The sequence below is a fragment of the Perognathus longimembris genome, chromosome 18, assembly GCF_023159225.1.
Source record: "Perognathus longimembris pacificus isolate PPM17 chromosome 18, ASM2315922v1, whole genome shotgun sequence".
Classification (NCBI taxonomy): Eukaryota; Metazoa; Chordata; class Mammalia; order Rodentia; family Heteromyidae; genus Perognathus; species Perognathus longimembris.
The window spans coordinates 44,507,181-44,579,269 of record NC_063178.1 but is presented as its reverse complement, the minus strand read 5'-3'; the positions used below and the strand labels follow the sequence as shown (position 1 = coordinate 44,579,269).

The window sequence follows — 72,089 nt, the reverse complement described above, 5'->3', positions numbered from 1 at the left end:
CCTGCCTGACACCTTCAATGAAGCCAAGTTCCTGACCTTCAGCATGCTGGTGTTCTGCAGTGTGTGGCTCAGCTTCCTGCTTATCTACCACAGTGCCAAGGGCAAAGTCATGGTGGTTGTGGAGGTCTTCTCCATGTTGGACTCCAGTACAGGGCTCCTGGGCTGCATTTTTGCCCCCAAGTGCTACATCATCTTGTTAAGGACAGACAGAATTTTTCTGCCTGGCTTCAGGGATAAAAGACATTGAAGTCGAAATAAATCATTGTTAAGACTAAACTCATATATTTGATTACTACATACAATTTCTGAACTAAATCTAGAGTAATTTTCCAGTCTTATGTTTGTTTATATTATGGAAATGTTACTTCAATGAATAAGGGTGAATTGCTTACATTTTTCCTTATATATATTTCATTCTTTCTATTTAATATGTACTTAATCTTTATTCCAATTTTTGGTGTCTTTTGAGCTAGGCAAAGGGCTAGGCGAAGGGCTAAGTGTATACATAATGACACATAAAACTGGTAAATTCTCTTCTTCTGCTACATCTATCCAAGAAGAATGTTCAGGCACCCAGAAGGGGAGCAGCAGGATATTAACAAGATAGCCTCAAGAAATCACAGAATGGGAGGAGGAAGCCCTTCATCTTAGAGGATAAAATCCTGGGTGATGAGTCTTTTCCTTTTTTTTTTTTTTTTGGCCAGTCTTGCTTGGGCCTTGGACTCAGGGCCTGAGCACCCTCCCTGGCTTCTTCCCGCTCAAGGCTAGCACTCTGCCACCTGAGCCACAGAGCCCCTTCTGGCCTTTTTCCATATAAGGTGCTGGGGAATGATACCGGGAGCTTCATGTGTAGGAGGCAAGCACTCTTGCCACTAGGCCATATTCCCAGCCCTGGGTGATGATTCCTGAGAGTAGTTTTACTGTGACTAAAATGAGGGGAAAAAGGCAAAAAAGAACAGCAGAGAGAAAAGGAGATGGGGGAGGGGAATGAAAAAGTGGAGAGAGTGGAGTAGGAGAGAGGGACAGACAGAGATGTCAGAGCAGAGGGAAATGGGATTCAATGTATTGTTACTCTGGGTGTGCACAGAAGGCAGATTGCTGACAATAAATGTTTAGGAATTTTGTTCTTACTAGCCACATTTTATTTCTTTCATTTTCTTTTTTTTTGTATTGTTTTATTATTGTTGTAAAGGTGATATACAGAGGAATTACAATTACAAATTTCATAGAAATATTACATTTCCTTTTGGACAATGTCACCCCATGCATCTCTCTGTCCCAGTTTTTCCTTCCCACCCCCACCCACAATTTTTATCCTTCCTTTCAACACAGTGTCTAGCAAGTACCACCGCACCGCTTCATTTGTTTAAACTCCATTTGGTCCCTCCATTTCTGTGCCCCCACTCACACACCTAAAGACAATAAATGAACGAACAAGACCAAAGGGAATGAAAACAAAAATAACAACCATGAAAAACAAACCGTTGTTTCCCTTTACTTGAATTCGTTACAGTAAATAGCATTTTTTACGATAGGATGCACATAGCTGTTGTGCCTTTGTGTTCCTCTCCTAAGAATATCTTCCATTGGTCTCACTCTGTTGGAATGCCTAGAGACAAAGTGTATAGGGCTCATCCTTTAATGTTTTAGTGTCAATCTTGCAGCTTGAACTCAGCGCCTGTTTACTGTCCCTGAGCTTTTTTTAAAATTTGCTCATGGCTAATACTCTACTACTTGAGCCACACATCCACTTCAGGCTTCTTGGTGATTGACTGGAGATAAGATTCCCACAAAGTATTATGACCATTCTGGCTTTGAACCAAAATCCTCAGATCTCAGTCTCCTGAGAGAAGATAGGATTAGAGGCATGAGTTACTGTGTACCTGGCTATTTCTTCCTGTTTTTATCCACACCCCAGAAGATTTTGTGCTTCCTCAAAGTGCTGCTAAACACTTTTAATTTAGTTCCAGTAGAATATCACACTCTTTTTGCTAGGTGACAGAGAGCTGTCCAAAGTCTGCATTTTCAATAGCACAGCTTTTATTTTGTTAAATTTTAAGTCTCAGTGAGATGCCAGTATTGTATGAGTTTGAGCAAAGCTTTTCAAACTTTGTATAAATACAATATTTCTTTAATCAGTGAATAGAATATTCTTGTTTTATTTTTATTTCCTAAGAAATTAATGACTCAGAGAGGGGGGAGTTTTATATATATTTTAATTATTTCAACTTAAATTGCATTTATGTTGGTTAATTGGAATAAATTAAGGAAATGCAGAGAATGTGATGAAATTGTTTTGTGAATAGTGCTGTAGTGGAGACTTTGCACAGTATCCCAAATCTCATGTACACATATTACCATGTCCCTGTGTAAAATGAAAAATGTTATTTATTCAATGTAAAAGCACAAAATATAATTCCATGCTGTACTTGACAGTCTTGATGTCTCATGATTATTTTGGTACTAGGTCACCTCAAACTTCTCATTTTATGGGTCTCTTGAATCAAAACATCTGATTTACCCTTGCTTCTTATAAAGGACCTCTTTTGATTTATTTATATTTTTTTTCTCTTTTGATTTGTGATTTACCGGCCCACATCACATGGTAACATTTAAACAGATGCTTTAAAGAATTATTTTGAGGATAAATCAAAAAGCATCATGGTGACCTATATATAGGGGGGAAAGCCAGACTATCCCTTTCAGCACTGTATTTGGAAGTAGCTGATTCTCCCATTAGAATAGAGGAGACAATGTGGAGCCTCGCACCCAGGGAAGAACACAATCTGAAAGAGATCTAAAAGGAAAATGTCGAGTTCAAACATTTTAAAGATGACCCAGTGAGGATGGAAAACAGTGACTCTTCTTTAGCTTAGAAAAGGAAGTAAATGTATCTGGCTCCTGAATATGAGTACAATTTCAAAGTAAGATAATTTGCTGTTTTCCTCCTCATTCTCCCTGTCTCTAGAAAAAAAAATCAAGGAAATAATTGTAATAAAATCACTCCAAATAACTTTTAAAATCGCTAGGCCAAAAGCTGAACTGAGTTAGAAATGTAGAGAGGTCCAAGGCATACTGGCCTCATAGAAAATTATCAGAGGACAGGATTATTTCTATTTGGTTCTGTGAGTGTGTGTGTGTGTGTGTGTGTGTGTGTCCTTCTCTATCAGTCTATCTACCTATATAGCTATAGTAAATATAGTATGTAGATATACATATGTATTTAGTATATATATATGTATATATACATGTGTATATGTGTGCATATATATGCACGCATACACACATGCACACATACATATATATGCACATATTTTAGGTCCATCCAGGAATATTGGCCCTTTTGTTTGTTTTCTCTCTATCTATATCCAGACATAGACTCCATCCACTTTATTTCCTCTGCATTCAAGATTGCGCATGATCTTCCACCAGTACCTGTAGCCAAGGTAACAGGTCACACCCACCTGCATGACAGTGGAGGTCCTCTAGGCTCTGAGATCACTTCCACCTCCTCTGAGGTCTCTCCCTCATTCACTTCAGTCATGCCTCCTTCTTTCCTTCCCTTATGGAATCTCTCTCCATGAGTAGTCAGGCAGCTATGTGCTAGGCCATACTCTAGAGCTCAGAAGTTTGGCCTTCCCAAATAAACTATTTTCTACCTGAACCACATGGCTTTCTACTTTCACCAGCCATAGATAAATATGCATACACCTATGCATGTGTGTATATATATATACATACATATATTCTCTCCTTCTCTTTCTCTCTCTATGTATATATGTGTGTGTGTTGTGTGTTTGCTTTGTCATAATTAATCTCTTTATATAGACATACATATGGAGAGAGAGCCCTAGCCTAGTTTGTGTGTGTGCATGAGTGTGTGCATGTGTCTATGCTCAGTGCCTGGAGAAATGCCATTACATGATTCTTTGATGTAATGTGTAAGGAAAACCAGCTCCTTCCTAGATAATCCTCTGTGGTTAATCTCTCCTTCTTTCAGAATCCTTGCTCTGTCTATATCTAGGTTAAGGCTGTTCCTTCCAGAAGGAATCTGGTACTCTCTTCATAAATAAGTCTTCTTTATCTCACGTACATAGCAATTGATCCTTTGTGGTCCTCTTATCTAGAATCCTGTATTTTTTATCATGTTGAAGTGTATTTTTTTGACTTTTACCATCCAGTGTGTTTAATTGTAAATTTATAGGCATATTGTAGTTACAACAAATGAGGAAAGTCATGCAACCTGGGATTTACTTGGGTCTGGCTTACTTTGTTTAATATATATTTTTTTTCAAGTCCTCCCATTTCCTCCCAAATGGTACAATATCTTCCTTTGTGATGGAAGTGTAGAATTCCATTGTGTACATAGGCCACATTTTCTTTGTCTATTCATCCACTGAAGGGCTTTTCTCAGAGTCCCAGAAGCAAAGGCTGGCTGCAGAGGCTCTTCTGGTTTATGAGTGAGCTATGTTCCCTCTGGCTGCAAAGGTCACATGAGGACACAGGAAGTCAAGGAATGTGCTCAGTGAATGGCTCCACTCACAGAGTTTCTTTCTCTGTGATCATATTTGCACCCATCTTCTCCTAAATACTATGTCCAGGAAGGCTTAAGCTGCCAATGACCTTGGTTTTTATTTTTACCTTGTTTTTCAAGCCCCAAAATATTAAAGAGCTAAAGCTTAAGATAAAGCACTACAGCACAAAGAGCAACAACAATGAAAAATTTTATACAGGCAGGAAATAAAAGCAAGAATTGGCAAAGGGGATTATATTAAACTAAAACTTTTGGCACATGAAGTAAAAAGCCAACAGACAATATATGGTGTACAGATTTTGCATATTAAAAACATGGTAAGGGATTAATAACCATAATATGCTGGAAGCACAGAAACCTAAACTCCTAAGGAATAAATTGGACAACTGACTAATTGGAAAATAAACTTAAAGACATTTCTCAAAACCAGAAGTATACAGGCCTCACAAAAGTATACAAAAATATACTAAACCTCTTTGTGATAAGGAAAATGCAAAGCCAAATGACAGTGAATTTTATCTTACTCTACTGACAATGTCTACCTTAGTATCTAGTAACAAATGCTGCCAAGAATAAAGAGAAAGAGCATACTTACATGCGAATCATCATCCATTATGAAAATCTGTATGTATTTTCACTAAGAAACTATAAAAATATTTATGGTATTAATCACTGCCATTACCTTGTGAGGCTGAAGCCCATTGCATGCATACATGTATATATTTCAATAAGACTTCTGTACATATGCTAACAAGAATTTTTAAATTCAGTGATAAAATCCTGTATAATGCAATGAATATGCAGGTATAATAGACCAGTATCAATCTCATTCGAAAGGTTTTTTTTTTTTTTTTCGCATCCTTCATTTTAAAATTTTTTGTACTGTTAAGTCCTTCATGCTTTTGTGATAGCCACAGCATGGTTATGGGCGAGTGTAACATAATGTACATCCAACACTGCAGGTATGCACAGAGTGTGTTCAATGTCCTGATGTATCTTCTCCAGGGTGAGCAAAGTCTCTCCATGGAATTTGGGTTTAATATATTTTGACAAGAGGAAAACATAGAATTAAGAAGAATTTCATCAATTACTCTATGTTCTTAGAGAAGTGTATCAGGAAAGTAACCTTTTCTAAGTTAGAAAGTTTAGTAAAAATAACCTGTTGGAAGGTAAAAGTTCAGGATGGAAATGGACAACTCAATTTTGGCATTGGCCCTGACTTTTTGAAGAGAAATGGCAGCCTTGCTGCTTCCTTGGGCAATAGTAACATGGTGCATTTGTGGAGGGCTATGCACAGAGAATTCTTATTGAAACCTGCTTGAATCAACTATTAATACCTGATGGCTTTAATGGACATTGAGTTTGTGAACTGACCCTGTGGATACAATGTACTAATAACTTTGGTTGATATCTCATTGGCGCAGATTATATTCTGGCCATTTCCATGCACCATCTGATGCAATCCAGTAGCCTCATCCCAAATAGCTTTCATGCAAAAAGTTTCTGGGCACAGATGTAGAATCAAATATATCAAAAAATAACTTCATCCCAAGCCTCACTATCTGTGATCTTAGAGGAAATCATAGTACCTGCAATGAAGAAGGAGAATGGCAAGCATATTTTCCAAAAGAATATTTTTTTCTTGTATGCAAGGCCTCAGATGCAGAGCCCCAGGGAATCACTTTACACATTGTTCCTGGGGATTCACAAGACGCTACAATGAAAGATGGACAACAGTGTATATCTCTGTCAATGAAATGTAACATGTACACCTATACACAGATATACGAATATACATACCAGACTCTGGCCCTCACTCCAAGAGAGAATTTCAGGTTGGCAGATGCTTCCGGGATGTGCCCTTTCATTTTCACCTTCCTTCTTCTCCATCTTCCCTTCCTCGTCAGGTCCTTGGCAGGCACTAGCTGCTTTTCCAAGATGAAGAAGTGAACACTCATGGATTGTGATATGGTGAGTGCTGGGTTTTTCCATTTCTACACCTTGGGAACAGACCACAGTAACAGCGATGCTTCCAACTACAAACTGAACATGCTGTAAGTAACACATTGTTGTATTTCCATTTCCTGTTTCGTTCTCAGGATGTGCTACAGCTGAGGGAACTCTAGATGCATACACGAATGCTGTCTGTCTTCTTTAACCTAACCTCCCATCCCTAGTGCACCGGAAAGAGCTCAGTTTAATTATTTTATCCTGTAACTGTTGTTGAGTAATTTCCTGCGTGCTAGTCAGATAGGACTTTGGTTTCCTTTCACATAGCTTTTCCTTTCCATGTCTGTTAAGCTCTTCACTTTATGTCCACGTCCCTGAATCTCCACCATCCCAGCGGTCACCATGGATGATGAAGTGATGTTATGACAAACAACCTGAATCAGTAGCAAGTTCAGAACTAAAAGGCTTCAAACACATTTCCTACCCCACAGCCCACTGGTCTGAGAAGATTTCTTTGGTTACTCTTATAGTTTGAAGACAATGATAAAATTCTTCTTCCACTCTAGTGGTTTACGGCTGTAAATCTAACTACTCAGGAAGCTGATAGCTAAAGATTGAGTTGTGAAGCCAACCATGGCATGAAAATACATAGAATTTTATTACCAATTAATCTCTCAAAATTTGGAACAGTAGCTGTGTCTCATGAGACTGAGTGCTCACCTTCAGCAAAACCGTTGAAGACAATGAAATCAGACTCTTGATTTCAAACCATAACACAGGTGCACATGCACACACACATTCCATCTCTCTTTCTCTGTCGGGCTCTCTGTCTCTCCTCTCTCTCTTTGTGTAGGCATGTAGTTACTGTTTCAAACTAGACACTGTATCATTATTTTGTGCCATGTGTACTCCACAATCCAGATGTGGGCACGAAGTAGCAATGATCCCTATGGAACAATTTCATCTGCACAAAACAAGATCTACTTTTCTTATACACATAGGTGTCCTTGGCTTTTGATCTGCACTAGAGAGCATCACTAATAAATGAATGTACAACATAAGAGAGAGAAAAAAAGCATGGAAAAGAAAAATGGCTATGAGGAATTTCAAGAAATTCTAGCAGTCTATTTGATTCCTGTTGCCCGAGAAAATGTCATTGCCTCTATCATTTGCACTATTTTTCAAGTGCTGGTGTGATAATTGTAGCCTGAGGTTGCTGTCCACCATCAAGAGCCAAGATGGATGGGATAGGAATTAATCTTTTCCCTGCTATAGGAGATATATGTCACATCTATGTTTGCTTATCTTTCTTTCTATCGTTCTTCTCCTGGGAACCCAGGACTTGGGAACTGTCCCTGAGCTTTTGTTTTGGTAGAATCTCCTCTTTATTTTATTGATTATTGCTGCTGGATTTTTATTTATTTTTTGCCAGTTCTGGGTCTTGAACTCAGAGCCTAGACACTGTCCCTGAGCTTCTTTTACTCAATACTAGCACTCTACCACTTGAGCCACAGAGCCACTTCTGGCTTTTTCTGTGTGCATGGTACTGAGGAATCAAACCCAGGGCTTCATGTAGGCTAAGTAAGCACTCTACTGCTAAGCCACATTCCCAACCCATGCTGCTGTGTTTTGATTCGGTTTCTTTTTCTTCAACGTGATTATTTCATTCTTTCTACTAACTTGGTGTTTGGTTTGCTCTTTCTTTCAGATATAGTGTAAGTTATCTAGTTCAGTATCTTTCCTATTGAGTTCAGAAAAGGTTGTTACAGTATCCTTTTAAGCCTTCCTTTACTATATCCATGGATTCTGATAATATTTTCATTTTCATTTCTTCCTAGGTTCAGTTCATATCTTGAAATTTGGCATGCAAAACAATTTACTTCGGGCTGGGGATATAGCCTAGTGGCAAGAGTGCCTGCCTTGGATACACAAGGCCCTAGGTTCGATTCCCCAGCACCACATATACAGAAAACGGCCAGAAGCGGCACTGTGGCTCAAGTGGCAGAGTGCTATCCTTGAGCGGGAAGAAGCCAGGGACGGTGCTCGGGCCCTGAGTCCAAGGCCCAGGACTGGCCAAAAAAAAAAAAAAACAAAACAATTCACTTCATCATGCACTAATTATTTAACTAAATTGAATTCTTTTACTGTAATTATAATTTAACTACTGAATTACGGTAGAGAAATTAATCATACTCATGCTATATACATAATTTCTGCCTCAATTTCTATCCTTACTACATGTGATCTCATGTGTGCTCAATCTACTTTCGAAAGATAAAAATTGTGGCTGTTTTCTTTCCTATCCCATTCCATTATCCCTACTGTAAAAATTCTGTATGTTAACGAGAGAAGTTTTACTTATAAGTTGGTTGACATGTTAGTGTGTGTGAAAATCACTTGGTCAGCATGGAAATGCTGAATTTGTCTGAATGATTTCTCCATAAATACTTCAGCTAGTATTCTACTGAGGACTATCTCAAAGTCTTCTAATAAAGTTCAGTGTTTGGACAGCGTGTAAAATATATATTCTGAGTTACTATTTCCTCTTGTAGATTTGATACCTACTTTCATTGCATAACAAATTTTCCATTTTTCATTGCTTTGATTGAAGTCTACCTGTGTGACATACTGCAGAATTCCCTGTTTCCTTTTGGCTTTTATTGGCCTTAACTACCTATGCCACTCCTTTCTTGGGATCACTGAGGACCTCTGGTGTTGAAGTGAGTATCTTGGAATCAACCTATCATTTGGTTTGAGTTTTTGTTCATTCAGCCATTCTAGTTCTTACAGGTAGCATTTTCTGCATTTCCACTCCCAGTCATTGTTGAAAGATCATGTCTCATTACTGCCATTATGTAACTTTTTCTCCAGATTTATTTATTCCACTCTTTCTCTACTTTTTGAGACCTCCGTGTTTATTAAATGAGTCCAATATTAATGTAATTTTATTTCTGAATTATGAGTTTTCATTTCTCTATTACAGATGTTCTCATAATTAAGGAGCTTCAAACAGATTTCAGAAAGCTACTTTGGGATAATTACAATAACCTGGAATAATAATACGGATGATAGAAAAAAATGTACAGATAAGTATAATGAAATGTTTTAATATTGTTAATGAAATATTAAAACCAAATACAAATTGCAATGGAAGTGTATTCCTCTCACCATTTTTTGTATTGTAGATCTAATTTTACATTGTTCTACAGTAATTATGACACAAATTTATATTAATAATTTTCCTTCTGCATAAGAACTGTGTATCGGTTTGCTAACACGTTTGCATGCTTAGAACATTCTCAGCCCCCTTATGTACAATGGGTAAGTTTTATACATTCATGTATTTTTTTCCAGTTCATTAGTGGTTCTGCCTTTTGGACAGAATATGTTAGTATTTCTTGTAGAACAGGTCTGGTGAAATATATCCTATTTATTGTGCTTGTCTGGGAATAACTTGTTTTAGATATGTGTATATATATATTTATGATATATATATATATATACATATATTGCCTGTAGCTATCTCATTTGCATTCCTGTCTACATTAGGAACTTTAAATTCTGTCATTACATATAAGAAAAACATTTCTACCTTTTGGCTTCCATAAACATCTACTGAATCTCTCAAATGCAAATATTTGCTTTTTGAAACACTTGTCAACTTTGGCAAAACGTTTTCAATATATCTTTATTGTTACTTTCAGGTTACTGCTTAGTTTGTGTATGTTCACTTAGATTTTCTTCAAGATCACTTTTTTCTTCTCCTTAGAAGACATAACTAACATGATAGGCTTCCCTTGTGAAATTTCATGCATACAAATACTTTTCTTGAACCACTTTGTCCCTCATTTGGATTTCCATTTTGCCTCCATGCTTTTTGGAATAATGAGTTGTTGATTTCATATGAATTTCTTCAGAATGTGTGTGTACACACACATATGCACATGCGTGCCAGCACACACACACACACACACACACACACACACACACACACACACACACCCTCACTCTCACAGACATGGGAGGAAGAAACAAAGGTACTTTCATCCTCTATCGTCCCCTACGTTCCCTTCTTTCCAGTTTCTCAATCTAAATATGATCAAAAGATAGTAGTAATCACTACATTTTATGATGTTACCCTTGGAACTGGAATTTCAATGTAAAGCTAACATACAATTCTCCTCATCACCCATGTTGGAGGCGCCTCTCTCCATAAAGGTACTCAAGGCTCGATGCATCCCTTTTGTTTTGTTATATAAATAAAAATAAAATTCCAATTTTTGTCAGTTCTGGCACTTGAACTCAGGGCCTGCACACTGTCCCTGTGCTTCTTTTGCTCAAGAATGACACTTCTGGCTTTTCCTGTGTATGTGGTATTGAGGAATCAAACCCAGGGCTTCATGCATGCCAGGCAAGCCCTCTACCACTAAGCCAGATTCCCAGGAATAAGATAATATGTTGGAGATGAACTACACAACTTGGGGAGGAAGGCTAAGGGGGAGGGAAAGTGGGAGAAAAAGGAGAGAAGGGGTAACAAACTTGACAAGTAATTTACTCATGACCTTACATATTTAACTATAGCTCCTTTGTATATCACCTTTAAAATAAAATTAAATTTCAAAAGTAACTAAAATTCCCTCACCTGATATTTGAGCTCTTATTCTGGTTGATGTTGCAGGAAGAGCTTTTCAATACGTTGGGTCTGTGAGCAGAGCTTCCTATAGAATCTTGCTTTCATTACACTATGCTTCTGAAATATGCTCTTCAATTGAAGATTTTTTAGTTAGCCTGGCCTGCCACATAACCACATGACATAAACTCTGACTTAAAACACAAAGTTTTTCACACAGGTGGAGCTCGTTACTGTAAGATAAAGACAACAGAATGTTTGGTTTCTGTGGTAATTATATAGGACTCTAGACATTACACACTGAGGCCAAAGGCGCATTTGCATAAGAATGGTTAACAATGGAATAATAGCTATGTGTAGATGATCATATAAAATAATACTCTATGCAATGAACTCCAAGAAAAGGAGACAAGAGACATTTTTAGTTGTCATTGTTGCTGTTTTCATTTTCTTTTCCTTTATTCTTGTTTGGTTGTATGGGGGGGATTGAGTTTACAAAAAAAGTCAAAGAAGGTTGATAAATTACAACAATGCTACTCACTAGACACTATGTGGAAAATTAAATGTTAAATCTTGTGGGTAGGGACAGGAGGGAAAAATAATGAGAGAATGACAGAAGAGAAGACATGGTTAAAAAGAATTGTACTCATTATTCATTACCTGAAGCAGGTGACTGTAATCCCTCTCTGTATCAACACCACAATAAAATTTAAAAATCATGAAATAAATGAAAAATGAATTAGCTGCAGTGCAAATATATATATTTGTTGTCTCATAAAAGCCTATTCCATCTGTAAAGGACAAGAGGATTTTGCTGTGGTGCCTGAGGTAGCAGGGAATGAACAAACTCTGGTTATTGGCACAAGTAAGCTTCTGAATCTCATTCATATCAAATTACCTGCAAATCCTTATATAATCTTATATGCAAGCTTAAGGCACTACATACACCTTCCATCCCAATTGGGTGTAGTTTTTTTTTTTAACATATTCCTTGGCAGAGAAGCAAGGATTCAGTCCAGCAAAATAATAAGTTTTGAAATACTTTGAAATTTCTGGGCTCATTACACAAGTTTACCTTCAAGATCTACCAGTGTGTTTTGGCCTTGACTTTTGCTATTGAAAAGATCAACAAAACTCCTGATTTTTTACATAACTTGACTCTGGGATTTAATACAATGTTGAATTTAGGTTCTCAACAACATTTTAAAAAACCCTTCATTACAATTTTTGGGAACTACAGTTCCTAACTACTCTTGTAGGAGCAGCAGCAAGTCTATAGCAGGCCTTACAGGACCATCGGGATTTCATCTGCCCTGATAGACTCATTGCTGGACCCCTACAGATTTCCACAGGTGAGTGTGGGAGGAGTGGGGGGGGGATATTTTAAAATGTCTAATTTGGTGCTATTTCAAGTGTTGGAGGTGAATGAGAATAAGAGGCTGCATTTGGGGTCCTATCAAGTTTTGTGATATCAAAGTGTGAGTATACAAGAAAATGGGCTTCCCATCATTTGGAAAAGGTTCAGAAATTTAGGGCAGAAAAGGAGATTATTTGGAGTTTTCAAAATTATCAATAATTTTTTGTAATAAAATCAGGAGATGGATAATGACTTTAAAGTGTAAAAGTATGCTGATCTAGGTGTTGGTGTTTCACACCTGTAGTCCTGTGGTTCAACGTTTGAGGAAAAAAGCCAAGGAAGTGCATGGGGCTCTGAGAGTTAATACCCGTATGATATCACACACACACACACACACACACACACACACACACACACAAACACACAGGCACACTCATGCAGACACACAGACATACCTGCTGGCAAGTGCAAGATATGTTGAATGAAGTAAGTCACTCTCTGAAAGAAAAAGGAGGCCTTCATTCTCTCGTCTATAAATATTACATCTAAATAGGATATAAATGTAGAGCACAACACACATACATATGCACATATGTGTATGTGATACATGTGCACATATGTGTATGTGATATATTTACCTCCTATGTAATAAACTAACAATCAGTTCATAAAAATGAACACCACACAAATATAGCATATATTGTCTGATTGAGGGGTAGGTGTTAAGGGAGTGTGCAAAGGAGCAGATGCATAGGAAATATTTGGGTGGGAAATTACAACATAATATTCAAGGTACATATGTGAAAATGGAGCTAAGAATATATGGGTGGGATTGTTATAGGAGGAAGGATTTGATGGAAATAGTGACAAAGATCGAGACAATTTAATGACAATTGATATGTCATATGCATATTAATTTTTTATTTTTTCAAAAACTGAAAGATAATCCTGTCACCTCATTCAGTGAGTTATTTAATATGCTTTATGGCTGAGATTGTAATGAATAGAAATCTTCTCATTCATGGAGCATACAATTTTCATTCCCTTAAGCTTACCTTTGGGCCTTTTGATCATGTCCTGAGTAACCACAAGTTTCCTGCTCTTTATCAGATGTCCTCAAAGGACACATCAATAGCCACTACTATGGTCTCCTTACTGCTTCACTTCAGCTGGAACTGAGTGCAATGGTTAACACGAAAAGACATGAATGGCTGTGGATTCTTCATGAATTTTTTCACACCATCAGCCAGATTTTTCCGGATTCACAGATTTTGTCAAGGCAGTGAACACTTCCACATACCCAGAAGACTTTTTTCCTTGCATGGCTGTGGTTTTTCTCTCTTAATTGCTCAGATTCTGAGTCTGACTGCATAATGTGGGAGAACTATCCTGATGAGGCCTCCTTGATGTTACTATACCTGAAAACAGTTAAAATATATATAATTCTGGGTATTCTGTGGCCCAGGCTCTCCATGAGATGCTTCTTCATCAAACAGAAGTATAAGCAATGGGAAACACAAAAGGGATAGTGCCTTCTCCTGCACAGGTAAGGCCTTCTGTTTTATTGATTTATTTAATTATTTATTAAATTTTGTTGACAAGTTGTGCAAAAGGGGTACAGTTACATAATAGGGCAGTGTGAACATTTCTTGTGATATCTTACACCCTCGTTTTTCTTTCCCTTCCCTAGATCAAGTAGGCATATATACAATACCCAGTGTACCAAAATCATATACTGTAGCCTCATGGCATACGCCAAAGGAAATTTACCTAGAAATTTAAATATAATGTCAACAATAGAGTTTGCTTATCCTTGTCTTATATGATCATACATTTGTAGCTTTTGAGCTATTGTGATCCACTGAGATGTCTATTTTAGACCTTTTTATGTTTAGTAGTTGTTTGGTTTTAGATTCATAATGTAAGTTCGCTGACCCACACCTGTGGTAAATACCATTTGACAAGAAGTTTTTTTTTTTTTTCCCCGCAGACCTGGTCTCTAGTGTCCCTCTACCCCCACCTTAACAGTCATATATCAAGGAGACCATGCCCCTTTGTTCTCTGTGTTCAAGGCTTGTCTGACTCAACATTACTTCTTCAAGTTCTGACCATTTCCCTGTCAATACCAATAATTTATTGTTTCTAAGACCTATGTAGTATTCCATTGTGTATAGGTACATTTTGTGATCCATTCATCTGTAGAGGGGCATTTGGGTTGTGTTCATATTTTGGCTATTGTGAATTGTGCAGCGATAAACATGGCTGTGCAGATGTCTTTTTGATATCCTGAGACCTGTTGTTCAGGATAGATGCCTAGGAGTGGTATGGCTGGGTCATAGGGTAGGTCTATGTTGAGCTTTTCGAGGAACCTCCATACTGTTCTCCAAAGTGGCTGTACTAATTTGCACTCCCACCAACAGTGGAGAAGGGTTTCTTTTTCCCTGCATCCCTCCATCATTTGTTGTTGCCTGAGTTCAGAGTATAGGGCATTCTAACTGGAGTGAGGAGGTATCTCAGAGTTGTTTTAATTTGCATTTCCTTTACTGCCAGGGATGTTGAACATTTCCTCATAGGTTTCTTTGCCATTTTTATCTCTTCTTCTGTGAAGTATCTCTTTAGTTCCTTTGCCCATTTGGAGGGGGTTAGTTTTTTGAGTTCTCTGTAGATGACGGATATTCGGCCTTTGTCTGTTGCTCTGCTCGTGAAGAATCTTTCCCATATGGTTGGCTCTCTTTCTAGTTTGGTGGCTATGTCTTTAGTTGTGCAAACCTTTTTATTTTGTAGTAGTCCCATTTGTCGAGACTCTCCCCTACCTGTTGTGCCCCTGAAACTCTATTCAGGAAGTTCCTTCCTATGCCTGTAAGTTCTAACATCTTTCCTACTCTGTCCTTCACTAGTTTCAAAGATTCAGGTCTGATGTTGAGGTCCTTGATCCATTTTGAGTTAATCTTGGTGCATGCTGATAGGCTAGGGGCTACTTTGAGTTTTCTGCATGTGGCTGCCCAGTTTTTACAGCACCAGTAGTTGAAGAGGCTATGTTTTTCCATTGTCTTTAGCTCCTTTGTCAAATATCAGCAGACTTTTAGAGTGCGGCTTTATTTCTGGGTCTTCTCTTCTATTCCATTGGTCTTCAGTCTGTTTTTATACCAATACCAGGCTGTTTTTTTTTATGGTTGCTCTATAATAGAGCTTGAAATCTGGTATTGTGATACGTCCTGCACTCCTTCTTTGGCCTAGAATTGCTCTGGCTGTTTTAGGTCTTTTGCTGTTCCATATGAACTTATGGGTTGCTTTCTTTATTTCAGTGAATAATGTAGCTGGGACCTTGATGGGGATTGCATTGAATTTGTATAACATTTTGGGCAATATGGTCGTTTTCACTACATTGATTCTGCCTACCCATGAGCATGGGAGGTCTTTCCATCTCCTGTGTCCTCTTTGATTTCCCTTTTTAGATTTTTTATAGTTCTCATCAAGTAGGTCATTCAGGTCTTTAGTTAGGCTAATCCCTAGGGAATTTGTTCTTTTTTAGCTATTGTAAATGGTATTATTTCCATAATTTTCTTTTCTGCTTGTACGTTGCTGGAGTGCAGAAAAGCTGCTGATATTTGTGGGTTGATTTTGTATCCTGCTACTTTGTCAAGATGGCTTATTAGGTCTAGGACTTTGGGGACTGAGATTTTTTTGGGCCTTCAGATATAAGATCATGTCATCTGTGAATAGGGAAAATTTTATTTCTTCTTTGCCAATGTGGATCCCTTTGATGCACTCCTCTTGCCTTATTGCTATGGCTAGGGATTCCAGCCCTATGTTGAATAGAAGTGGGGAGATTCAGCATCCTTGTTACTGAGCTCAGGGGAAATGGTTTTTGTTTCTCTTCATTTAATATGTTATTAGAAGTTGGTCTGTTGTATATGGCTTTTATTGCTTTAAAGAATGTTCCCTCTATTCCTGTTCTCTCCAGGGCTTTTAATATATATGTGTGTTGTATTTTTGTTAAGGGCTTTTTGGTCATTGGCTGAGATGATGATGTGGTTCTTGGTCTTAGCTCTGTTGTTGTGGTGAATTACATTTATTGATTTGCAGATGTTGAACCATCCTTGCGTCTGTGGGATGAAGCCTACTTTATTGTGATGTATGATTTTCTTGATCAGTTCTTGGATCCTGTTAGCTAATTCTTTGTTGAGGTTGTTTTGAGTTTTTATTTTATCTGTCTCTCCCATTATTTAGGAAAATGGAATTGCACATTTGAAGGGGAGCGAGAAGCCTGAATGTCATGGAATTTGAATCCTTCTTCATGTCATGCTGCAAAGGAGGAGGCAGAAGAGTTGAGGAGCTAAGACTGTGTAGCTCCTACACATTCGCAAGTGCCCAGTGTAGGGTTGGATCTTATCAGGATGCTTGTAATTTTGTTTCCCCCTTGTGGTTAAAAAGTAATCAGAGCTTTTGAAAGTTCCTCTAATAAATTATACAGTGGCCTTTTTATATCTGGCAGTGAGGCTTTATTAGAATGTCTGCTCAGGAGCAGAGAGCCCTGATTTGGAATGTCTAATCTTAGCGTTAAAATAAATCTGGGTTCTAAGAAATTAAGGTGTGTGTGTGTGTGTGTGTGTGTGTGTGTGTATGTTAAAGTAATAGAGAACTCTGAATGTCAAAAATATAAGGTTAATATATCCTGGAATTGGAAATGCTGATGTTTTCTTTTCTTTTTCAATTTTTTAAATAAAGGATGAGTCTAAACAGACGAATTATCAGTCCTTATGTTTAGCTTTTGAAGAGTGTCTTTCAGAGAAATTCCAAAATAAAAAATTAGGATGAAATCAGTTGGTTGTTTTTGCTTCCTGTTTGCATTTCCTTTTAGTTATTATTGGTTGACCCTGCTTTTTCATTCCAAACTCTGGAGTAGGTTGGAATACTAGGGTCTAAGAAGCCTGAATTCTGCCTCTGACACAGAGAAAGAAGCACAGCTCCACAATGCCACTGAAGAGTGACTTGCAGTCTGTGCTTCCTGCTCCTTCAGTTTTCAGGTTGCTGTAGGGCCAGCATCTGAAGATTTCATCATTTGTTTACTTATTTATTTATGATATTGTTTCTTGTGGACCCATGGGCTCCTTGGCACAGGACGGAACTTCCTTAACAAAGACCCAGAAATGCTACAAATCAAGGAAAGGATGGACAAATGGGACTGCATCAAACTGGAGAGCTTCTGTAGGGCAAAGGATATAGCTCGCAGAATAAACAGAAAGCTCACAGACTGGGAGAAGATCTTTACCGCCCATTCAATGGACAAAGGCCTCATATTTAAAATATATGCAGAACTAAAAAAAATTACCTTCATCCAAAACAAAACCGCAAAGAACCAATAGCCCGCTCATCAAGTGGGCTAAAGACCTACAAAGAGACTTCTCCGATGAGGAAATGAGAATGGCCAAGAGACATATGAAAAAGTGCTCTACATCACTGGCCATAAAAGAAATGCAAATCAAAACAACATTGAGATTCCATCTCACCCCAGTAAGAATGTCCTATATCAAGAAAAGTAACCATAACAACTGTTGGAGGGGATCTGGCCAAAAGTGAACCCTACTTCATTGTTGGTGGGAATGTGAACTGGTTCAGCCACTCTGGCAAGTGGTATGGAGATTCCTCAGATGGTTAAACATAGAACTCCCCTATGACCCAGCAGCCCCACTTTTGGGTATCTATCCAAAAGAACACAAACATAATCACAGTAAAGCCAGCAGCACAACAATGTTCATCACAACACGATTTGTCATAGCTAGAATCTGGAACCAACCCAGAAGCCCCTCAGTAGACAAATGGATCAGGAAAATGTGGTACATATACACAATGGAATTTTAGAAAGAATGACATTGCCCCATTTGTATTAAAATGGAAGGACTTGGAAAAACTTATACTAAGTGAAGTGAGCCAGACCCAAAGAAACATGGACTTTATGGTCTCCGTTATAGGGAATAATTAGTACAGGTTTAGTCAAGTCACAGCAGAGGATCACAGGAGCCCAATAGCTACAGCCTTATGAACACATAAGATAATGCTATGTGAAATGAACTCCAAGTTATGGAAACGATTGTTATATCACAGTTGTAACTACTTTCAACGTGCCATATATAACTGTAGCCTCTATTATTGATGATGTTCTTGTATCACCTTCCTGTGGTTGTACCTACACTATCTCTGTATCTTATCTGAGTATATTGGAAACCGGGTATACTGGTATTAGAACTAGGGAATTGGAAGGGAAAACCAAAATCGAGAGACAGAGGGTAAAAGAAGACAAACAACTACAAAAGCAATACTTACAAACTGGTGAAAATGAACTGAACTACTGAACAACTAATGGGGGGGGAAGGAAAGGGGGAGGGGGGAGGGGGAATGAAGGACAAGGTAACAAACAGTACAAGAAATGTATCCAATGCCTAATGTATGAAACTACAACCACTCTGTAATTCAGTTTGATAATAAAAAATATATATATAAGAGGAAACAAAAAGAAAGGAGAAATATTATGCATTAATAATAATGTAATAATATAAATTATGTAATTATAAATTATAGGTGAATTATAAATAGTTGTAATAATCATGAATTATATATCTATCATTTATAGTTCATACATATACAATGTGTGATAATATATGTTATAGGTATAAAATAACGAATTTATTACATATGATTATATATACGTAATAGATATGAAATAATGTACAAATAAGAGATATTACATATAAATATATATGAAAGTAAGATGTACATAAATATGTGCAACGTAGGACAGAATAAATCTATATAAGGAATAATAGATGATATACATCATATGATAATAAATAATACTGAACAATGATGCATCATCAAACACTGGGCATAATAATTATACTAATATATTAAGGAAAAAATTATAATGACAACGTATATACATCATACATAATTATAACAATTATAAATTATAAATAGTTCTATTTATAATAAGTTTATAAACAAATTGTAAATAATTATAATAATTATAAATTATTAGTATTGATAATAATAGATAATTATAAAGTATGAATAATTATAATAATTGTAAAGAATTATATTTCTAAATTACATGAAATTATAAATTGTAATCATAAATTATATAAATTATAATTATTTAAATATAAATGACATCAATATAAATGATATTTATATTTAAATAATTATAATTACAAATCACAGTAAAGTATACATAATTATAATTATACATTACTAATAAATTATACTTAGAATAACAATAAATAATTAGAAATTATATATAAGTTACAAATAATTATATATAATTGTACATTCTTAATAATTATAATTATAAATCATACAAGGATATATTATACACTGTAAAGCATTATAATAAAAATTATACATTAATTATAAATAATTATGATTATAAATTATGTATAATTTGTACTTTATTAATAATTATAAATAATCATGAATCTAAATGACATTAAAATTATACATAAATGTAATTGTACAATATGTACACATCATAATGATAAATAATCACAAGTTATATACACACCATAAATGATGATCAACATAAATTATGTATCAATGATGAATAATTATGATTATACCCATTAAAAATTATATGCAAATTATAACTGATCATAATGAATAATCAGTATAAAGACAAATAATTACAATTATGTTATAGATAAATTATAAATAATTATAATCCTACATTATATATTGATAGTAATTACAATTATAAATTATACATAAATTATAAATAATTATAGTAATAATAAATTATATATAAATTATAACTATACATTAATAATTATAATGGCTCTGAATAATTATGATATACTATATAATTATAAACATACATTACATATGAATTAAATGATTATAAATAAATAATGATTATTAATCCTAATTACGAATAATTACCCTTATGAATTACATAGAAAGGATGAACCACAGGATGGAGGACGATGACGTCACCACCCAGAATGGTGGGGTAATCCATCCCCCCCTATTTTGCATGTCGTATTGCGCATGTGCACTAGTGCCTCTCAGCTCTGTGGTCCAGCCAACTGTGCACAAGCACGTTTGCTTCCTTGGCCCCGCCCGGCGATCCAGCCTGATGCAAATGTGCAGCAGTGCCGGATTGCTCCCCGCACTGCCATGCTGTGCAACCCTAGCGGCACCCGAGTCCCTCATCTACCGGTGCAACCTATTGCATATTTCCACTGGCGCCTAGAGGGTTCCCGCTAGGCAGGCCAGCCTGCTGTGCATGCGCTGAAGCATCTGGTCGCCCTCTGTCTGGCAGCTCAACCTGCTGTGCACTTCCAATGGTACCTGGTCCCTCTCTGCTTGGCAGGTCAGCCGGCTGTGCATGCGTAGTTTGCCTGGTCGCTCCCTGCTGGGCGGTCCAGCTTGCTGCCCATGCGCAGTGGCATCCGGAGGCTCCCTGCTTGGCAGTGCATCCTTCCATGGCCCACTAACACCTGGTTGCTCCCTGCTATGCGGTGTAGGCTGATGCGCATGTGCACTGGCTCGCAGAAGCTCCCCACGCTGTGGTCCAGCCTGCTGTGCATGTGCGGTGACACTTGGTCCGCTCCTGCTGGGCACGCGCAGTGAGGCCTCCTTGCCTGTGTGGCGTGCCCTGCCCCGCTGGCCCATGCGCAGCAAGCTGGCAGGGAGCAGGGTGGTCACCGGCTGAGGACGCCACAAGCGGGGCAATGTTCGCTGTGATGACACAGCTCGGAAGTGAAGCAGCCGAAGCTGTGGCTGTGGTGGTGGCTGGAGGCTTAGGGTTCCACAGAGGAAGTGGAAGGTGCCGCAGCCATGACAATGCCCCCTTCTTGTTCCCGGATACCCGGAGGTGGGCACCCGGGCTGGTGCGAGGCACCTTTAAGCGGTGGGGCCTAGAAGCCAGGAAGCTCAGCAGAGTTGGAGTGCATGGGGAACCTGGGGCCTGGAGGATGTGAAACCTCTGGTAGGTGGGGCCTAGGGGGAGGCGAGGCACTTGGGGGCGTGGTCTAATGGCGGGGCATCGGTATGGGGGCGAGGCCAGGTGGACCTGGTTGTAGTGTTGTGGGCGGGGCCTGGCTAGCATTGAGACTCAGGGACGGGCAGGCAGGGCCCGGTAGGTTTTAGCGACTCGGGGGCAGGGCCTAGGGGAAATGATGCTGGTGGCAGGGCCGGGGGACATCACTGTGACCTGGTGGGCCAGGCTTAACGGGAATGGAGGTGCTGGGGGACTGGTCTGCCTTACTTGGTGTCGCGGTGGGCGTGGCCATGGAGCTGGACTGCCATTGGGGGAATGGGTGGCCTGGCCTGCCTGAGGCCTAGGGGTCATGGCCTGGTAGGAAGTGGGGTGTAGGGTGCTTGGCCTGGTAGGTGGTGAGGCCTTGGGGGTATGGACTACCAAGGGGTGGCTCTTGGGGCCACGACCCATCTGGAGTAAGGAGGCTGTGTTGCTGGGGGCGTGGTCTGGCTGGGTGAGGACTTGGGAGCAAGGCCTAGTTGGAGGTGAAGCCTAGGGGGAGTGGCGTGGAGGGAAGTCTTGGGGGCGTGGCCTGGCAGGGGTGAGGCCTTGGGGGTGTGGCCTGGATGGTGGATGGTAGAAGTGGTGTCACTGGGGCATGGTCTGTCAGATGTGATGAGTGTGTCAGTGGGGTCATGGCCTGGTGTCCCTGTGCTTGTCGGGAGCATGGCCTGGCTCCATGGGCATGGTCTTACGTCCAGGCGTGACGTACCAGGAGTGTCCTGGTATCCTGTGCTTTTGGTGGGCAAGGCTTGGCCTCCCCGTGCTCATTGAGGGTGTGGTCTTTCTTTCTGGGGCGTGGCCCGATGTTCTCTTGCTCCTCATCAGCATGGAGTCCATTGGCTCCTCAGGGGCGTGGCTTGGCATCCGTATTCAATTTGTGGGAGTGGCCTGGCGTCAGGGGCCATGGCCTGGCATCAGGGGGCGTGGCCTGGCGTCCGTACACTCCAAGGGGGACTGGCCTGTTGTTTTGTTTATTGACTTCTATCCCATGTACATTCGTATTTATTCATTTATCACTTATTTATTATAGCATTTTTCAGTTACTTATGATTTATATTATTTATCATTTACAATGCTTACCGTTTATACTACTTATCATTTATAATATTTGTTATTTATTATGTCATTTATGTATCATTTACTTGTAATTTATAGTAGTTATCATTTAAAGTGTTTATCATGTATAATATTTATCATTTATTGCTTATTAGAGTTTACTGATTCATATTTCATTTATATTCATATTTATTTATTTATAGCTTAATACTTATTTATCATTTACTTATGATTTATAGTATTTATCATTTACAGTGTTTACTGTTAGTAATATTAATTTTTATTTACATATTCGTATTTATTTATAACTTATTTATTATAACACTTATTTATGATTTATAGTGTTCATCATCTATAGTGTTTATCATTTATAATATTTTTATTTATTGATAATTGATTTTAGTATTGTGACATTATTTTTCATTTATTTTTTAGGAGTTGTAAAGTTCTGGAAGTCTTTGGAAAACATGAAGAATAAACAACCAGAACTCAGCTGAATGTGGTATGCATTTCCTTTGTTTCCCCCCCTTTGTTTCTATTTATACCTCCAGGCTCTGAGATCATCGTGTCACGAAATGTCTGGCGACCACGTTTAATTTAATTTATTTTTATCTCTCTAGCTTCCTTCTCTTTAATCCTTAGTTTCCTTTATTCGGAATATATTTTAATTTTAATTTTACTTGTTTTAATCTTGCTTTATTCCCCCTGCTCATAATTTTTAATATTTTTTTCAAATTTTTATTATCAAACTGATGTACAGAGAGGTTACAGTTTCATATGTTAGGCATTGGATACATTTCTTGTACTGTTTGTTACCTTGTCCCTCATAGCCACCTCCCTCCTCCTCCTTTCCCTTTCCCCCCCTGAGGTGTTCAGTTCACTTACACCAAACAGTTTTGCAAGTATTGCTTTTGTAGTTGTTTCTCTTTTTTTACCCTGTGTCTCTCAATTTTGGTATTCCCTTTCAATTTCCTACTTCTAATACCAGTATACATGGTTTCTAATATACTCAGATAAGATTACAGAGATAGTGTAGGTACAACCACAGGAGGTGATACAAGAACATCATCAATAATAGAAGCTACAGATACAGATGGGATGTTGAAAGTAGTTACAACTGTGATATAACAATCGTTTCCATAACATGGAGTTCATTTCACTTAGCATCATCTTATGTGTTCATAAGGGTATAGCTATTGGGCTCTTGTGAAACTCTGCTATGACTTCCCTAAACCTGTACTAATTATTCCCAATAAGAGTGAGCCAGACCCAAAGAAACATGGACTCTAATTTTTTAATTTTAATTTTATTTTCCTCTTATTTTCTATCGCTTTCTTATTTTAATTTTCTGTGTTTTTTTTTTTTTTTTTTTTTTTTTTTTTTTTTTTTTTTTTTTTTTGCCAGTCCTGGGCCTTGGACTCAGGGCCTGAGCACTACTTCTTTTTGCTCAAGGCTAGCACTCTGCCACTTGAACCACAGTGCCACTTCTGGCCTTTTCTATATATGTGGTGCTGAGGAATTGAACCCAGGGCTTCAAGTATATGAGGCAAGCACTCTTGCCACTAGGCCATATCCCCAGCCTCTTATTTTACTTTTCTCTATTTCATTTTTCTTAATCTTTTTCTGTCTCATTTCTTGCCCTACCTGGCTTTCCACTTTATTTTTTTAATTGTATTTTACTTTATTTTTGTCTTATTTTCGTTTATTTTGGTATATTAAATTGTAATTTAATTATTACTTTATTCTCATGTTTAATTGTATTTTATGACTTTTTGTTTCATTTTTTATTTTGATTTGCTTCTCGTCCTATTTTTCTTTACTTTTCCTCATTTTGGTTTTTTAATCTTACTTTGCTCATTTTATTTTTTTTAATTTATTCTATTTTACTTCATTTCCCCTTATTTTCTTTTATTTCATCTTGATATGTTTAATTTTATTTTAACTCATACTTTTTTAAGTTTATCTTAATATGCTTTTGTTTTATTTTACTTTATTTTAATTTATTCTATTTTACTTCATTTCCCCTTATTTCATTTTCCTTTATTTCATCCTGAGTTATTATTTTATTTTATTTTTATTTTGTTTTATCTGTGCTCCTTCCCAGCCCTGGAAGCTTCCAGAACAGATGCCAAGTCCTAAGCACCAAACAGCAGGCGTCCTGGAATCTTCCAGAACTGTGCCTGGCCCAGAGCATTTCTCTTCTGGAACATTCTCCATCATTCTTACCATCACCATCATCATCACCATCATCATCAATGCGGAGTCACCACATTATATGGGATCCCAGGGCTGATGTGACAGACGGATGGACAGACTATAAGGCCAACACAGAGACAGACTGACACAGAGACAGACCGACAAGGTGAAAGACAGACACACATACAGACAAGGAGACAGACAGACTCACAGGTAGACAGACAGACAGACACACAGAGAGACAGACTTACAGGTAGACAGACAGACATATACACAGACAGACACAGAGACAGACAGACAAGGAGACAGAAAGACAAACTCACAGCTAGACAAAGACAGGGAGAGAGACTCACAGACAGACAGAAAAGACAGACATGCATACATTAGAAGACAGACAGACAGAGACAGACATGGAGACATAGGCGGACAGACTCACAGACAAACACAGAGACAGACATATAGACAGACACAGACACATAGGCATAGACAGACTGACTCACAGGTAGACAGACACATAGAAAAGGAGACAGAAAAACAGACTCGCAGCTAGACAGACAGACAGACACACAGTGGAAGACAGACAGATGGACAGGTGGACAGACAGACACACTGGCAGAGAGACTCATAGACAGGCAGGTGCAGAGAGGAGGCCCAGAGGCACAAAGACAGATACAGGGACAGATAGATAGACAAGGAGACAGACAGGTAGACAGACACACAGACAGACACACACAATGGAAGACAGACACAGAGACACACACACATACACTGGGAGACAGACAGACACACAGAGACAGACAGACATAGTGAAAGAAACAGACACAGAAAGACAGACAGGCAGACACATACATTGGAAGACAGAGACGGACAAGGAGACAGAGAGACAGACACATAGACACACACAGAGACAGACAGGGAGACAGACTCACAGGCAGACAGAAAAGATAGACACATACATTGGAAGACAGACACAGAGACAGATAGACACAGGCATAGACCTGAAGACAGACAAACAAGGAGACAGAAAGACAGACTCCCAGGTAGACACAGACAGAGACAGTCATAGGTGGACAGACATACATAGAGACTGAGACTCACAGACAGGCAGATGCAGAGAGGAGACCCAGAGACACACAGACAGACAGGCTGAGGGACAGACAGACAGGCAGGCCAACACACAGACAGACACACAAACACATAGATAGGCGAGGAGAAAGAGAGGCAGACACATACACTGGACCACAGACACAGACACAGACAGACACAGACACAGACAGGCACAGGCATAGACAGGAAGACAGACAAGGAGACAGACTCACGGGTAGACAGATACACACATACATTGGAAGACAGACACACAGATAGGTAGGCATAGAGAGAAGGTACAGAGACACACAAACACACAACAACAGACAGACAGACACACACAGACAGATGAACACAGAGACAGACAGATGAGGAGACAGACAGGCAGACACATACATTGGAATACAGACAGACACAGAGGCACAGGCATAGACAGGAAGAAAGAAAAGGAGACAGACTCACAGGTAGACAAAGACAGAGCTTCTTTTGCTCGAGGCCAGCACTCTACCACTTTGAACCATAGCACCACTTCTGGCTTTTTCTGAGTAGTTTATTGGAGACAACAGTCTCATGGACTTTCTTGCCCTGCTGGCTTTGAACAGCGATCCTCAAATCTCAGGTTCCTGAGGATCTCGGATGACAGTCGTGAGCCACCAGTGCCTAGCTAACAGCTTTAATTTTTTAGATGGCCTCTCCCTGCTTCTTCCCCAAAATGAATTTTGGATAGGCGGAAGTGGGGAGAGAGGGTTAAGAGTGATTGATTCATGGCGGTGGTGATTACCAGGACCCAGGTATCATGGCTTCTCTGATGCAAAGACCACCACAACTTACTCAAGTGGCTGAGAACAAGGATTGCAGTTCAAAGTCATCCCAGGTAGGACAGTCCAATTCACTAACAATAAGTCAAAATGGATCTTTGGCTCAAGTGGTACAGTGTTGGCCTTCAGCAAAAATGCTACTGACAGCTTCCCAGACCTGAGTTGAAGTCCTAGAACTGTCACATACCCACAAAAATAGACAAAACAACAGCAACAACAAGATAGCAATTTCATAAACCCTGAAGGGTTATCAAAGCCAGCTTCAGAATGTCTACTCAAGGGACATTTGAGATAACAATGTAGATGGCTTTTGAGAACAAGAAAATTATTGGTAAATTGTAAGATTTTGTTGAAGGGCAAAACTTGGTGCAGTTGAAATTATGGAAAGGTAATGTTCTCAGGCCTTAGCTATGCCTTTAGAGTAGGCCTCTGCACTTATCTAACTAGTTACACTAGCAAGGGCTCAAGGCTTAGCTATGCTATTAGAGTAGCCCTCAAGCCTTACCTATGCTATTAGAGTAGGCCAGAAATCTTATCTACTTAGCTAGCTACTAGAGTCAGCCTCAAGCCTTAGCAATTCCATTAGAGTAGCCCTCAAGCCTCATCTAATTAGCTAGTTATTAGAATAAGCCCAAAGCCTTATCTACCCCAAGGTAGGCACCAAGCCTTATCTTATCTACACCATTAGACTAGGCCACAGGCCTTATTATCTACAGCATTAGAGTAGGCCTCAAGCCTTAGCTATGTTATTAGAGCAGGCCTTATGCCTTATCTATGCCATTAGAACAGTCCTTCTGACTAGGAAGACAGGATGTGAAAAAGAAGAGTACTTCACACAGGAAAAGCATATTGTATTTGTTATGCCTAGATTTCCGGTCCCTAAAGGCATAAGTGCCTTTTTATAAGTGCCTATGTATTGTAGAATACCTTTCTTGGAAAGCTCATGTAAGTCCCCTGGAAGAATGTGCAAAACTCTTCCCAGGGGCTCTGGATCTGAGGTCTTGTGTCCAGGAGGAAAACACAAATTGAAAATATGTTTGCAGGTTCTCCTTCTTCATTGCAGGTGCTATGCTTTCTTTCAAGACGACTAATAGTGAGTCCCTTGGGATGAAGTTAACTTTGATAGATTTTTGTCAGACATCTGAGTCTTGATAGTATTTGTATGAAAACCTTTTGGGTTGATGCAACTGGATTGCATCAGCAGAGCCATGTCACATGCATGTTGAAATGGCCAGAAAACAATATATGCCAGTGGGATATCAACAGAAGTTCACTTCACAAACTCACTATGCAGAACACTGACAGAACATTGCTGGTTGATCCAGGCCAGTTGCCCTAAATTTTCATGTGCACAGGCCTCCACAAACCACCCCTACCTCTTCAAGGACATAAGCAGAGAGAGAGAGAGAGATAGAGGAAAAGAGGGAGGGCCTATTAATAGACAACATTTTCCATTTGCCTGAATGCTCCCAGAAATTATGTCAGTTCCATAAAATATTGGGGGTCCAGTGTCCCATGAAGGGGCCACGTGGAGTTACTATCCAGTGAATATTGGGGCCAAATTTGGTTGTATAGGAGTATGAGATTATGAGGTTTAAGGTTGGAATCAAACTCATGCCATTGTAGCTTGTGTACTGAGGAATTTTATACTGTGTCCAACCCATGATGAGTGACCAACAGAGCTGATACTGGAGCTACCACAGGCAACCCCAAGAAGCAGTCCATTTAGCCAACACAGAGAGAACAGGCACTAGAGGGGTCATCACATGGATCTGTCTAGTCCCTTGACCTATGGCCTGGTGACTTATTCCTCTGGGTTAGGGCTCAGACCTTGGCACCAAGATTCTTCTCCCTGTTTTGGCATGGTGGCCTTATGTAAAATGGACTCTGAGCCCCCAGCTTGCTGTGAATGTTCACTCACCCAGGGAGAGGGGCAAATCGATCTCTGGAGTTGTGAATGGAAGTAGAACCCTGGATTAGGATTGGCAGTTCTCTGGGTGGGCCTGAAATAAGCACAACTTCCCAGGGTCAGCTGGAACTCCCAGTAGTGTAAAACAAACTCACCAGGGGAGCCTTCATCCTAGTCATGGCACCAATGAAAGCACCCATCCCAAAATACCACATGGACACAATCATTTCCAGAGAAACAGCTTATTTGTTGGCCAGGATGATGAGGCCACCTCACCCACTGGAGAGGGAGAAATGTGGCTTCTCCCTATTCAGGACCATCCTTAGAGCATTGGGGGTGGAGGTGGGAGTTAGTTTGCATGTGCAGGTCACTAAAAACAGCGCATAGACAGGGTGGAGTCGAGGTCTTGATGGACAGTGGGAATTGGGACTGATCCCGGAGAAAGCAGTAGGAGCCCAGGGAAGAGTTCTCTTTTGACTGTGAAGGGCACAGTAGAGTTCATTTCTGAGTGGAGGGTGTTGGGAACCGAGCTAGCAGCTAAGTTCATCCTGACCTCTGGCTGTGCTGATGTCGCCAAGATGTCGGGAGCCAAACCTGCAGCTAGGTTCATTATCACCTCTGGCTGTGCTGTTACCGCCAGGATATGCTAAAGGCAAAAATATTTGTCCACAGCCACTGTCCAGAATTGCTTTGTTACCTTGTGTTCACTGTAATCAAATGTTGCAAACTTCTAAGCCTCTTTATGTTCTAGAATTTTAACACCCCTATGCTATTCCCTGGTTCCAAAACTGCATATAAGCTGGGAGTTGAAAATAAACTGTCGCTGCAGTCTTGAGTCTTAATCTCGAGATGCAGACCTCCCGTACCCCATCTTTGCCTCTTGTCTTTTTTCTCTTGTCCTGTATTTTTTGTTTTCCTTAATCCTCACCGCCCTCAGTCAGAATTCCTGTTCACTGCCGGCTGGCTAGGCAGGTGTGACGCCTTGGAACAGGGACCTGAAGCCTGGGATGATGGCCGATGACCCCAGCTCAGGTAAGGACGTCCGATTACTTGGGAAGGAGAGCGGGAGGAGAGAGTATTGTCGGGAGTAATAAATTATGGGATAAAGTATAGGCTGCATGCTATACGTGCAGGCCCCCAAAGGCATGCTTAATGCCCGGGCAGTGAAAGTTGGCCAATGTAACTTAGAACATTTCTTTTACTTTATTGAGGAAGCATGCCCCCAGTTCCAGGAGGAAGGAACCAATAACTTAGAAACTTGCTAGAAAATTGAAAAAAAAAAAAAAAAGGGGGGGGGGAACATTATGATGCAACTGGCCCTGAGAAAACCTCAGTGGATGCTATTATTCTTTGGTATCTGGTCCGAGATTGCTTAGATCTTAGACATGAACAGATTAAATTCGATCAGTCGATTGGAGAAACTGAACAGGGACCTGATGAGTGTTGCCCAGCCCCGGGAGCATATTCTGCTGCTGCCCGGGAAGAGCTGAGAAAATTAACAAGACCTGAACCCACTGGGCAAGATATTAAGGAAGACTCAGATGGCTCAGACACTAAGGAGAAATTATACAATGAGCCTACTAATGATAGATTGACTCATGTTGAGAATATGTTGAAATCAGTTATAGCTCTATTGTCACAGCTTCATCTAGAACAACAAACTCCTTTAAAGGGAGTCCTGGCAGACTTACAGCTCTCCTAGGTGCAGGCTGCTAGCAGGGGGGAGGAATCTGAGGCTAGGGAAATGCTAACACCACCAAGGCAACTTCTCATGACCAAGCACTCTATTTCCATCCACCAGGACAGATTTGAAACCCCAACCAGGGTGAGTGACCATTAGACTGGAGCTTACATTTTCCATAAATCCACTGGGCTAAGTCAAGGAGATCAGCAATTGTGGGTGTTTGGAGACAACTGATCTCTAGTTCAGCTCAGCTGGTTACTCATCAAGTCTAAATTGTTTCAGGAAAGCTGCTCAAGTTTGAGCCCAATCGTATATATTTGGAATATTTTGCAGGACTTCTATGAGCGCTCAGGCAGATGAAGTTCTCTCTGTCTCTTTTTCTGCTTCCCTCTAAACTCTGCCTGCCTGCCTGTGACATAGGATGGGTATCGATATTTGTTTAACATCTGCCTTAAAAGACTCAAAGAAAGGTTTTCTATTCTTGTTATTGATGTTAAGTTTGGAGACTCAGTTAAATTCTGCTTGTTTGGCTAAATCATAAACTTTCTCTAGCATTGAGCACATGGTAGACAATAGGACTGGTTGGAGTGAAAGCCTGCCCATCCCTCAGGTGACAAGCATGCCAAATTCCTGGAGGCTGGGCAGGGACTTGGAGTCCTGTGACCTTGCATTTCAAAGGTGCCTTACAATTCAAGTGCTGGAAGATGAAGGTGTCTTATTGTGAGCTCACTGTCTGTGTTCATATCCTGTCTCCCATGAGCTCCTTTTGTGAGCTAAACTGGTTTCTCAAAATGTGGCTTCTTGGATGATCTGAAAATTTTGGTTTGCTGAAAAGGTTTTTTTTTTGTTGTTTACTATCTAACCACGTGGTTCTAGAATATAGGCAAAATAATATCATTTGCCACTGGAATTCCAGAAAAACGTACATGGCCAATTAAAGAACAATTCTAAGTGCGCCCCCAAACGTGTGCACATTGTCTGTATGTGTATGTATGTCTGTCTATGTCTATGTATTGGTAAAACTTAAAAACAAAACAAAAAACAGGTTTCAAACCCAAACTGATCATGTTTGGGAGCAAAAAGATGTGTCTAAAAAAAACTCCAAAAGGTTCTAATATACAGCACGTGATATAAGTACAATAATGTACAACCAGTGTGTTATTTTTTATGTCTATCTATGCTAAGAGTCAAGTGTACATCTAATCCTGACAATTCTTTGGTATAGACTAAGATTTTGCTTCTCCATTTTTTTCCTCTTTTTTCGCAGTGCTCTCATAAACTCTTTAAGACCAAGGGACCAGAGTCATTTTGAAATAACTGCACAGATATGACTATTAACCTAAGTTTTCCTGACCCCAAATTAACATTTTGCCTTATAGGATACAGGTTGACATGTGTGCTAGCTGAGTGGACCGTGGCAGTCTGTGGCTACAGAAAGCTGCCTCCACAGTCGGCTCCCAAACGGGGAGTTGTTTGTGACTCAGAAACTGCCCTGGCTGCTACAGAGAGCAGACTTGGTTGGCCTTCAATCTGTGGATTTTGTGACTGGAAAGATGGTTAAAGGCCCAAGCCTTCTAAAATCTGTTTAAAAATGCCCTTAACCAATCTGTGTAGAAATTTACAGGCAACAAGCAGGAAATGTGACAGCCTATCCAGGGAGCTCTAATACAGAATTATCCAGATGCAAGCCATCTCTCCTGCTGGCCTGCTAATTTGGGATGGAAGACACAGCCACTTCAGATCCACTGAAGCTGAGACTTTTATTGTTATTCATTTGTTTTCTCTTTCACGTGCCAGTAAGGTAAGGTTAAATAATATGATTAGATTTAAAGGCACATGGACCCCATTCATTCTGCTGTTCTTTAAGTGGTACAGCAAAACTCTGGCAACTACTTGGTGCTCAATTCTTAGCAACTTACAGGTAAACTCTACTACTCCTTTTGTTCTCCTGTTGGTTTAATTGGAAATAAAAAGGGCTTTTATGGCTAAGACTCTTTGGACAGTTCAAAGACAGCCCAGGAAGAGAAAAATAAAAATCCCTCTTGGTCATATGTTGGGTACTTATTATTTTACTAGTCAGAAATTACAGATTAAGTCTTCTCAGTTACGTACTTTGCATGATTTTCAAAAATTTCTTGGAGATATTAATTGGCTTTGCCCTTATCTTAAATTGTCCACAGCTGAATTAAAACCCTTATTTGATCTATTAAAGGGGACCCTGACCCTACATCTCCCCAAAGAATGACAACTAAAGCAGCCAAAGCCTTGAGCATAGTAAATTCTGCCATTTCTTCCCAACATGTAAATTATATAGATTACTCAGCCCCTTGGGAAGCTTATATTTTAACTACACCTCATTCTCCAACAGCTGTCCTTTGGCAGAAGGGACCCCCTTTTGTGGTTTTCCTTGCCTGCTACTCCTTCAAAAGTATTAATTCCTTATTATGAATTGGTAGCCAACTTAGTCCATATGTGCCATGTGGAATCTTGTAAGTATCTTGGATGAGATCCACAGGTTATTTATATCCCCTATACTTTACAACAACAAGAATGGCTTTACATTCATTGTGATTCCTGGGCCATTGCTTGGGCCAATTTTGTGGGCACAATTTCACATCATTATCCCTCCAACAACTTACTTCACTTTACCTCTTCTTACACCTTTATATTTCCTCAGATTGTATCTCTATCTCCTCTTTCTATGGCTGCCTTGGTGTTTACAGACGGATCCTCTAATGGAATGGCAGCTCTTACTATTGATGGTGAAACTAGATCTTGGGACACTGGGCTTTCTTCTGCCCAGGAAGTTGAACTTCAAGCAGTTTTAGAGGCCCTTACTCTTTTACGTACCAAAGCCTTTAATTTATATTCGGATAGTCATTATGTTATTCGAGCCCTTCAGGTCATTGAAACTGTCCCTTTTCTTGGTACAGCTAATTCCACTATACAAACTCTTTTTTCTCCAGATACAACTTCTTCTTCGCTCTCGCACCTGTCCGTGCTTTTTTTGATTTATACGTGCTCATACTAAGCTTCCTGGACCATTAAGTGAGGGCAATGCTATTACGGATGAGGCTACCCAAATTTTTCTTTCTCAAATAGACTTGGCAAAGCAATCCCATGCTGCCCACCATCAAAACAGTCGTGCCTTATGTCAGCAATTTCATATTACTCGAGAGGCAGCTCGTCAAATTGTAAAAACTTGTCCCAACTGTGCTACCTTCCTACCTGTGCCCTCCAATGGCATTAGCCCTCGAGGCTTAGTGGCCAACCATGTGTGGCAAATGGATGTTACCCTCTTTTGGACGGCTCCGCTTTGTCCATGTTACAATAGACACTTACTCTAATTTTATTATAGCTACTCCTCTTAACGGGGAAGCTGGCAAACATTGTATCTCCCATGCCTTACGCTGCTTTGCTACTATGGGACTTCCTAAACAAAATAAAACTGATAATGGTCCGGGATATGTTGGACGAGCTTTTCAAACTTTTTGCAAATCTTACCAAATTGTTCATTCTACAGGAATTCCCTATAATCCTCATGGACAAGGAATTGTTGAACGGGGCAACGGTTTGTTAAAACACCAAATTTCTAAATTAAAAGGGGGGGAACTATACCCCTTCTCTCCTGTTAATATACTTTCACATGCTTTATTCGTACTAAATTTTTAAAATTTGGATTGCCATGGCCACTCCGCAGCACAGCGGTTCTGGGAAAAGAGAGCAAAGAGCTTTTGCCCAAGTTAAGTGGAAACATCCTTTAACAAATGCTTGGCACAGGCCCGATCCGATACTGACATGGGGTCAAGGACATGTCTGTGTTTTTTCACAGGATGAAAATGATGCCCGCTGGCTACCTGAGCGTTGTGTTCGGATTGTGGAAACTCATCAGAATGGTACAAGCGCCGACCCACTGGGCTTACGTGCCAGATCCACCGATTGTGCACCCTGCGACCTGGGAGGGAGCTGAGGTGTTCATCCATGTCAACAGATCAGCTTACGGTACAGCTCCAGACCCTTTTGTCCAACACGTTAAGATGGGAGATTTTGCAGCTTCTGGCATTGGAAACCCTTTATGCTTTACAACTGACCCCAACAGTTATATTCCAGGCTGTACTGTAATGCAATCCATAAATCATAGAATTTGGATTCCTGATAATAGTCAAGTATATAATATACAAATGACTTCATTGCCTACTGGGTTTCCTGTACATGCCAATTCTACCTCGTCCTTCATGATACCTCGCTGCATCAACTCCTCTCAAATTGTAGAATCCACGGGAGAACTGCACCCCATAAAGTGTAGACACGATCACCCTTTTATAACCAATATTTCAGGAACTAATTCTCAGCTGATGGACTGGTCCGGAGCGAATCTCAACAAAAAGTACAACCCAGGTCTGTGGTGGATGAATGGACACCCTCACCTTCATGTCTGGATGTTAGTGGCTGCCCTGAACAATATCTCCTGACCCACTTCTACTTCTTTAAAAAATATTATGAGTGGTGTAACCCCCCCTTATGCTATGTATGGACCTTTTAATATTTCTATACGAGCCATGTATTTCAATGTCACCTGCACTAACTGTTCTTTTGCAATTGCTTGTATAGTGGTCTTACTGATTCTGTAATTGTTATTAAGCAACCACCATTTGTTATGCTTCCTGCAAACCTATCTAAAGCTTGGTATGAAGAAACAGGTATTCAAGTATTAAAACATTTAAAAGAGCTTATGCGCCCTAGATGATTTGTAGGGCTATTAATAGCAGGCATTGTAGCCTTTATTTCCTTAGCTGCCTCTGCTGCAGTGGCTACTGTGGCTTTAAAAAAAATGTGCAGACAGCTCACTATTTTAATCAGCTTGCTCATAATACCACGCAAGCCCTGCACTTTCAAGGCAGGATTGATGTTAAGGTAGAACAAAAATTAGAAGCATTGTATGAATTTGTGTTGTCACTGGGAGTACAAATTCGTGCCTTACAAACTTTACAACAGGTGTGCTGTCATGCTGGGTTTGAGTTTATTTGTGTGACCCTCCATAAGTATAATGGGTCAAGCTGTCCTTGGGAACAAGTTGTAGCACAACTAAATGGTATTTGGCCCCATAATAACTTGTCCTTAGATCTCTTTCAACTCCATAGACAAATAGCCGGACTAGAACAAGTTCCGCCTTTGGAAAGTGACAGAAACAGCAAAAGAACTGTTTGAACAACTTCAACAGTATGTCCCTTCCTTAACTAACGTTAAGGGGCTGCTAATGACATTGCTCGGCCCAGGGATACTTTTGCTGATGGCTCTCCTATGCCTTCCTTGCATTGTACGCATATTGCAAAACTCTTTCATGAGTTTAGCCAGCCAGCTGCATAAGGTCAAGCTCCAAGTAAATGAATTTCGCCTGAGAGGAACCGCAGCCAGAGACGGGTATGAGGCAGTACCAGCCTTAACCGACCTAAGACATGGGACTTCAGCACTGCTCTGAAGTTGTTCCCTGAGACAGGTAAGGCAGGCTGGGGTACCCACCCCATCTAAGACAGCCGGGTTCGCTTCTTTTAATAAAAAGACGGGGAAATTGTCAGGAACCGAGCTAGCAGCTAAGCTCATCCTGACATCTGGCTGTGCCGATGTCGCCAAGATGTCGGGAGCCAAACCTGCAGCTAGGTTCATTATCACCTCTGGCTGTGCTGTTACCACCAGGATATGCTAAAGGCAAAGATATTTGTCCACAGCCACTGTCCAGAATTGCTTTGTTACCTTGTGTTTACTGTAATCAAATGTTGCAAACTTCTAAGCTTATTTGTGTTCTGGAATTTTAACACCCCTATGCTATTCCCTGGTTCCAAAACTGCATATAAGCTGGGAGTTGAAAATAAACTGTCGCTGCAGTCTTGAATCTCAATCTCGAGATGGAGACCTCCCGTACCCCATCTTTGCCTCTTGTCTTTTTTCTCTTGTCTTGTATTTTTCCTTTTCCTTAATCCTCGCTGCCCTCAGTCAGGATTCGCGTTCACTGCCGGCTGGCTCCGCAGGGAGGGTGCTCTGCTGATGCATCTGGGGGCTAGAGATACTAACATTCTTCTGGTTCTCTGTGGGCCAATTGCAGATAAGTGTCTCATGGACTTCCTACCAAGGCTAGCTTGGAACCATGACCCACAGATCTCAGCCTCCTGAGTAGCTAGGATGACAGGTGTGTACCTGGCTGACTGGTTCTAGTTTAATCACCAGCCTGGATACTGTGGGTTTGATTTGATATTCCTTGCATCTAAAAGAACTGTTGATTTTATTTCCTTTGCGTGTGTGTGTGTGTATGTGTGTGTGTGTGTGTGTGCGCACACACACACGAGAATATGTCTTTCTATATCTTTCCTGTAGGAACTGTAAAGTAAAAGTATGAGACAGACATCGTTTTATCTTGATAGTAGCACAGTTTCACTCATATGGTGCCTCACATGAAAATAAGATGAGCCAAAGCCTGAGGACTTCATCCTATAGACCTATGACGGAACTCGTATGGGATCCAATCTCAATACACTGCTCCTGTCAGTGAATACTCTTGTGCATACATAGATTATTATATGTATACATTTAATATGTACTTCCCTGTGATACTTTTGCCTTATGAACACCAGTGTCAGCATAAGAATTTCTCCTTTACAATTGATTATAATATTTGTATAACATGGACCGGATGTTGTAAGTATCATCGCTATGTCTTTTTCCTTACTCACATTTGGTAACTTGCTCCCCTTCCTGATGGTCAAAATGCACTCTGACTTCTGCATAGTGGGTACTGGGAGCTCACATTTTGTAATAAGAGTTAAGTGCTTGCTACTGAATGGGCAATTAGTGTTTTATTCAACAACAGTAATCAAACTTATTGATGAAATTGTCAAAATTAAGAAGAAAGAGAAAGCATGAATTTCAATATAAACTGAAGCACATTGACCATGTCCTGATAAAAATACTAATGATATAGAAATATTTGATAAGTCATAATCTATGTAAAATGAACATGAACACGATGGGTTTTTTTTTTTGCCAATACATAGTTGTACTTCCAACTCTAAACAAAAGCAATAGAAATTCACTGTCATTATGGAATTATGTATTAGAAATAAAGATTTCAGAACAAAGGCACAATAACAATACAAGAGGGCAAGAAGGGCTTCCATTATGTGACCATGTGTTTTAAATAGTCAAACCTATTATAAAACTCAATAATTTGGTCTATTTAATTATGAGTAAAGCATCTCGTATAAAACTAAGATACTGTACATATAATATTTACTTGCTGTCAACTGAAGTAACAACCTTTGATAAACATAAGAAGCATACATGTATATTGAATATATATAACTTTGTATGTATAATATTCTTAAGTGATTAAGCTAGAATAAGTTTAATGTATATACAGCCATATATATTCAAACTATTATAAATCTATGCTTTGTCCCACCAATACTCCATTAATCCAATACATCGTGTTATAAAATTGAAGTGTATTTTTGTTGCATATAAAAAGCATTCTTGAAATTTTAAAACTATGGGGGACAATTTTAAAAATGGGGGACAAGAAGACAAAGACGAAAGGAAAAGAGAGAGGGAAGGGATACAGAGAATGGGGAAAGAATGATCAAACAAAACAGATTGAGGATTGTTGCAAAAGGCAGATATGTGAATAGAAATAAAATTAAAACATTAATATAATATATTTGGGGATTAAGCAGTGTAGTGATATAGAAGGAGGAATTTAATGTATTTTAAAATTATGTCAGTATAACTTAGTTGAACTCAACTACTTAGGAAGATGTGATACAGGGGTCAGATTTTGAAACCAACCTGGGCATAAAAGTCCATTGAGACTCTTGTCTTCAGTTAACCACCACAGAGCCAAAAGCAGGTCTGTGACTCAAGTGGTAAAACCATAGTTTTAGAAAACAATAAAGTCACTGACAGTACATAGGCTTTAAGTTCAAGTCCCAAGACAGATGCCCAAACAGAAACTTTAAGTAAATGATTAATAAAGAAAAAAATTACAAAACAAATCAAGAGTGAAAATATACTAATTGGGATGATGGAATGAATGCAGAGTAAATAGGAATATAAAAAAATTTTAAAAATGCACCTTTAGCTAGCACTTGTGATTGTACCATCACTAGAGAAATTAGAAGCAGTCACTAATTCTTGAGATTATTTCAAATATATAAAATAATATCTGCTTGAGAAAAGAAATGTAGATTTAATCCCAAAATTCATACATGTGACCTTAAGATGGATTATTCTTCCCAATGTGCATTTTATTCCGGAGGGCATGCAGAACATTTCTATCTGGCCTTAACAATATGATATAGCACTTGGGGGCAAAGATGCAGCCTAAGAGTCCTGCACTAGAGGTTAAGATGGAGAAGACCTCTATAGCCACCATGAGCTTCCCCTTGGCACTGTGGTAGACAGGCAGGAAGGTGAGCCACACACTGCAGAATACCAGCATGCTGAAGGTGAGGAACTTTGCTTCATTGAAGATGTCAGGCAGGTTTCTGGCCAGGAAAGCCACAGTGAAGCTGGCCAGGGCCAAGGAGGCCAGGAATACCAAGACACAGTAGAAAGCAGTGACAGAGCCCTTATTACACAGGATGATGATGAGACCATGTTCAGAGTGGGCATCTGTGTCAATGAAAGGAGGAGAGGTTCCCAGCCAGATTGCACAGAGAATAACCTGGATCAGAGTACAGATGGGAATGATGATGTTAGGGGCCCTTGATACCAGCAGCCACCTCATCGTTCTCCCTGGAGAAGTGAATTTGAAGACCATAACCACAGTTACAGTTTTGGCCAAGACAGCAGAAACAGCTATAGTGAATGTAACACCAAATGTGGTTTGCTGTAGAATGCAGGTGACTGAGTTGGGGCGGCCAATAAAGAGCAAGGAACAGAGGAAGCAGAAGATGAGGGAGATGAGCAGGATGTAGCTGAGAGCCTGGTTATTAGCCTTGACAATGGGTGTGTTGTGATGTTTCACAAAGACCCCAAGAACAACTGCTGTGAGTGTAGATAAACCGAGAGCCACACTTGCCAAGGCAATCCCCAAGGGCTCTCCATAGGCCAGGAAACTTACAGCTCTTAGGAGGCACTGGTTTCTCTCTGTGTTGGAATAGTGATGATCTGTACACTTCACACACTGCTCCATATCTGGTGAGAAGTGTGGTCTATCATTAGTTCTTGTTTATTTCCATTCATTTTTTCAAAAAAAATTAGGAAATTGTTCAGGTAGATGTAATCCTAACACATTAACATTTCCTATCATAAATGTACTTTCATTTTCTACATCGAAACCTTCTCTACTTTCCATATTCTTCTTTATGTAAACTATTTTTTCAACTTTTTATTTCCTCTTTAGTAACCACATGTATCAAAAAAGTGCCAATTCTGACAGGCTAATGTCCTAACACCCTTTGTTTTAATACTTTTAATACTCTTTTTAGCAGTTAGCAGTGTGCACAGTTCTGTAACCCTATAGAAAATTGTGAATGACATGGCATAAATTTTCATACATGTCTTTGTCTAACACTATTAATCTCTGTGGCACATACTTGCAGTCCTACTCATCTGTGAAGTAATGGAACAGAGAAAACACTCTTTGATTCTCCAAAGCCATGGTTTGTACAACACTCAGTCTCACTTCTTAAACCGATTCCATCTTTCTGAACACTTTCTCTGTTGCAGGACCAGTTCTCTGTACTATGAAATAAAAGTGTGCAAAATCAGTGTTTTCTGTGCAAACAAAATTTATCTATTATGGTAAACACTCTCCTGAATATGATGTGCTTAATTTTGTGTTAGAGTTTTAAACTTAATGATTAATGACAAGAAGGATTTCCTGGAGATAAGTTTGCCTGCATAGAACAGAAAATATTAATAAAATATTTTTTTTTCAAATCGTGAACTGTGGTATTTCAACTAGGAATGCCATCAGTTCTCACAGTTAAATTGACAGGGAAAAGGAATATGGGCTCTGTAATCTTAATATACAACTTTTGCATTGACTTTGTTGGATTGTGGAAATCTAGAGAGAGATGAATAATTTCTCCCGAAGTTATGGGCTTACCTGTACCATTAGCAATCTCATTCTCTGGGCAAGGGGTACAATCAAAGCAACAGACAGCCTCCCCCTCCTGAGGAGATTTCCTATATCCAGGACCACAGCTCTCACTGCAGACAGAATGAGGAGTCTGAGGGAAATCATATACTTGTCAGTAACTATTCAGATTTTACCTAACACTCTAAAACCTTCAGTATTTTAAGACTTAAGTTATTAATCAATATTTCCATGCAAGTCTAGTAACTGAAGAAAGTTACTGACTTTATATGCTATGAGTCATTGAGTAATGTGGGAACTTTTAAAGGTAGAAATTAATGGTGAGAAGGTTAAGTCCTAGTTTCCTGCCCTATGGAATTGTATTGAATTCATGTCATTATATGTTGTCTCACCTGTGGCATGGTAAAGAGAAGAGAGGAGGAATCCTTTTCAAACCTCTAAATGCTGTAAAGTACAGCACAGATCTCCCTTTTGTAAGGTTATGTGAACTGCAGGCCCATCCTATTTCCCTCTTCATTTTCCAGTAGCATGAGAAGAGAATCTTCTTTTCACCCAGGCCCCTTCAATGGTACCTCTAACCACAGATGCTTAAATAGTAGGCCAACTAACCAATGAATGAAACTGACACAGAAGGGAACAAAATCAACTTTCACCCACATAAAGTGATTCCTCAGGTACTTTGTCACAATATTAGAACCCCGCTAAATTTATATTTGAAGACAATATTGTAAATCAACATTTTGAAACACACTTAATGTTTTTGTTCTGATCCTTGAGGTTTTTTTTTTTTTTTTTTTTTTTTTTTACCTTTGGCCAGTCCTGGGCCTTGGACTCAGGGCCTGAGCACTGTCTCTGGCTTCCTTTTGCTCAAGGCTAGCACTCTGCCACTTGAGCCACAGCGCCACTTCTGGCAGTTTTCTGTATATGTGGTGCTGGGGAATCGAACCCAGGGCCTCATGCATACGAGGCAAGCTCTCTTGCCACTAGGCCATACCCCCAGCCCCTGATCCTTGAGTTTTAAGTCAAGGACTGGGCACGGTTCTTAAGCACTTTTTACTCAAGATTAGCACTGTAGTACTTGAGCCACCGTTCAACTTTCAGATTTTGGTGGTCAAATGAGATAAGAGTCTCACAAACTTTTCTGCCTTTTTGAGATTTTTCCTGACCTGTAATCTTAGATCAGAGAACATTAGAGTCCTGAGTAGCTAGGAGGACAGATATGATCACAAGCACTTAGCCTTATTAAATTATTATGTTCCTTTTCTATTCAAGAGTCACTCAATAAAATTGTTAGGTTGGAAATAATTAAATGTTTGATACATAGGATATAAATTTATGGGTGTACATGTACCAGACCTAAGGCTTGAATTCAGGAAATGAGTATTGTATCTGAGCTTAATTGCTTAAGGCAAGCACTTCACAACTTGAACAAGAGCTCCACTTCCATCATTATTACTGGTTAATAGGGGATAAGTGTCCTAAAGACTCTCTTGCTTGGTCTGACTCCAAACCATGATATTCACATTTCAGCCATCTCAGTAAGTATGGTTACAGGAGAATGTTACTAGCACCAAGCCAGATAAACAATTTAATGTTGAATTTTGCTTACCTGTATGTTTTTCAATCATTATGTTTAGATCCAACTCACCTCTGTAGTTCCTATGGCCCACTGTACCATATCTTCCGATAAAGACAGTTGATGGCCATGTAGAGCATATGGAGAAAACGTTCCTACTTTCACCTCAAGTTGAAGACCTTCTGGAAAATTCCAAATGTTCACAATGTCATATTCTGCTTCAAATTTCCTTCTCTCATCCAAAATCACTAGGTTTCCAGCAGGATTGTTAAATTGGATATTCTTCAGGAAAGCATGCAGCTAAAATAGATGCATCATCTTATGGTGAAGTCTATTCTAGATCTAAGACACAAAACTTGAACTAAGAAAAACTCCTCATTGCATTTAATATTACATTCAGAATTAAGGCTTACAATAGACATCTAATAAGGTATCCCAGGAGAAAAACTATGGAGGAATAAAAATATTATTTCTTAACCTTGGTCTCTCAGAAAGGAGTTAGAAGGCTTATTCTTAAGGGAATGTTACTAGCACCAAGCCAGATAAACAATTTAATGTTGAATTTTGCTTACCTGTATGTTTTTCAATCATTATGTTTAAATCCAACTCACCTCTGTAGTTCCTATGGCCCACTGTACCATATCTTCCGATAAAGACAGTTGATGGCCATGTAGAGCATATGGAGAAAATGTTCCTACTTTCACCTCAAGTTGAAGACCTTCTGGAAAATTCCAAATGTTCACAATGTCATATTCTGCCTCAAATTTCCTTCTCTCATCCAAAATCACTAGGTTTCCAGCAGGATTGTTAAATTGGATATTCTTCAGGAAAGCATGCAGCTAAAATAGATGCATCATCTTATGGTGAAGTCTATTCTAGATCTAAGACACAAAACTTGAACTAAGAAAAACTCCTCATTGCATTTAATATTACATTCAGAATTAAGGCTTACAATAGACATCTAATAAGGTATCCCAGGAGAAAAACTATGGAGGAATAAAAATATTATTTCTTAACCTTGGTCTCTCAGAAAGGAGTTAGAAGGCTTATTCTTAAGGGAAACTAATTCTACATATAGTCCTGAATGAAACAATTCTAAGTTGCCTACCTACCGTTTGCCACAGCCATAAATTTTATGATTGTGTATCAATTGAGCTTGCTAAAATTTCAAAACAAAAGGTAGGATTATTCTAGATCACTTATGAAAAATGTATAATTTTGCTCAGCAGAACATCCTTTGCTACTTCTTAAGAAACTAAAAGGGGAAAGATGAATTAACGGTTTTCAGGACATTAGCTATGATCATGGTGAAGTTATCTGTAACTAAGAATTTATAAAAACAGAATACATGTGTTTCTTTTTATGACCTGCTTATGCATAAGATCATATGAACACAAGTGTAGAGCACATCACAGATAATTAATCAGTTATAATGTCTTGGATTTTGGAAACATACTTGAAACATTGCATTTCATACAGTGAGGAACCCCTCTAGGGAGTGACTGTGCTCATGATGTATGCCATCCAAGAGTGAAGACCTTACCTGTGCAGGGGAAGACACTGTCCCTTTTTGGTTTCCCATGGTTTGCATTTCTGTTTGAAGAAGAAGCATCTCATGGAGAGCCTGGGCCACATAATACACAGCATTGTGTATATTGTAACTGTTTCCAGACATAGTTAAGTCATAATTATGGCTAGGCAACCAATCCAAGGAGGCATCATGAGGACAGTTCTCCCATGTTACACAGTCAGACTCAGAAATGGAACAATTAAAAGAGAGAAACCACAGTCGAGCAAGGAAAAAGTCTTCTGGGTATTTGGAAGGGCTAACTGCCTTGAAAAAATCTGTGAATCCAGAAACATCTGGATGATGATGTGAGAAAATTAGAGGTACATGGAAGGAGCCTAGCAGGAAATATCTCTTTCTGAGGGTTAACTCCCACTGTGAGTTCAATATACAGACTTTGCCCTTTATTAACACTTGTTCAACCCATTTCATTAAATCTAGTAGGGATTCATCATCACCGTATATGATGAGAATGTTTGATGAAGATTTATTAATCTGGTTATAATGGGACATGATTTTGAGTGCATATGATACGGCATTGGTTGGAATCACTAGCTCAAAAGCTATACAAACTCTTCTCTTGGCCATTTCTTTTTTCAATTCAGGAAGAATCCACAAACCATTCTCATCTTCTACGGTGAACATTCCCACCCAGTTCCAGTTGAAGTGAAGCAGTAAGGAGACCATGACAGTGGCCATTGATGTGTCCTTTGGGGCCATCTGATAGAGAGCGGGGAACTTGTTATGGTCATTCAAGGCATGATCAAAAGGCCCAAAGGTAAGCTAAAGAGAATGAAAATTAGACAGCCCATGAATGAGAATATTACCATCTATCACAATCTCTGTATTGAAGTGTATTAACTAAGTAACCAGTAAAATTAGATGGAAAGTCATTTTTTATCAAAAGTTTTCCATTTTTTAAATTGTTTTTGTTTTAATTGTTTTTAATTGTTTTCAAATGTTTTAATAGTTGTGCAATGTATCAATGTACTCATACAATACCTTTGATCTTTGTCATTTCTGTCTATAACTCCTATCTTTACCATCCACACCCATTCCAACTTTCCTAAGTCCATTATTATAACTTTATGTTGAACATTATGTTGCATTTCCCACCCAACTGCTTCAACTCCCCTTTCCTCTGCTCTGTTAAATATAAATCTTATATATATCACCTTTCAACAAGATAGGCTTCAGCTTTCCATCATTCATTTATTTTTATACTGTCTGTTACTTGGTCAGCCATATTACACCTTGGGAATCCACCCTACATAAGCAATCAACTAGCCAGATGGATCATGCATATAGACAAATGGCTTTTTATGTATTCCATACTTATTTCATATTTTGTAGTCATATTTTAGCCCTAACTTTCATATATGAGAGGACAAATGTCCTCTCTCTTTCTGAACCTGACTTCATTCAACATAATGTCTTGCATGAGTGTGTGTTTGTGTGTGTGTACAAGACAGCTAGTAGAGTACAATGACCTCAGGGTCTCATGCACTAGGTTGATTTTTTCACTCTGCCAATGGAGCCACACATTCACTTCCTGCTTTTGGCTGGCTAACTAGACATAAAAGTTTTTTGAGTAACTGGAATTACAGGTGTGATCTAGCATCACATTGGTCAACATATCTCCACGCTTTAAAATCATTTCCTATTTCTTGCTTCAAAAAATACCTTTAGTCTGCTCTTAATTTTTCTATCCTCTTTGCTACACATAGAACTATAAATATCCAATTATTTGGAACTCATTTTTTTGATATCACAGTTAACTAGGCTCACACATCCAGTATTTTCCTATCATTCTTTTCTATCACTGGAAATGTCACAAAATTAGATATTTATTTAATAACCCCCACTTTCCCACCCTCACCTGTGGATACCTGTAGAGGCTCAGCAACATTCCAATCTGGGAAGATGTTAATCCTGATGGTCCCGTAATCACTGCTATTGATTTTATGTCTTTCATACAGGAGTAATTTGGACTCTTGTACTTCCCAAAGAGGCAAGTGAAGTGATTTTTAAATGCTAGCCAGTCTCCACATTGAACATCATAGATATCAAATCCCAGAGTCAAGTTGTGTAAAAGATGAGAATTTTTGTTGATTCCTTCAACAGCAAAAGCCAAGGCTAAAACTAACTGGTAGTTTTTGAAGATAAACCTAAATAATGAGCATAGAAATTTAGGAGGAGTAATTCAAAACATATGACATTAATGGATTGAATATTGCTTATTTATTTTTTTGGCCAGGGAATAGTTTAAAACATTACGCTATCTTAAATGAGTTAGTACTTGGATAGTGGACCATATCTGACATGAAATAATGACACAGTGGTTAGTTTGATACAGTAACTTCTTATCTACAGTGAAAGATAGAAAGCGAGAGAGAGAGAGAGGAGTGAGAGAGAGATACAATGTGTGTATGGGTAGGCATTAGTGTCCTGGAGCTTGAAATCAAAGCGTGGACACTTTCCTTGAACTTTTTTGCTCAAGGGAAGCACTCTGTTACTTGAGCCAAAGCTCCACTTCCAGCTTTTGGATGGGTAATTGGAGATAAAATTCTCAAGGACATTCATGTCCAGGCTGGCTTCAACCCTCAATTCTCAGATATCAGCCTTTTGCATAGAGAGGATTACAGTCATGAGTCACCAGACTACAATAATTTTAATCAATTTCTTCAAAATATGTGTCACAAAATTTTTTTCAGACCACTGGCCAGTGGAGAAGGAAAGGTTTCTGTAACCTTTTGGTACAGAATTTGTGCCACTGACTCAGGTTGTCTCTAATAACATCACTTCATTATCAACCATGATAGCTGGGATGCAGGAGATATAGGGATGTTTGAATAAAGTGAACAACTTACCCCCCTGGAAAGGAGAAGCTACACTGAATGACACAAGTGTCTTCTACTGACAGGCAGAAAGTCACTCAGGAGTATGTGCAAGATACAGCAATGAAACTAAACTGCTTCAGGTACACTAGGGATGGCAGGTCAGAATAGAGAAGACAAATGATATTGCTTTGCACAGCCAAGTTCCCTCAGCCATTGCCAAACCTGAAAATAAAGCAGTAAATGAAAATAGAATGATAAGTTACTTACGGATTACTGTCTTCTTTCCTGGAACCATCACTGTTACTGCCATCTGTTCCTAAAGTGTAGAGAGGAAAAAATCCAGCAATCAGCACATCTCCATCCATGTGTGCTCGGTGCTTCATTTTAGAAAAGCAGCCACTGCCAGCCAAGGACTTGACAGGAAGGGGAAGCTGGAGAAGAATGAGTATGAAGATCAAAGGGCACATTCTTGAAGCATCTGCCAAGCTGAAATTCCACCTGGAAATAAAGGTTGCAGTGCCAAGTATGTATACTCATATATGTTTGTATGTATGCATATGTGTCTTTTTATTGGCAGAGGTTTACACTGTAGCCCATGTTCTTTCATGGATTCCTCTTGTGCATCCCCAGGGAAGAATGTGTAAAACTCTTCCCTGAGGCTCTGCATCTGAGGCTTTGCATCCAGGAGAAAAACAAGATTAAAACATGTTTGCCTATTTTTATTTTTAACCACAGGTGTTATGATGTTTCCAAGACCACAGATACTGAAGCCCCAGAGATGAAAGTTATATTTGGTCCGCCATCTGTGTCAAGATAGAAATTGCATGAAAGCTGCTTGGGAAGATGCCATAGATTGCCTCAGAGGATAATATTTGCATGTGAACTGTGAAATGCCAAGAAAAATTTCTAGGCCATTGAGATGTCCACCAAACATATGAGAGAAGCATACCCATAGGGTCAATTCACATACCCAATATCCATTACAGCCACAGGGCATTGATGGCTGATGCAAGCAGGCTTCAGCAAGTATTCCATATGCAGTGGCCTCTACAAATGTACTCATTTAGTATTACCTAAGGAAGCCATGATGCTGCTGAAGTGTATAATCATTCAATGTCAAAACTGAGTTTCACGATTACATTCTGAACTTTCACCTTCAAACAGGTTTAATTTTTTTTCGAAACTTTCAAATATAAATCAGGTTATTTTCATGATGCACCTGTCTGAGAACATGTGGTAATATATCTCATTCTTCTCTATCATAAACCTTGGTCAATACAGAAAACAACTCTATATTTACTCTTGTCACAATACATCAAAATTTCAAGAAAGAGACCTCATTGGCCCCAGAGAACAAGGCCATTGTATGTCATTTTCAACAAAGTAGCCATTTTCACAATATTGTTTAGGGCTATCCATGAACATGAAAGGATGAAAGGTCTTTACATTTTCTGCTATTTGTGATGATTTTGTTCAGACTTCTTTAGTTTTCACTCTAAAGCTCTTATATCTCTTTGGTTGGGTTAGTTCATAGGTTTTTGGTTTTTTGGTTTTTTTTGAAACCATTCAAAATGGAGTTGTTTTCATGATTTCCCTTTCAGCTTGTACACTGCTAGTGTATGGAAAGGCTACTGATTTTGTGAGTTGATTTTGTATTCTGCTTCTTTGCCAAATTGGTCGATCAATTCTAAGCTCTTGGCTCTTCAACATGGAGCGTTTTGGGTATTTGAAGAATAAGATCATGTTGTTTGCAAATAGGGATAGTTAAATTTCTTCTTTCCCTATGAGAATCTTTTTAATGTGTATTTTCTTTCCTGATTTCTATGAGTAGGAATTCCAGAACTACATTGAAGAGGAGGGGAGAGAGTTCATATCCTTTCCTCTTCCTGATTTTAGGGGAAATATTTTTAGTTTTACCTCATTCAGTATGATATTGGCTGTTGATGGGTCATTTATAACTTTACTATTTTAAGGAATGTTCCTTCTATCTATAGCCTCTCCAAAGGTTTTAACATAAATTGATGTGTTTTTTCAGTCTTTTTCTACACTTTTTCTACACTTTCAAAGGATCATATGGTTTATGTATGTGGCTCTGTGGGTATCATGAAATATATTTATTGATTTATGTATTTTAAACCAGCCTTGAATTCATGGGATGAAGCCTACTTGGCCATAATAAATTATTTTCATTTGTTTCTGGTTCTATTGGGTATTATCTCATTGGAGAGCTTTGCATATGTGTTCATCAGAGGAGTTATTCTGTAGTTATTTTTATATTTGGCCCTTACCTGATTTGGGGATGTGTGTAATGGCTTCGTAGAATGGGATTGGAATTCTCCATCTGTTTCCAGTTCATGGAAATGCTTGAGAAATATTAGTGCTACTTTGTCTTTAAAAGTCTTATAGAATTGAGCTGTGACACCATTCGATCTTGAGCTTTTCCTTGATGGAAGACTTCTGGTTACTTCCTCAGTCTCTTATCTTTTGTCTTGTATATTTCTTCTTAGATACTGTTCTTTATGGTTTTCTGAAGAGTGAGATTTTTTTCTCTCTTGAGATTGGCAAGTTTTAAGTCATTACTTTATTGAATTTATTTTCCTTACAAAATTTATTTTAAAGGTATGTACAGAGGGGTTATAGATACATAAGTGAGGTCATGAGTCATTTCTTCTTGAACAGTTCTTTCTCTTATTTACACTCATTTCCCCTGCCCTCCATGACCCCCATACCCCCCAAGCTGTAAAGTTTGTTTCCAATATAAACTCTGGTATTGTTGGTGCGTTGTTTCATGCTTTGTTTCACCATTTCTGTGAGTCTACTTCTCTTCTCAAAATTAGTGACAACAGAAAATAAACCAAATGAACAAAATAAAGGAAAATGTTAGCTACAAACAATACACTAAAAGAATAATCCTGTTGCTTCCATTTCTTGGAGTGCATTTCAATAAGCATCATGTTATATACTAATATGCTCATAACTATAGAACTATTAGCACCAATGAAGGAAATCAAGCAGTCTATGTTTATTTGGGTCTGGCTTGCTTCACTTAATATACTTTTATCCCAGTCTTTCCATTTCCTTATAAATGGCTCAATAGCATTCTTTCTGTTGAAAGCATAGAATTCTATTGTTGTATATATATTATATTTTCTTGAATCACTTATCTACCACTACCGATGTACATCTAGGCTAATTCCATATCTTAGCTATGGTAAATAATGCAACAATGAATATGATTGTGTTGTAGCTTTAGTGTAGCCTTATTTATAGGCTTTGTTGTATATTTCCAGGAAGGGGATGGCTGGGAAATAGGGAAGCTCTATGTTTATTCTTTGAGGAACCTCCATCCTGATTTCCAAAGTAACTGAATAACTTTATTTTCCCATCAACAGTGTAGTAATGTTCCCCTTGGGCCACAACCCTGCCAACATTTTGTATTATTAGTTTAATTGATAATAGCCCTTCTAATTGGATTGAGGTGAAATCCCAATTTTGTTTTGATTTGCATTTTTTTATGGCCAGAGATTGTTAACATCTCTTCGTGTGTCTATTGGCCATTGTTTTTTCTTCCTCTGAAATATCTCTCTTTAAGTCTTTAGCCCATTTATTCGTAGGGTTATTGAGTTTTTGTGGGTCCATGTGCACACTGAACTTCTGTGACACAAACACCATCTATGACTATTTCTGTGACATGCTCTCTTGCTAAAGATGTCTTGCAGCAGCTCTTATGTCAAAGTGCCGTGGTATGCATTGTGCTGGCGACAATATTCCTCTGTCCATTCTCATCATTCTCATCAATTAGGGCTTCACTCTTTCCAGCCACTTCTACAGTAGCTCCTCTAAATTCAGATCTAAATCTTGAACACCTGTGTTGCCTACATAATTGCTGTTTTCCTGTTCTTTGGAACAGGTGCATTTGTGTATGTCACACAAGCCCTACACGAATGAGGGAGGAAATCTCTTCTTTCTTTTATCCCATTGTAATTCCTATGAGGAAAATTTTAACCCACATTTTCAAGAATAAAGTTTTCAATGTTATGGTGAGAAAAACACTGATTAGGAAAGAGTATTCATCAGGAAGTATCTGTAGTTACAGATATAAAATCTATTTTCTTGTTAGTTGAATTGGAAATACCATTGTTTCTTATTATAGTAATGATTATTTGAATATCCACTTAAGGTGTTTTGACAGTTTTTATCCATAGTGTATTTCTTTTCACCCATTTAACAAATATCTATAAAGAAAAATTTTATCTCTCATTTATTGTCATTGTAGCTTTTTATTCTGAAGGAAAATGATCTTATAATCAAATAACTTTAGGATGAACTTGTTTCTTACAAAGGCTTGCAGTGCTTTATTTCAATTTGTTATTGTCATTTGGAAAAACAGTAATTTCTTTTTACTCTTTGCTTTTCATCATCCATTTAGAAGGAATATGACTATACTTTAACACCAGTAATTCATAAATATGCAAAGTCTGACCTGCAAACCACTATGTGGTTTAGGCATTGTCCAGCATTAAAATTCTTTGGGCAAAATTTTTATATTTATCTGCATACATGAAAATACACACACACACACACACACACACACACACACACACACACACACACACAGGAGGCATTTAGCAAGAGAGGTATCATGATGGATTTCAGAAGCCATGTCAGCAACTGCTGAGAATATGATGAACTTGGCCTACATCAGCTGGACTTAAACTGTGATCCTAGGATCTCCGCTTCCCAAGTAGCTGGGATTACCAATCTAATTCACCTGGCTAATTTTCAGCTTTGTAATAAAAAAATCCAAGACTGAATTCTGGGGTTGTGGGAATTGTTTTGCATTTTCATTGGTGGTGGGTACCCAACCCCACACACTTGTCACAACTAATCAAATTTTGCACCAAAGGCAACCAATTTTTATCAGGTGTGCACTTTAAATATCAATAAGTAAACATCAAAGTAAAAAGGGTGCTTCTGTTCTGTTTTATTTTCTTAACCTTCTTTTTATTGAAACCATTTTCACACTGTTTTCAATGAAATTCTGTGAAACACACACACACACACACAGAACAGTTTTAAAAATTGCATTTTACATAATAGTTGTATGGTATCAATTGCATAGTGTAGGACCCTCTTCATCTTTCTAAAAGTTAAGGCTTACATTTTATACGCAAGCTATTCTTGTCTCAAAAGATCAGGAAATATTTTATATTATTTTTCCCAAATTACTACATCTCAACCAGTACCAATTACCTTTCAACTCCACTGGTTCAACAGTTTTTCTCTGGCATTTGAATGTTTCATATTCTTGCCTAGGGGAAGACAGAGAAGCAATGGAACTTGTGTCTCACATTTCCTTTTAAGCACCATATATGAGATTTCTTCAGACTTGCTTTATTTGTTACTGTCAAAACATTAATTAGTTTATAAGATAAAGCCCATAATTAAAACAATAAAAGAACAAACACACCCTTTCTTGGTAATCTTAGACATGTAAAATGGTTTTTAATAATAGAAATTGTGCTAATGGCCAAGAATCACAGAAAACTTACTGTTAAAATGAGTGTAAACACAGCACCCTCTAAATTTCTCTCCAGAAAGTCAAAATGATATAAGATTAAAACCCTGTGAGTAATATGTGAAACTTATAAGTTCTCTGTACTATGATTTCAGGTGCAAAGCGTTTTAGTTTCAGAGCAAATCTTCCTTCTCTGTAAAGTTTTTCTCCAGGCTGCTTTAATATCCGTGTTTCTCAAGCTTTAGATAAAAGTATTCATCATGGGAACCACAATGGTGTAAAACACAGAGGAGATTTTCCCCTCATCCAGGGACCCAGCTGATGAGGGTTTAAGACACATAAATTCCCCTGATCCAAAGAAGAGAGAGACAGCAATGATGTGGGAGCTGCAGTTGCTGAAGGCTTTTGACCTGCCCTCAGAAGAGCTCATGTTTAGGATACTGGAAATAATAAAAGCATAAGAAATTAAGATTGTGAAAGTAGGCACAATGACATTGATGACTGCTGCAATGAAAATCTCCAGCTCAGTGACATAGGTGCTAGTGCAGGACAGCTGTAATAAAGGCTGCACATCACAAAAATTAGTGGTTGATGATGTTTTTATCACAGAAGGTCAATCTCAAGACACATCCAAAATTGACCATGGAACCAGAAAATGCCACCAGGTAGGAACCACGGATAAGGTAGGAACACACATTAGGGGACATGGAAATATTATAGAGCACTGGACTGCATATGGCCACATAGCAGTCATAAGCCATCGGTGTCAACATGTAGCATTCAGAATTAATGAAAACATAATAAAGTAGAGCTGACTCATGCATCCAATGTAAGAGATAATATTCTTGCTCAGTACAAAGTTCATCAGCATATTAGGGGTAATCACAGAAGAGTAACAGAGGTAGACGAGGGACAAATTAAAAAGGAAAAAGTACATGGTGTGGTGAAGATGTGAATTCAATTCAATGAGAATTATCCCCAAATTTCCCAATGCCATGACCGCATACATAATTAGAAACAGAAGAACCAGGCGTATTTGTAAATTCAACTGCTCTGTTCAATCCATCAGTATGAATTCAGTCACAAAAGAGCCATTTGTTGGACCCATTCTATAGGAGATATTGTAGACAGAGGGAAAACCTTGTCATTAGAAAATGCTGTAGATATTCCAAATTCTTCATCTTCCACAAGCCTGAAATTTCTGCTGGGAGACAGTCAAATGCATTTTCCTGAAAATCTTAGAATCTGCCTTTCATTCTTGGTAGATATTGAATGACTTTTGCTACCTCTTACTGGTGTCATCAACATTAAATACATTTAAGTCCATCTCCAATTTAGCCTACATAGCTAAAGCTAGTGTGGTCATAGGCAAAAAGGATTTAGAGAAACGAAGGGAAAGAAGATAGGCTTCTTCTCTCCTCTCGCTTTAAGGTTTCACTTTTTGTTGACTACTGAAACCGAAGCCAGATTCCTCATTACCCTGGTGCTTAAACTATTAAACTTAGAAGCATGAACACTCCTTCTAATCTAAAGCAAAAATAGAGTCCAGAAATATGTGCTCCTGCCGAATGTCATGAGAAAATTCTTAAATCTAGAGCAGTAAGAGCCCTCTCCAATGAGATGAAACTTTCTATTTAAACTACTGCAGACCCCATGTCAACTGATTCTGAACATAGTTGGCTCCCTTTCCAAAGATATTTTTCTACCTATTTCATTTTAACTTGTAGGATTGCAGAACATGGGATGGAAACAGCATATTTTTCATCACTTAGCTTTATCTGGAAAAATGAACACATTATGCTAAAGAAGATAAGGAACTACTGGTAGAAAAATACTGAATGATCTCACCTGTTAACATTGCCATAAGCATAGAATAGAGAATGCTCTACTGAGAACAGTGGAGAGAAAATCAGATGGTATTGGCCCAAGAGTCAGAAGTTCCAATTATTCAACAAGATTGGATTTAAGAGATCTATCATGCTATACATTACCAAGTGACTTCTGTATTATACTAAATATTTAATAAAAGGAAATATCCTTTCTTTTCTTTTCTTTTTTCTTATTTGTTGTCAGAGTGATGTACAGAGAGGTTACAGTTTCATACGTTAGGCCTTGGGTACATTTCTTGTACTACTTGTTACCTCCTTTATATGGTCACTAAATATATACACGCAAAAACACAAGAATACATAATTGTAGCTATGAAGTATGCTAATCAACTTGGTTGTGGAGTCATTTCGCAACTTATGTGTTAATCAGATGATCAAATTGGGCATCTCATGCAACTGATATGTCTCTTGTAAGCTTATTTCCTCAAAGATATACATCCAAAATTTACATGGTAGAAATAGACCCCAAAGTGCTAAATATAAAAGAAATTATGCTATCAACAGGTTTTCAACTTACACTCCTTAAGTGAGAAGAACAATGCTTATTCATAGTTGTTATGTATTCATGCTCTCGCTCATGGAAACATGGAATCTCCTTCTATTAGATTCCTTTGTTTTGAAGAGAAAAACACACTTAATATCTTATATTTCCTGGAAATCTGTCAGCGGGGACCTAATGTATAATAATTCTGTTCCCTAAAATATGACAAAAATAAACATCAATTCTTTTGATCACTTTGCCACTTTAAGAGATAACAGAAGATTTTGCCCAGGTTCAAAGTAATTGAAAGTCTTGGTTATAAGCAAACCACAGCTTTCTCAAACTCTTTCCAGCAAACAGATGCCAAGTCTTAAAAGGAAAGCTTTGGATTATATTCACAACTACATGTAGTAGCATGAAGAATTGCCAAGGGAATTGTTTTCTTATGTTTTTTCTCAGTGTTTTCTCAAGCTTTACCTTCTCACTGGGGATTGTCCATCCTTCAGGGTAGAGCTAATATTAGACTTTCCCTCTCATTGTGGATTTCCCATTCCTCAAAGTAGAGCAAATATTAAACTATCTTCTTTCCCTCACCAGATCACTTCAGGAAAATCTATGTCACTGTTTTCTGCTTTTATGATTGTTTCTTTTTGTTGAGCTTATTTTATTTTATTAATGTTTAATTTTATTATCTTTAAGTAGTTGTACAAAGGAATTGCCACTGAACAAATAGTTTTTGAATACACTGAGTCATGATCAATGGCATTCCTTTCAATATTGTCACCCATCCCTCACTCCTCACCCCATCCTTCATTCATCTTAATGTTGCAGGATATACACTGTATTATTGTCTACATTTCTCACTCTTCTCCTCTTCACTTGTCTACCCATTTCCCCTTGACCCCACCCCACCCCTGTCAAGTTCCCACTTCTTGGGTTTCTATTTTTCTGAATATTGATTTTGCCGAATTTTGATTTTGCCTTTCCAGGCAGCTTCACTATGTGAGATCTCCTTTGAATGTACCATATTTCAGTTAATACATTTCTATACCAGCCAATATAGTTACTTAGGAGTTTGTAGGCTAAATTGATTTTCCACATACAAGGGTAAAGATGGATTCTTTGTCTCTTTGGGCCTGACTTACATCACTTAACAATATTTGCCAGCTGTACATAGGATAACGGCCTAATATCCAAAGCATACAGAGAACTCTAAAAACATAAACCTTCAAAAACCCAACAGCCCAATTAATGAATAGTCCAGTTTGCTAATGGGAGTTTTCTAAGAAGAAACAAAAATGGTCAATAGACACATGAAAATGTGATCAGTAACTGTCCTTCCTATTTCTATTTTAAATATTTGAAAGGACAATAGATACAGAAAATTTATTGTCTTCATTGTGATCTAGTGTATTCTCTCTACAGGCAAGCAGTGTTTCCAAGGATCAGCAAGTTTTTTTTGTTTTATTTTCCTGCTTTTGTTTCCCATGGTGCTATGTATTCACTTGCCATCTCCTTATGTATGATAGACAAACTCATCCCTAGATTCCTCATCAATGTTTTCTTTAAATATTTTTCATTATCAATTCTGGGTTTTAGTTTAGGGTCTGACCTCAGGTGGACTAGACAGGTCCTCTACTTATTTTTTTCCCACAGTTCCAGGATTTTTTTTGAAACACAAAAGAATCTATTTTTGGTAAACTGGATAATTTTGTCTTGAATTCATAATTAGGCAGAGAATTTGGCCCTGTAGGTCACTCTCCTGTCATCTTTTCCCTGCCACAACTTCCCCACAACTTTCCCTATTGTCTCCTTGTCAGTCCTTGGTAGGACAGTTTCTCTACTCCTGGGGAATCACCTAGAAGACACCCCGTGTAATGGTGTGTGAATCAGGTCTGATTGTTAGGAATGGTGAAGAGGCTGTTTTGAGTGTTGTGACTTGGATCCAGGCCTTCATTCATTGGTGATATTTACAATGAAGCAACAAAAGAAAAGAAAGTCTTGAAGCCTGTGGCTGGTATATCATGTGGGTAACTTTAGCTATTCCAGTGGATGACATAAGATAGCCAAAGTTTCTTACCTCCAGTCCATCCACAGGAATCCAGAGGTAGAGAGGTTCAAGGGGAAGAGTGCTATCCTGAAGCACAGATCAGGCACTATGCCCAGACCTTGATTTCAGGCTCTAGGTCTGTGAAACACACACACACACACACACACACACACACACACACACACACACACACGGGGGAAGACACTTTTTGGAGATAGAATCAGTCTATTTAGCCAGACCTGTACACCAGAATAGAACATTCTGATCTTGCTTCTCTATGGAAACTCCTTCCATGTGTGGTCAGCTCCATAGCAGAGAGAGTTAATGCCTGCGGATTCCCATATTTTCACACAAATGCCAGGTGCCTCAACATATTCTCTCATGGTGGTCTTGGAGTACCCACATGGGTCCTCAGTGTGTCTAAGGTTTAACATTCATGTCACTTCTTGCCTTGGACCAGCCTGCTGCCAATGACATGCCTAAGCCACTCACATTGCAGGGATTGAGAGAAAGAGGCCATTATTATGGAGACTGAGGCAGTATAGAGTGGGTGAAAACTCAATGTGTCTTGTATGGAATTTCTAACATGTTGCCTACCCATCAGTGGCATGCATGGATGTGTATTTGTGTTCTTGGTTAAGGATGGCCCTTCTATGAAGAGGTGAAGTCCTGAATTTAGTGAGCTGTAGGGTGACTATGCCCCAAAAATCTTCCATTCGGGGAGTTTCCAATGTGGACGACAGCCACTCATCTTTCAAGTGGTTCCCCTGATGGATCCACCCTGTCTTCCTATCCTGGTGTCTGTTTACCATCCTGAATGTCTCCTGATCCTTGACGTTGTACAGGATGTGTGTAGGAATTAACCTTATTAACCCACTCTTGTAGGTGTCCCAAATTTTCCCCAACCTCCTGTTGGATATGCAGCACCAAAGTAGGACTGGATTCTTTTTTTTTTTTTTTTTTGGCCAGTCCTGGGGACTGGACTCAAGGCCTGAGCACTGTCCCTGGCTTCTTCTTGCTCAAGGCTAGCACTCTGCCACTTGAGCCACAGCGCCCCTTCTGGCCATTTTCTGTATATGTGGTGCTGGGCAATCAAACCCAGGGCCTCATGTATATGAGGCAGGCACTCTTGCCACTAGGCCATATCCCCAGCCCAGGACTGGATTCTTGATTAGTGGTGGTGCCCACATGTCTGTGTGAATGCAGACTCCCTATGCCAAGGGATGGGTTGCTGTGCTCAGGTCTGCATACTAGACCACCTCTATACATACTTTATGGAGGGTCCTTCCTCCAGAATGTCCTGAAATGGTCAACCAGCTGTCTGTCTACTCATGACTTAGCAAGTGGTTAAGTTTACGACATTTTCCCACAGCTGATCTGTCCATACTAAGGCTTGAGTTTGGGAGTCGGAGGCCAGACCTCCCTAGGAAGTGTTGGCAATTCATTGAAGTATGTTTCTTCTATGAAAATATTAAGAAGAACTCTTATTAAGGTTATACAAAAATTGGTTATGTCCCCAAATTACAACATGTCAAATCATATTTCAGAAGATCCTTGTGTCTAGGCTAGAGCTATGTTCCAGGCTGGAGCTTATGATGAAGGTCATCGCTACGCCTTTAATAATATCAATGCACCTATGGAGAAACGTTGAACGAATGAATACAGAAAGATTCCAGCCTAGTCCTTACATTGCAGAATTCTCTAATACTTTCCTTTCTTTGTCTGGATAATTGTCATATTCAATTACAGCAAACTATACCAAATGGTCATCCCTTTAATTGAGACACATCATGGAGCATTTTCATATTTCTTTACTTTTTGAAAAATGAAAATATCTACCCTTAAAGAAGTTAGTGGTAATTTAACTGAAAAGTGTTAAATCATACCATATTATCAAATAAAATACAGAATACACATAAAATACAGAACTGAACTAAGAGATATTATAAGTGAAATGGAGGATGTGATACTGAATTGCTAAAAATGCTCAGAAAAGTGCCATGTATTTCAAAATGTAAACATATGGCTGATGTTATAAGAGGAAAAGTATTTAGTATCAAAGTAAAATAAAATGGAAAGAGAATCTAAATCCATATGTTGAAGTTGATGTCTGATACTCAAGCCTTTGTTACAAGGGAAGAGAAGGGACGGGAGAAGTGAAGGAAAGGAGAACCATTTGAAAGAAAAGCTATGAAATTTCACCCAAAGATATTTAATCTTAATATGGTTCTACAGAGTGGATCTGTCAATCTCAATACTGCCTAGGATGGTCTCAAACTCGGATTCCAGTGAACTTCTCCTAGGACTATAGTCACTTCCCAGAGCACTGACTAGTTAATGCATTTTTCAAGTTTTGATATGCAATTTATTTCAATGTCCAAGCACAAATAATATATTGTTAATAATTTTTAATGTGAAAGAAAGATTAGTCTAAAACTTTTGCATATAGATACACATTGAAATTTTATTCACAGGTGTCAAAACTTCCTTCAATTTAAACAGAGGTAAGTGTTTTACTGAAAATACATTTCATATGATCCTTATCATCAATAAATGTATTAGTTTTAATATATTTTTGTTTGTAAACTGGTTTAGCCACTCTGGCAAGCAGTATGGAGATTCCTCAGAAGGCTAAATATAGAACTCCCCTATGACCCAGTAGCCCCACTTTTGGGTATCTATCCAAAAGACCACAAACAAAATCACAGTAATTCCACCAGCACAACAATGTTCATTGCAGCACAATTTGTCATAGCTAGAATCTGGAACCAACCCAGATGCCCCTCAGTAGACGAATGGGTCAGGAAAATGTGGTACATATACACAATGGAATTTTATGCCTCTATCAGAAAGAATGACATTGCCCCATTTGTAAGGAAATAGAAGGACTTGGAAAAAATTATACTGAGTGAAGTGAGCCAGACCCAAAGAAACATGGACTCTATGGTCTCCCTTATTGGGAATAATTAGTACAGGTTTAGGCAAGTCATAGCAGAGCATCACAAGAGGTCAATCGCTATACCTTTATGAAGACATAAAATAATGGTAAGTGAAATGAACTCCATGTTATGGAAACAATTGTTATATCACAGTTGTAACTACTTTCATCTGTATCTGTAGCTTCTATTATTGATGATGTTCTTGTATCACCTTCCTGTGGTTGTACCTACACTATCTCTGTAATCTTATCTGAGTATATTGGAAAGCGTGTGTACTGGTATTAGAAGTAGGAAATTGAAAGGGAATACCAAAATTGAGAGACACAGGGTAAAAAAAGGGAAACAACTACAAAAGCAATACTTGCAAAACTGTTTGGTGTAAGTGAACTGAACACGTCATGGGGGGAAAGGGAAAGGGGGAGGAGGGAGGGGGTATGAGGGACAAGGTAACAAACAGTACAGGAAATGTATGAAACTGTATGTATGAAACTGTAACCTCTCTGTACATCAGTTTGATAATAAAAATTTGAAAAAAAAATAAAATATAAAAAAAATGTTTTTGTTTTTGGGCCTTGTTACCTCCTGTGTAGTCCCCTTTCACCCTCGAGCTTAAGCTGCCCGTCCCGCACCGCAGACAGCAAAGCTGGAGTGAGGGCTACGTGCAAGCCTTCGCGTGTGGCCGGGAGACCCCCCTCCCCCCAATCGCTAAGAATAAGGAGGCAGGACACATAGGCTGTCTCAGGAAAAATTTCTGAGAAATCCACCGGTTTACTCAGGGGAGTGGTTTATATGACAGTAATGGCGACAGGAAGAGAAGGGATCTGGAGTCACTATCGATAGGCTGATCTGGGCTCTTCATCACAGAAATGTCACAGAACTTCCCCCTGAGGCGGAGATCACAGCCCACAGGACCGCCTCCTGGGCCTGGCCCCGTGCCATTTTGACACACACATGTGGCTGAGGTGAAAGGCGGGGCTGGTCAGAGCAGCCTTTCCAGTTCCAGGCCCCGGGAAAAGGTAGGAGTGGCTAACAGCCATGCAGCCCCAGAGCAGGAGAAAGGGGCAGTCTCTCAGGACCTGCCAAGCCGATGCCCCAACATTTTGTAATGCATTATATTAGTTATAATGGTAAATTATTCTTGACATTATCCAATAAGATATTTTTAAATTTCAAATATATCTAACATTCTAAATATACAGATGACAAAAGCAGTAGTAGTCAAGAAATTAAGTAAAACAGCCTGTGTTTTAAGTACAGTTTGTGACTTTAGCATTATACAGATTGATATGGAGAAAAGTACAAGGAGAGTTCAGCATGACTAAGATACTTTTTTTCATGGAAAACTTTATTGGGTACATCTAAATTGGATAAAGTATTTCTAATGATTCAATATTTGATGTTTCCATGCTGGGAATTAATATTTTAAGATTCTTAACAAAAACTATCCATTCCTTTTCGAATACTGGTTGCCACACTAGCAAGTAAGGAATTCAAGATTTACAATAGGAACTAATATGGGTCCTTCTTGAAATCTAAAATGCACATGTACTCCTTCTGGACCTTCCAGTAAAGCTGCCTTTGACAATAAAAGGTGAAGAGTACATATATGCCCTTCAATAATAAATTGAATAATACTTTCAGAAGTAACTAGAATGTGGGGCACATTTCACCTTTCTCAAAACAAACAAAAATGACATATACCAAAGAAAAAAGTTAAGAAAAATAGAATTAAATGTAAAATAAATAGGATCTGATTCCATATTTGCCTTTTCATGGTTGGTAATAAAGAAGTCATGAAATCCTTATGCTCTTGTAGGGGTCTGTTATTCACTATGAAGCATATAAATTAGATATACTAAAAATACAGAAAAATAATATTAACAACACTGGAAAAGAAAAGCCAACTAAACAACACATGCTGTCATTTGTAGAGTCATATGTTTCTCAACAGAAAAAACTTTTAATTGATAAAGGGTAAAAAATGATTAAAATTTGTGACTGGTTGCCTCATTATTGCTTCTAAATATGTCTCCCCTTTGAATTTTTACCAGAATGTTTTTCAATCCCACTTTGACATCCTTGTTCCTCAAACTATAAATCAAAGGATTGAGCATGGGCCCAACATTAGTGTAGAAAACAGAAGAAAAGATTCCCTGCTCCATAGATCCAGAAGAGTATTTAAGATACATGAATGATGCACATTTTAAAAAAATAGCCATTGTGTGGGTAGTACAGGTACTGAAGGCTTTTTCTCTTCCTTGAGTGGATTTAATTTGGAGAATGGTACTGATGTTAAAAACATAAGAAATAAGATGGTACAACTGGTGATTGTGATGTTAATGCCTACAACAACGATAACATAGGTGCTCGTACAAGAAAGCACTAGTAGTGGTTGATGACCTCGACATTGCAAAACATCAGTCTAAGCATACAGCCCGTGTGGACCATGGCTCAGCAAAGCCCATTGTGTAGGCAGCAAAAGACAGACCGGAACAGACCTGTTGGGACACAGTTATCTTATACAATATGGCCACATAGCGATCATAGGACATCGAGGTCAACATGTAGCATTTAGATGTTACAAAAAAGAGAAAGAAAAAGAGCTGAAATTTGCACCCAATGTAGGAAATGACATTCTTCTTTAAGATGAAATTCATTAACATTTTGAGAGTGAAAACTGAAGAGTAACAGAGATCCGTAAGGGAGAGGTTGAAGAGGAAATAGTACATGGGAGTGTAGAGGTAAGCATTTAGAATAGTAAGAGTGATCAAGCCTAGATTACCCACTATGGTGATAATATAGATTATTAGAAATACGTAAAAGAGGGGTAGTTGGAGTTCTGGCTGATCTATTAATCCAGCAAGAATAAACTCAGTCAAGGAGTCATTTCCACCCAGTATTCTCATCATTGTAAATCTGAAATGACAGAGTAATGCATTAAGAGGTTTCCCAAATCCCCACCTTCAATCTCTCAATTATGGACAAGTGGTACAATTCAAGTATTTCCTTTTTGTTTATGATGTCTGAATGGCGAGTCTTATCCTACTTATCAACATTCTAATGACTCTATAGTTTTGTATTTTTACATGAGCTGACTGTGAAAAACCTTTTCTCTTGTCCTCTAGAGATTTAGGAAGTGGTGTGGCTAAAGTAAAACTCTCCCTACAGTTGTACTGAGTCTGTGGAGATGTGTCTCTCAAAAATCTTCAATTCTGATCCTTATTCATGTTTTCACTACTCTATTCCCTTCTGATCATCAAAATAATACAGGAAATTGCTGTAGAACAGAAAATCATACAGACATTCTTCCTAGAAAGGATTTCCTTAAATCAGTGATGTCTGTCCAAATGATAACAGGTATGGGGGAGAGATGTAGTAGCTTAATATTTATAATTAATCATAAAATCAATGTTTTTACTCACTTTTCTATGTGTTTTTCTTGCTAGATGGAAAACGAAGCAAGGTTGGTGAATGTTCTTTCAAAGATCTTACATGGAGATGTGAAATGAACACATGACATCAGTACAGGTGATATTTGTGCTGATGTTTCTGTACTTTTATGACATGCAAATTCTCTCTACATAAATCATATAAAGAAAAGAACAAATTTTCCCTCCACTGACACTCCCGTTTCCTTCATGTCACTTGGAGCTATTCTTCTTGGTCTTGCTACCCAACAAAAGATGAGGGCATGCACTGAGTTTAAGAGGAGATGCAGTGAGGCAGCAGAGCTACATACTATTGATTATTATTATTCCAGGGACTAATTCTCATTTTTCATTCATTTCATTGTCCACAGTGACCAAAAGTAATGGAGATGATATTAACTCACCTGGCTACAACTCAAGTAAATCAGTACTCATCTCTCTTACGAATCTCACCTGCCTTTGTTCAGTAGGATGAACTGGCTTTGGAATTGTTCATGCTGACCACATCCAGTTACAGAATCTTCCCCGTTGATTTGCAAAAATGTCATCATATAACATTAACAATTACGGTGCCTGAGAATAACCAGGAAATAGAAATCCAACTTGGAATAATAGATCGGCCAAAAGGAGAATAATAAAATTTCCAGACTTGCTGCCAAAGTTACAAAATCATCCATCATTGGAATTTGTTTAAGACTTCTAGTTCTTTTAGTCTTAATTAGAAAGTCCCCCAAAGAGCTCCTCTTAGTGTCTGTGTTTACCTCCTACTTTATGATAATAGCTGTGAACTTCCCAATAGGTATTTATAGTCTCCTGGGCATAAATGTTAGATGTCTGTGCTGTGACTGATAAAAATGAAAAGAAAATAAGTCATTACAATTTCTGCTAATCATACAGATAACATTTTAGTAAAAGTTTGTCTCTAATTATGACAGAGCAAATTTTTTCATCCTTGTTAGTGGGTTCTTGCTTGGAAAAAAAAACTGAATCTATTTTTATGGAAAAAACGTCAGGGGCACAGTTTAGTGGACCAAAATAGTGACTAGTCTCCTTAATGTTTTCATCAAGGCAAGCATTTCTTTTCCTTTATACTCTAACTAGAAAAAAAAGTCTGAAGCACTCAGATTAGTGTACTTATAATTTATGAAAGACTAAGTGAATACAGTGTGTTTCCTATAGTGTATTCCCATACTTCTCTCCTGTGTCATTAGAAATAAATTCCATTGTCATTCTGGTTGCAGTTAGTGGTCTCAGTGGAATATGTAAGAGGTAGCACACTGCTTCCCATGCACATTACAATCTAATTTTTCAACCCCACATGGAAAGTGAAATCAGTGATCTACTTTTTACTTAGAAGGAGATCACAGCAGTTCTGACATGAACACTAAATTTCTTTCTTTTCTCAGAGATTGGGTCTTTGAAGACCAAACTTACCTTCATGAGCTTATGTTGAAGGCCTAGCAGGGAACAAAATATCTACTCAGGCTAGCATACTATCTCCTACAGAGTGTACATTATTATATGTGAGCATTATATGCTGACAGCAATGGCCTCTGATTACTATATGGACATCTGTAATCGATTTCTCTATAACAGTGCCATGTCCCCCAAACTGTGTTGCTTTTTTAGACTTGGTTCCTTCTTCATGGAATTTTCTAGTGCTATGGCCCCTACTGAGTGTGACCTTCTGTGAGGCAAACACCATCAAACACTACTTGTGTGACACCCTCCCTTCATTGGAGCTCTCTCTTGTGGTCTATGTGTCAATGAACTGGAGGTTTTCATTATGATTGGCATCAGCATCCTTGTACCCAGTGTCACAATCCTTATTTACTAAGGTTTCATCCTCTTCCACATCTTCCATATCAGCTCCTCTGAGGGCAGGTCCCAAAGCCTCAAAACCACTTCTGCTATATCAATGAATGATGTCTTTTTATATCAGTCATTTCCCTTGGACGAACCCTTTAATCTAAACTTGAGGATGACTAGTATTAAAGCTACCTTGAGGAATACTCTGAGCAGGAGAAAATATTGATCCTGAACAATGTCATTCTCTGCTAATAGATAAAAAGCAGGAAATTTTGGTATATTTGTCCAAGTATTCTATTTTTTGCAGTTTTTTAAAAAAAATATTGGGGCTGGGGATATGGCGTAGTGGCAAGAGTGCCTGCCTCATATACATGAGGCCTTGGTTCGATTCCCCAGCACCACATATACAGAAAATGGCCAAAAGTGGCGCTGTGGCTCAAGTGGCAGAGTGCTAGCCTTGAGCAAAAAGAAGCCAGGGACAGTGCTCAGGCCCAGAGTCCAAGCCCCAGGACTGGCCAAAAAAAAAAATATTCTCAAGATAATGTACAGAGGGGTTATAGTTACATATGTAAGGTAGTGAGTACATTTCTTGTCAAACTGGTTACCTCCTCACTCATTTTTCTCCTACCTTCCTTCCTCCCCAATTCCCCATTCCTGAGGAAATAGAAAGACTTGGAAAAGATAGTAAGTGAACTGAGGCCAGATCCAAAGAAACACAGACTGCATGGTTTCCCTCATTGGTAAAAATTAGTCTAGTCCTAGCAAAAGATCACAATAGCTTCAATCTTTGAGAAACCGAGTGTCAAGAAGTTCCCCCCCCCCCCCGCCCCGGGGCTGGGGATATAGCCTAGTGGCAAGAGTGCCTGCCTCGGATACCCGAGGCCCTAGGTTCGATTCCCCAGCACCACATATACAGAAAACGGCCAGAAGCGGCGCTGTGGCTCAAGTGGCAGAGTGCTAGCCTTGAGCGGGAAGAAGCCAGGGACAGTGCTCAGGCCCTGAGTCCAAGGCCCAGGACTGGCCAAAAAAAAAAGAAGTCCCCCCCCAACACACACAGACACACAGACACACAGATACAGACACACACAAACACACACATACTGTGGTTGAAACTAAACCTGCTTGTACCCTCCTTGCAGCAAGTAGTTGTGTATAATTAAAGGCATAAGATGTTGAAGTGTCTCATCAGGTGGCAATTGTGACAAAAATGAAATTTGTTTATCTTTCATTGCTACTTTACAGAATAAGGAGTTATAACTGAAAACCACAGTCAATAGCTTAAAAATAACTTCCAGGGAGTGTGCAACATTAGGGTTAGGCTGCTCCTTTTTGAAACCAGAGGGATTGAAGTCTTGATTCTAGCACTAGTTTATTTTTCAGACACAGGAATAAATCTCCATGACAAACAAGCACCTAGATTTTTATTTTCTTTAAAGGAGAGTCGATTTCAAAGCCAAGAGTAATGTCTTACTTTTAACATAGCAGCACATTTAATATAGCTTTGACAGAAAAATCATATATGTGAGGATAAATCATAGTGTTTGTGTTAGTAATGTGGATCATACATTCTGAAATGAACCAAAAATTAAGCTAATTAACATTTCAATCAACTCTACAAACATATCTTCTATGTGTTTTTTTGATATGTGTGTATGTATAAGATTATTTTTAAAATGTATCCTGCTGGCAAATTTCAGTCAACTATTGAAGTATTTTTGACTATTGATAACAAATGTTCTATTATAAATACTAAGATTAAGCATTTTTCACAATTACATCTTTTTATCTTTTGGAATACAGCACCTGGGTTTTCATTCGCACTGACCATGGCACCCAGTATGCTACTCATTTCTTATTGCTAGCATAGAGATAGAGCAGCATTATTTAGTTTCCATTGTCTTGATTATTATGCTTAGCAGGAATTCCTCGAATTGTGAGATATACCCCTAAGACCTTGAGATATACTAGCTTCTTTACACCTTTAGAAGTCCAAATATTCAAGGATATTGGTAGGAAAATATCTGAAACCCATCTAGAGAAGGTTTAGGTGTTGCATTAAATAATTTTTCTCTCAGTACAGTTTTTTTTTTTTTTTTTGCCAGTCCTGGGGCTTGAACTCAGGTCCTGAGCACTGTTCTTGGCTTCTTTTTGCTCAAGACTATCACTCTACCACTAAAGCCACAGCACCACTTCTGGCTTTTTCTATATATGTCGTGCTGAGGAATTGAATCCAGGGCTTCATGTACATGAGGCAAGCACTTTATCACTAGGCCATGTGCCCAGCCCCTCAGTACACTTATTTTACACCCTACTAGGTTTGTTTATTTTGTGTCTTGGAGCACTAACTAAAACATTCTTATTGTATTTTACCTTCTTGTTTTAGACTAAAAAAGTGTATTAATGGTTCTAACACCTCCATATTCTATTCCATTTTGAGTACCTCACTCACATTAGCCTATTTCCCATATATTGGACACTATTTGAAGCATCATTCTTAATTTTTTATTTAACAACATTTGAGCTGAAGAATGAAATATTATTTTGACCACCCCTATTTACAAAAATAAGGAGACACAGAGATTCTACATTGTATATCCAAAGCACTGGAGTCAGGAAATGCAGGAAAATATTCAAACACAGAATAGATCCCCTAAGTCCATAACCCTCATTCTTTCTTAATAAGACGTGCAAATTTTCTACCTTTACTTTTATAACATTTACAGTTCGGATAAAATATTCAGGATGCATTTAGTGTTATATATAGCTTTAGAAGTGATGCAAACCAATAACATTGATTTCAGACATGTCTCAGGTTAAAATATATGTGAAGTAAGTTTATGTGAAGTTGAAAATGTTTAAAATATAAGTCAAGGAATCTGGTTGTTACCATTGCTATTAATGATAGGAAAACAAAGAGTAAAAGAGCTAAAAAATGTCCCTTAAGAGACCAAAATGATAAGGAGATGCAATAACTGATCCAGTACAAAGGATGTACAATCCCTAAAGAGAATGTAATACTTCAGCATAATAATGATTCCCTAGTGCACAAAAGACACATTATATATTACCCAGTAAATGCAATAGCTTTATGGTCTTAGTAAATCTCGTTTTTTCACTGAGATGGGATTGAGTTATCTTCTAAATTTCACTAAGTCTTTAAACTCATGTGAACATTCTAGTGGCCCATAGTTTGCAAATATTTTTATCTCAAACTGTTTGTTGCCCACATCTGTTTAGAAACTTGCACATTTTCATGAAAAATTCTGACCAGTAGCTCAGATAGATGAATACTTATGTTCAGGCAGTCTCATCTTTGAATCTGAAGAAGAAAACCTGAGATTCAGGTTCTGCCCTAGAAGCCAAGACCACAGTGATAAATCATCATTATAAGCAGGAAAAATGTTTTCTCTTCCAAAGAGGGTAATTTTTAAAATTTTCTTTGTTAGGAAGTAATCTATTTACCAACTTGAGTTATAATTAACATTAGAGATAATATACATGTCATACAACTTGTCATTTTTCCCAAAATAATAGTTCAAAATGATCTAATACAATATCTAATGAATATGTCCATCACTTGTAGGCCTACTCCTGTGTTTTTAATATGTGAGCACACATATAGTGAGAAGATAAACTTAAAATGGTTCCTCCGCAATTTCCAATTACAAAATGTGGCATTGGTCATTATGGTTAAGAGGTGTTTATTAGTTGCGTTAAATAACTCTGTGTAAAATTGAACCCTCTTATGCCTTGGCAAAAATTAAATCACCATATTTTTCTCTCTCACTGTTTATGGTAATAATCTATGCTTTGCTTTGGTGAATGATATTCTTGAAGCTAACACATCTAGGAGAAATCACGAAGTGTTTGTTTGATTGTTTCTTTTATCATTGTCATGCTTTTTGGTTTTTGTTTCACGTCCTATTTTTAAAATACTTTTGCAAAAATTCAGAGAACTAGAAATACAATTGATGCAATGGTAATGTTCAAGTAAACCAGGCAGAAGAGTCTTCTGAGAAAAAAAATTGAGATAATTCACAGTCAGAAAATGGAAGGAATGCAGGGTTTTAAACAACAGACCTATCTCTGCAGACACAATTTGCATTTTTCTACAGTTTCATATTTTACTGTGACATAATTAGCCTTCTAAGAATCACATAGAAGCAACTTTTACACATACACCACCACTAGATTATGGTCAGTCTCAGTGTTTAGCAAATGGTTGCTGTGATTTCTGTCTCTACTTTGACTACTGAAGAGAGGGTTGAAGCAATGAGGAGATGATAAAAGAAAATGTCAGCTCTCCCCAGCTCCATTCTCTCATCTATCATATGAAAACACCGAGATTCGCTGTGTAGACTGTGGGTGATAGTATAAACTATATTATGTTTAAGAGTATAATAAGGAAAACACTATGTTGCTTGATGTTACTCTAGAAAACAGGATTAAAGATAAGATTTATGCACTGGGTGAGTGAGTTCCAGATATTCACAGGATGGACCTAGTATTTGTGGGTGGCTATTTTCTAAAAACATCTAAATGTCTTCTGATTTCACTTGTTTATGTGTCCACAGATTCTCTTACAGAAGAATGATCTAGGAGAATGGGCCTTGTAAATTAATCCCTTGTGACTGAATTTATTCTGGTGGGTTTAATAGACCGGTCTGATTTGCAGATACCCCTGTTCATTCTGTTCCTAGTAATATATTTAGTCACTGCCTTGGGAAATATGCTTTTGATCATTTTAATTACATTGAATTCACACCTTCACACACCCATGTACTTTTTACTCTTTAATTTGTATCTTGTAGACCTTTGCTATTCTACTTCGATTATCCCTAAAATGTTGATGAACTTTGTTCTGAAAAAGAATGCCATCTCTTATGCAGGATGTATAGCCCAGCTCTACTTTTTTGGTTTCTTTGTCCTTACTGAATGCTACATGCTGACAGCAATGGCGTATGACTGCTGTGTGGCCATCTGCCATTCATTTCTCTACAACACTGCCATGTCCCCTAAAGTGTGTACCTATCTTGTATTTTCTTCTTACTTCGTGGGTTTCACTGATTCCCTGCTTGAAACAGGATTTGTCTTAAGTCTGACCTTCTGTGATGCTATGCCATCAACCACTTTTTCTGTGATGTTATGGCAATGCTCAAGCTCTCCTGCACCAGCACCTATGCCAGAAAAATAGAGGTTCTCATTGGAGGGGCCAAAGACATCATTTTGTTTAGTACTATTATCATTATCTCTTATGTGTTCATTATTTTCAGTATCCTCAAGATAAAATTTACTGAGGGTAGATCCAAAGCCTTTACTACCTGCAGCTCCCACATAACTGCTGTATCTCTGTATTTCAGATTCTGTGCATTTATGTATCTCAAACCTTCCACTCCTGGGTCTCTGTATGAGGGGAGAATCTCTGTGATTTACACCATTGTGGTTCCTAAGATGAACCCTTTAATCTACAGCTTGAGGAACACAGATGTTAAAGCTGCCCTAGGAAAATCCCTCTGCAAGACAATCAGTTGACCAGAAGTCCCATGGCTCTGTGCTTTGAAAAGAATAGCATTGAGCTATTCTTTGCTTCAGTTAGCATATTTTCAATGTAAACATATCTCCTTCCAGTCGTTCTTTAGCTCCAGGCTAGCACTCTACCACTTGAGCCACAGCACGGATTCTGGCTTTTTCTGTGTATGTGGTACTGAGGAATGGAGCCCAGGACTTCATAGATGCTAGGCAAGCACTCTACCACTAAGCCACATTCCCAGCCGCCATGAGTACATTTCTCATTGAACACTGTTTTGTCTTCCCTCATTTTTCTCCCACTTTCTCTCCTCTCTGACTCCCTGATCCCCAAATTTTAAAATTCATTTCAAACATAGGATTTTGTGCATATCGCTGTTGCATTAGTTCAACCTCTGTCCTTTTTTTCACTATTTTATTATTTCCCTTCCTTAAATCAGATAAATGTAGCTCGATAAGACACAGGGCAACAGATTCAAAAACAGTGACTACAGGGGATAAATCAAAGGGGGAAAAGGAAGAAGAAAGAGAATGACATGCTGCACATTAAAAAAAAAGTGCTTTTGTTTCCATATCTTGGAGTTCATTTTGATTATCATCATTTTATATGGTCCTATGTACGTAGCTATTGATTTATTGTGATCCTCTGTTAGGACTATCCTGGACATATACTAATGGTTACAAATGAGGGGAACCATCAAGCCTGTGTTTCTTTTGGTCTGGCTTACTTCACGTAATATTATTTTCTTTGGTTATCTTGCTTCTTTTGTAATGTTAATAAGTACAAATACATAAAGAAAAACTGAAAGCAAATTTTGAGACTCAAAATTTTGTATAAATAGTATTTTTCCAGGGTGGGAATCACATAAAGTTGCATTGGGTAAGGTACTAAATACAACCACAGTAAAATATTTAAATTGTTTTCTCATGAAGCATAAACAATATTCATAGAAATCACGTTCTTAAAAACTCTTTATTGGATTATCTTTTATTCTATATCAGAGATAAATGCATTAGAAACTATTATTAGAGCCAGTGAAATAGTAACAGGCTGTTTCCATACGTTTTTAATGATTAAGGATTGTTACATAAACCACAGAGTCTCCCAGCTTCTCTGATAGTAGCAAACACCTAGCCATTTGACTGGCAGTGTATGAGAATATCTCATGAACAATGAATTAAACAAATATAGTATTCTGACCAAAAAAGGGTCACCTGAAAGGAATAGGAAGCACATTTTAGGCAATTTGTGCAAACTCATTTTCTCTGAAAGACACAGTGTTGTAATCCTTTGTTTGTCCGCTCAAAGGATAGGTAATATCCTATAGTCTTCTAAAAAACGTATTGCTACAATCTAGGATCACACACTGAGTGTTTCTTTCAAATTCTCATTAATCTTTCATCTGAGATAACAGGATCTACCATCTAAAGCTCCATAAAAGAAATAACCTAGAAGACCTCAGAAAATAGCCTTGCTTTAATTATTCCCAGGCTATCATGCCCTCAGAATAGTTATTTAATGCAACACAAATTAAGCCTTATCCCATGCTGGGATAGTCCATGAGACCCTGTGATCCCAATAATGGTTTTAGAGTCTTTCTAGTCACAAATAAACATAGTTTTGTGCTTGAAAATTTCCCCCTTTTCTTTCTAAACTCCTACTTTAATTGCAATGGCCACTCATTATTTTATTCCCCAAAATGGGTTTTGTTTCTCATACTAGTTCTCCAAAAATGAGTCTCCCCCTTTGGTTCTATCTATTCTCCCCAAATTACTTGTGCATGGCCATTACGTAATATTGATTTTATAAACAGTTTTATGGCAGTAAAGTATATTACATACCTCCATAAAATAAATAGAAATTGAGATTGAAATACTGCTCTTAAATTCTATAATTTCATGGAGCATTAGAGACCTCATTGGCTTTGTATATCTTACTGTTCTGGTTTAGTATTTTATTTTATAACATATTATTTAATATATTTAAACATAGACTCATATATATTTAATATATTGCTAGACTCCTTTTGTCTTCTAATCATACTCTATGATTTAGAAACATTTGAAAACACTTCAATGTTTTTGTTTTAGAATCTCCGTACTGGCTGGGAATATG

The 72,089-nt window shown here is 38.3% G+C and overlaps 1 protein-coding gene and 2 pseudogenes across 1 annotated transcript; all 3 read right to left on the bottom strand.

Annotated features, from left to right (window-relative positions):
- Nucleotides 1-38,520: 38,520 nt before the first annotated feature.
- On the bottom strand, nt 38,521-45,645 carry LOC125367004 (vomeronasal type-2 receptor 116-like; the record flags this gene model as incomplete). The annotated part of the gene is made up of 5 exons (XM_048367655.1): nt 38,521-39,443; nt 40,360-40,483; nt 42,538-42,765; nt 43,470-44,276; nt 45,373-45,645. Coding segments are annotated over 5 exons (2,355 nt in total), but the record flags the coding sequence as incomplete, so codon positions are not given.
- A 6,357-nt stretch (nt 45,646-52,002) lies between these two features.
- Nucleotides 52,003-52,959, bottom strand: LOC125367003 (annotated as a pseudogene).
- Nucleotides 52,960-61,195: 8,236 nt separating this feature from the next.
- On the bottom strand, nt 61,196-63,186 carry LOC125367002 (annotated as a pseudogene).
- Nucleotides 63,187-72,089: the final 8,903 nt, after the last annotated feature.